The following is a 71,885-nucleotide window of genomic DNA, read 5'->3' on the forward strand; positions in this document are numbered from 1 at the left end:
TACGAGTGACTCTACCTTCCGATATGCCGGTGAGGATTTTATCAATATCAACACGACCGGCCACTCGAGGCATGATGGAGGTAAGTGTTTCACGAGGTTCAACTTCATGTCCATCATCCACGTCCTCAACATATGGATCATTAATGTGTGGTGGAAGATCTTCTTCTTCATCTTGCATTTGTTGAGGTTCATTGTCAATGATTGCACTTTCTTGTTCTTGCCCTTGAGGATGATCTTGCTCTTGATGGTCACTATGAAGAGGACCTTGATCATCATCTTGTATTTGGTCTACGGGCATTGGTTGAACAATAGGAGCTTGTGGTGGTATGGGTGTTGACGTAGTTTGATGATGTGCGAAGCTTCCATCTTCTTCATCATCATGAGGTTCTTGTTCCATTGGGAGAAGTGCGCCAACACCCATGGTCAAGATATCTTGAGAAGAATCGTCTTCACCTACATCACTTGGATTAACTTGCTCCCCATGGGAGCCATTAAATTCATCAAACACCACGTCACAAGTTTCTACAACACATCCATTGGATTTGTTGTAGACTCTGTAGGCGTGAGAGTTTGATCCATATCCAACAAATATACCCTCAGTTGTTTTAGATTGAAATTTTCCTAACCGTTCTCTTTTGTTGAGGATGAAGCATTTGCACCCAAATACACGAAAGTACTTGACATTTGGTTTGTTCCCGGTTAGGAGCACATATGGAGTCTTTTCCAACATCGTGCGGAGGAAGAGCCGGTTTGATGCATGACATGCAGTGTTGACGGCCTCGGCCCAAAAACTATGTGGCGATTGGTATTCATCCAACATGGACCTTGCCATCTCCACAAGTGTGCGGTTGTTCCTTTCTGCTACACCATTTTGCTGGGGAGTGTATGGAGCTGAATATTGATGCTCAATCCCTTCATCACTAAGGAACTCTTCCAAAGTGTAGTTCTTGAACTCAGATCCATTATCACTTCTTATTGCCAGAATTTCTTTGTCAAACTTCCGTTGTGCTTGCTTGGCAAAATCAATGAAGGTGGTCTTCGTCTCGTCCTTGGTTTTGAGGAAGAAGACCCATGTATACCTTGAGTAATCATCCACAATGACAAGCCCATACTTTTTCCCACCAAGACTATCCCATGAAGGAGGCCCAAAAAGATCCACATGAAGGAGCTCCAAAGGCCTTGAAGTAGACACAATATTCTTGGGTGGGTGCTTTGATTGATGTTGCTTCCCGGCTATGCATGCACTACACACACGATCTTTTCAAAAGAGACATTTGTTAGTCCAAGGATGTGATTTCCCTTTAAGAGATCTTGAAGATTTCTCATGCCGACATGGGCTAGCCGGCGATGCCATAGCCACCCCTTGTCGGCCTTGGCCATTAGACAAGTTGCATGGAATGTGCTCTCTTTCGAGAAATCAACCGTGTAAAGGTTGCCATCCAACTCTCCAACAAAGGCCACTTCGAGAGTATCTCTCTTAAAGACTTTCACATCCGTTAGTCCAAATAGTGTATCATAACCAACAGAAGCCAATTGGCGAACAGAAAGCAAATGATATTTAAGGGATTGGACAGGCATGACATTTGCAAGAGACATGTCATTTGTGATAACCACCTTACCCAAACCGAGTACCTGTCCTTTTGATCCTCCACCAAACATAATGCTCATAAATGGTTGAATAGCTTCCATGAAATCGTAGAGCAATTTTCTATCTCCGGTCATATGATTGGTACATCCACTATCAATCACCCATTTTACTCCACCGGAGAAGGCAACCTACACACAATTATTACTTGGTTAGAGGCACCCATTTTGCAATGGGACCTCTTAAGTTAGTCACAAGGGTCTTAGGGACCCAAATAGCATAAAACCGAAATGCATTTCGAGGACCAACAAACTTTGCATAAACTTCTCCATCCTTAGTCTTACGAAGTACATAGGATGGAGGCATGAACTCTTTTGGCTTGTTGAGAGTGGGCATGCCCCTTGTGGCCTTCCCACTAACAACCTTACCTTTCTCCTTGTGCCCTTCTCGTACAAAAGTTTCTTTTAGAGGGGTGGTGCACTTTTGAGAGGATGTCTTCTTCTTGCTTGTGCTCGGGTCAAACCCCAGTCCCTCTTTGGCAAACACCTCATTGTGTTGGCTCAACACCTCATTAAGGTTCTTTTGCCCTTGAGCACATGTCATGAGCCCTTTCTCGATTTGAGCTTTGAGAAAGCGATTCTCCTCAAGAATAGATGCTAGATCACTACTAGAGTTAGTAGTACAAGCATCAACATTGATAATAGGAGAAGAGTAAGCCTTGGCTAGAGTTTCAAGATAAGTAAGCTTGAGTGTCTCAAAACTCTTTGTAAGAAGGGTGAACTCTTCTTCCTTGGTCTTGAGGGACACGGATAGGAGCTCACAATCCTTAGAGAGAGAAGCATTAGACTTTACAAGCTTACTTCTATCATTCATCAACTCTTCGCAAGAGTCAATAGCCTTTTTCAAGGAGGCAAGATCTCTAGTATGAATATCAATGTTTGCACCAATTTTTAAGCATAGTTCATCATTGCGTGCTTCCTCATATTGGACTTTCCGCTCAAGGATTTCATATTTTTCCTTTTCCTCGGTGACGAGGGTTTCGAGTTCCTTAATGGAAATGGTGTGCTTACTCACCATCTCCATAAGCATACGAAACATAGTGAGCTTCTTTCCTTTAAGGGAGCACATGAACTTATTTAGTTTAGCAAGCATAGGATCATTTATATCATCATCCTCATAACTATCCTCCGCATCAAGATACTCATCACTAGGAGTAGGAAGAGTGAAAAGAGGAGGGTTTGATCGTGGGGTTACCTTGACCTTGTCAGGAGAGTGTTGGTCCTCTCCATCTTCTACCACGGCCTTCGCCATGAGACACTTGTGAGTGTTGCCCTTGTAATCCTTCATGTAGTTGTAGGTGACAACTTCACCACTCTTGTTGACTAGCCTCAATGTGTTTTGAGAATCTTGAGCAACTCCGGCAACGCCACTAACATCATCCGGATCAGATTCTTCTTGAGCAACCATTGCTTTCCCATCTCTCTTCTTGAGCTTGGAGTTCAACGGATTTGGCAACTTCTTCTTGGGAAAGGTCTTGGGAAACCTAGGTTTATCTTCTCTCTTCTCATAGGGGCACTCGTTGGAGAAGTGGTTTGTTTCTTCACAGTTGTAGCATTTTCTTACTTTCTTCTTTTGAAACCTTCCCTTGAATTTTCCCGCGCTAAACTTCTTGACAAAGAGAGCCATGTCTTCATATGAAGGGCCCTCATCGGATTCAACCTCATCACCATCTTCATCATCATCATCATCTTCTTCTTCTTCACTTTGCTCATCTTCACATACATGCTTGGCCTTCAATGCAAGATTGATCTTCGACGATGGAGTACCATGCATGGCAAGATGTTTTGTAGCATTTTCCTTTGACTCTTCAAATAGTTGGAAAGTGGATATGATGTCATCTGTAGTCATTTCCTTGAAGGCATGGTGTTGTCTTGTGTCCCATACCATCTGATGGTGATATGGAGCAAGAGCATGGAGCGACTTGTCCACAAGGAATCGCTTAGTCATGTTGAATCCATCTTGTGTCTTGTCACACTCACACGACTCAATATCAGCGGTGAGAGTCATGAGACGCTCAAGGAGTTGATTTGGAGTTTCACCTTTCTCCATACAAAAGTTTTGCAATTGCCCCTTGGCAATTTCATATTGAGCACTCCGGAGGGTGGAGGTACCGGTCTTGGATCTTATAATACTTTCCCATAGTTCCTTGGCACTTGTGATGTGTATGAAAGGTCTCCTTTGCTTTTCAACCATACCTCTCCTTATACACATGATTGCAGTGTCATTGAGATTCTTGTCATAAATTTCTCTTGGTGTAGGATTCTTTGGATCAACCACATGGTAACCATACTCCATGATCTCTAGCAGCTCATCGTTTCCATATCGAAGATGATCCTGCATAGCAACTCTCCACAAGGCAAAATCGGAAGTGGCATCAAGTTTAGGAGGTTTGGCTTGAGGGTTATATTTTGGTTTCTCAACTTGGGGTCTTGCATAAAGCCAAGGAACACTAGAGTGTTCATTGCTAGGAGGTTGTTGACCAAGTGACGGAGTAGGCATAGTTGGCCTCGAAGCCGCACCACCCGAAAGTGGTGCAAGCACCGTGGACAATGTGGCTATCCTCATTTGGACCAAGGCCTCGACAGAAGCATCATGCTCCTCTTTTTGCTTAGCAAGGGCCCGTTCCAGATCCTCAGAAGTAAAGGACTTGACTTCAGAAGAAGCCTCGCCTTTATCCTTCGGATCTGCAACACGGGGAGTCCCATCGGGGTTCATCTCGCTCTAGGGCGGTTAAGCCACAAGAATAGAGCACGAGGCTCTAATACCAATTGAAAAGGATCGAGATGGACCTAGAGGGGAGGTGAATAGGTACAACTACAAATTTTAATTGTTACTTAGCAATTTTAGGCAGTAATGCGGAATATGAGAGTGAGCCTAACAATTGCAAGTGTAGTACTAAGTGCTAAGCAAGATAAACAAGTAACACAAGTATGTAAGTAAACAAGCACAATATGATATAAGTAAGTGCTAAGAGACAAGTAACCACAAGTAGAGAGTTAGGGTTAGGAATAACCGCAACTCCGGGAGACGAGGATGTATGCCGATGTTCACTTCCTTGGAGGGAAGCTACGTCACCGTTAGAGAGGTGGATGTTACCATGAAGGCACACCAATGCCACGAAGGATCACCCTATTCTCCCTTTGAGACAACACCACGAAGGCGTTTCTCAACCACTAGTGGTAGACCTTGGGGTGGTCTCCACCCTCACAAACTTTTCCGGGGGTAATCACAAAGGTCGATTCCTCTCCGAAAGACTCCTACCGCCTAGGAGTCTCCAACCTCCAAGAGTAACAAGATCGATGGGGAAAAGCTCAAGACTTGCTCAAATCACGAATTCCTTGGGTGCAAAGAAGGGGAAGAGGTGGATCTATCACTTGATCGGACAACTTCTCTTCAAAGCTCTCAAATCCCTTGGGGATCTAAGATTTGGTGTGGAGGAATGAGAGAGAGAGTGAGAAGTGTTCTAGGGTTTGTTCAAAGTGAATGGTCAACCCTCTCCCGTGGAGAACAAGGGGTATATATAGCGTGAGCATGAATATGGCCGCTGTAGTGTAAGAGAACGAGCAGGCCGGACATCCGGCCTGGCAAGATATGAGGAACAGAAAACAGAACCAGAGCTGAGAACAGAGGGGCCGGACATTCGGGGCCAAGCCCGGACATCCGGCAAAACAGGAAGGCCCGGACATCCGGCGCACAGCCCAGCATAAAAACGTTCTCTGGATATCTATGCCCGGATATCCGGAATGGGGCCCGGACATCCGGCGTAACAGGAAGGCCTGGACATCCAGGGAAATCCCGGACATCCAGCGCTATCACAACCAGAATACAGAAACATGGTAGTTCCACGGGTAGTATAGGCCGGACATCCGGGATAGGGCCCGGACATCCGGCGTGATAGGAAGGCCCGGACATCCGGGGTAAAGCCCGGACATCCGGCAGCCAGGAGACAGAAACAGTAAGGTTTAAGCATGTGTATGTGGCAAGAAGGTTTGTGGCAAGAGCAAGCCTTTAACTAACCCTATCGATCCCCTCTTAATAGTGTGGGATCCTATACTCAAGAAAACAAATAGGGAATCAATTTGTATGCTTCATTCTTGAGTAAAATCACTTGTATGCTCTTGATCCACACACTTCGATGATCCGAGAACTAACACCTGAAATTAACTTGACAACCATTGTTATTCCCCTACATGTATATTGTCATCAACATCAAAATATGATGTAAGGGCATGATTGCTCTTTCAATTACAGTTATAGCTTGGAATATAAACATAATTACAAACTTGAAGATAAATAATACTCCCTCCAACCCAAAATAGGCGATTCAACTTTGTACTAAAGTTAGTACAAAGTTGAGTCGCTTATCTTGGATGGAGGGAGTAACTGTTATTATTGCCTCCAGGGCATATTTTCTACACCAATTTGCTAGTAAATGTGGTCTTAAGCTTTAGTTTCGGCTTTAGTTTGAACAATCTAAAGAGGGTACAAAATTCAGTATGCTATCTCTTCGTTCAACTGGTACTTTCTTCTATACTATTTGTTTAAAATTTGGTACCAGTTTTAGCCTGAAGAAAGTACACATGCTTCTAAACTGGACTGAAAATGCATTGTCTAAAACTAAATGTCAATATGTTCCCTTTGTTTGTCAATTGGTACTTGCAAGCACATTTATTTGAAAAACCTTGTTCATACTTCCAAATATCATTTCAGCCATGTTCAAATGCATGAAGTGGCCATGACATTTGCATGAAAAAAATGTACAATTGATAATGTCAACCTTGTGCAAATTTTCATTCATTGGTCATATTACAACCAAAGTAATACAAAAGTAGGATTGACCGTCTCTTACAACATTGGTACTTCCAAACTGGCACTACCATTGACCATCCTCATTACTATAGTAAAGCAAAGTACTAGTTCAGATGCATATAGCAAAATAAAGTGCTACTGCAAGTTGCCTATACATTTCTTTAGAACTGACTAAGTAGCACCAGTTCATAGAACCACTACGTCATTTCATCAGAACCAACAATAGACACAACACACTCAGCAGCATAACACCTCCAAACACCAGCTTCATCACAAACACCACTTCTCTCCCTAAACCTAACAGCATAGCTACTTGCTACTTGGTCATGGCAGCTGCATTGCTATGAATATGGTTGCATACATTGCCTCTCTATCTCTACATGCACTCCTCCCTCTATCAACTCTTGCTTGATCAAGCTCTTCTATTCTGTCATCTGGTCCACAATTGCATCAACAGCAACATCACCAACAAGCACCCGTGTACTAATCCAATGCTCAACATATTGTAGCTCCCATCGCTAGAAATCACAAATTATCTATCAAGCACACACACAAAACTAGAAATTTGGAGCTAGCAAAAAACAGTTCTAGACCTAAGACAGCAACAAGGTCATGGCTTGTACTATGCTTCTTGCACTTGTAAAACACTCAACCGTCGTGCTTCTCGGTGCTGGACATGTAGAACTTGCCCACCATGCCACAGTCAGGGCAAGGGATCAGTGGCACCACTACAGTGCGAGTGCGCAGAGCTGACCGGATCGAGCTGGAGAAGGACATGGCAGAAGAGATGAGGCGATGTTTGGAAGGCTGGATGGCGACGACAAAGGCGGTCGGCGGGGCGATTTGGGAACTAGGGTTCGAGCCGAGAGAGCGCATAGGAGGAGACCAGGGTGCAGGCCGGTTTGAACCAGGTTTTCCAGAGAGAGAGAGTGAGAGAAACAGACTCAATCCAACATAAAATAAAACTGCCTACTGCCATGCCTAGTGAAAACTCATTTCTGAAAAAAAATCCAATGGGATAAAATGCGTGACAAATGTGTAAAATGGGGGTATAAATTGGGGACTTTCTCAAAAATGGGTAAAACCATTCAAATTGATGAATCTTGGGGGTAAAAATGGAATTGATTTTTTGAAGATATTTGAAGAGCATCTCATATCCGATAATTATCAAGAAAACGGGATTGCTAGCTCTCAATCGACCGAGACTAACCAAGTCTCAGTCGATGATATATTAATAGGATCTTAGAGGTTGTTTGTTTCCAGGAACTTATTGGTTTAGGGACTTAAAAAAGTCCCTATAAGTCCCATCTAAACCAAATAGGAGGGACTTATAGGGACTTAAAGTGAGCATTTGGGACTTATGAAATAAGACTCTCAAGGAGAGTCTTATAGGGACTTATAGTTGTAATATGGTATTATAGGGACTTATAAGTCTCAGGAACCAAACAGGTAGGGACTTTTTAGGGACTTGAGACTTATAAGTTGGGACTAAAAAAGTTCTAAGACTTATGAACCAAACAGGGCCTTACATTGAGATCCGTGCAAATTTTTCTTTTCATTTTTTTTCTTTCTTGCATGTTAAGTCTATGTCGATGAGACCTAGATACACCCTCAAGAAAAATAAAAAACAAAGATATGTAAGCGCAATCAACAAAGTTCGGCGCAAACTCAATTAAGTAAGAATCAGAAGAAGAAATAGAATCGGATGGAAACAAACATTGCAATTAAGTGATTTCCCCATTTCCGCACTTCCAGAAGCCCCAGAGCGGCCGTGACTGAAGAAGACTTTCTACTCCAATCCAGTAGTCAGAGAGGCCGCAGCAGCAGCACTGCAGCAGCAAGCGCCAAGACCCTACCTCAGCTCCACCAATCCCCAACCGGGCACCATCCGCACCGGCCGGCGATGTCGGCGGCGCCCCCGCCGCCCCCGGAATCGGCCGCTACCAGCGGCGGCGGTGGCGGCAGCGACAGCGACAAGGTCCTCGCCGCCGCGCAGCACATCGTCAAGTCCCTGGCCACCTCCAAGAACGCCGCCGACGACATGATCCGCATCCTCTCCGGCTTCGACAACCGCCTCTCCTCCATCACCGCCGGCCTGTTCCCCTCCCCCGACCTCTCCTCCTCCGCGGAGCCGCCCGAGATCTCCATCTCCTCCGCGGCCGCCTTCGACGCCGCCGAGCAGCTCATCCTGCTCTGGGACGCCACCCCCGAGGCCCTCGTCTTCGAGGCCCACGAGGAGGACATCGCGCAGTACCTCACCGCCGTCGACGTCGCCGTCGAGCACCTCGCGCGCGGCGGCGCGGGCGCCGGCCGCGCCGGCGTCGCCGTCCAGCTCGCCATGGCCCGCCTCGAGGAGGAGCTCCGCCACCACATGGTCCGCCACGCCGTGCCGCTCGACCCCACGGGCCTCTGCTTCTCTCTCCGCCGCCTCTCGCTCGGATCCTTCGACGACCTCGACTTCGACGCCGCCACGCCGCACAGCGTCGACGCCACGCCGGAGACCTCGCGCGGCGGGCCCCTGGTGAGCCCGTTCGACGACCACGCGTTCGACCCCGTGCGCCCCGAGGCCGTCGACGACCTGCGGGCCATCGCCGACCGGATGGCGCGTGCGGGGTACGCGCGCGAGCTGGCCGACGCCTACTGCAACATCCGGCGCGACCTGCTCGACGAATACCTCTCCGTGCTGGGCGTCGAGCGCCTCAGCATCGACGAGGTGCAGCGCGTCGAGTGGAAGCAGCTCAACGACAAGATGAAGAAGTGGGTGCAAGGGGTGAAGACGGTCGTGCGTGTGCTGCTTGCTGGTGAGCGCCGCCTCTGCGACCAGGTGCTCGCAGTGTCTGACGAGCTCAGGGAGGAGTGCTTCGTCGAGTCCACCAAAGGATGCATCATGCAGATTCTCAACTTTGGGGACGCCGTGGCTGTGTGCCCCCGCTCGCCCGAGAAGCTATCACGGATTCTTGATATGTACGAGGCACTTGCCGAGGTAATCCCTGAAATGAAGGATTTGTGCCTCGGGAGTTCCGGTGACGGCGTAATCAGTGATGTTCAAGCAATTCTTGATAGGCTTGGGGAGGCTGTGAGGGGTACCCTTTTTGAGTTTGGGAAAGTTCTGCAGCAGGAGTCGTCGCGAAGGGCAATGACGGCTGGTGAGATCCACCCAATGACACGGTATGTCATGAACTATTTGAGGTTGTTGGTCGTTTATAGTGAGACACTTGATGGCCTCTTGGATGATGATGGCGATGAGAGCAATGCTTTGGAAAGACCCGAGGATAAGGATCAGGATACGGAACACTTAGAGGGTATGACCCCTCTTGGAAGGCGCCTTTTGAAGCTGATGTGTTATCTGGAGGCCAATTTGGAGGACAAGTCTAAGCTATATGAAGATGCTGCCCTGGAGTGCATATTTTCCATGAACAATTTGCTCTACATTGTTCAGAAGGTGAAGGATTCCGAGCTTGGGAAGATTTTAGGTGATCACTGGGTAAGAAGGCGCAGCGGGAAGATTCGGCAGTACTCAAAGAGCTACCTAAGGATTTCCTGGATGAAGACTTTGTCTTATCTGAGAGACGATGTACATGGGAGTGGGGGTGGGAGCGGCAGTGGTAGTGGCAGTGGACATTCAGGTTCTAGGATGTCCATCAAGGAGAAGTTCAAGAACTTCAACTTGTCCTTTGAGGAAATTTACAGGAACCAGACACTCTGGAAGGTTCCAGATCCTCAGCTCCGAGAAGAGCTGAAGATATCTATATCTGAGAATGTGATTCCGGCATATCGTGCTTTTCTGGGAAGATATGGTAGTCAAGTGGATGGGGGGAAAAACTCGGGAAAGTATATAAAGTACACCCCAGAGGATCTGGAGAGTCAATTGTCTGATTTATTTGAGGGCTCACCAGGGTCCGCCAACCACTCTAGGAGAAGAACATAGTTCATAGTTAACAGGATCCGCTTCAGGTATGTCTTGTTAAAGTGGTCTTACATTTGTTGAGTTTCCATACACACGGTATCTGTTAAATGGGTATTTGTTCATTTAGCAACCTTTACAATACTGTGATACAAACCAGAGTCTTCTGTGTGTCTACTTTTGCATGGTGTGCACTAAGAAATATTGTACATGGATTGATTCTAAGTGTATGGTCTTCTTTCTGAATATTCTGTGTTAGCTGCAATTGATCATTTGGTACTACATAAGACATTGAAATTCACCGTGATCTTGTTCGACTGGGTTGACCGGGGGGTTTCATTATTTGTTCAACCGTGCCCGTGCAGGCATAACCAGTTTAGAATTGTTGGTTGAAATGTTGAATATGATATTCAGTTGAATGAGAATTACTTCATGGTCGAATTAGTTTGTTATCAGAAGTGGTGGCTTCTTAGTGGTCAATTTTATTGACAAACATTAGATTTAGAAATGTGCTTTAGGAATGGCTGGTTCATTTAAAGAACTACTTGACATGTGATAAGTGTGAAAAGGCAGTATATTTGCCTATAACGTGTTCTAGCATCATCTTATGAATAAGCATACATTGTTAGCAGTAATGAAATGGAAGCGTTTCATTGTGAGCTATTGCCATTATGTGCCTGTAAGCCTGCAGAATGATTTCAAATCCCTGACCTGGCTAGGCAAAATAACTGTGTTTCGCTAGATTGCCCATAAGAAGAAAGATAGGCAGTAGGTATATATGTGCTTCATTAGTAGAACTATTGTCCAACTACTAAAACTGTATAAGGTTGAATTATCTCAACATTGCCTGTGCCTGTCAATAAGATTGTTGAGGTTAAGCATTTACTATTACATGACCAGAAGGGTTTGTCGAACCTGCAAATCTGGAAAATCGCTATTGGAAAACCAATTAGTAGAAGAAATTAGGGTGAATGATCGTGTGCATCTCTCAGACCCACCTCTTATTTACAGTGCTAAGATTACATACTAGATTAGACTTGGACTCGAACTAGATTAGGAATTCAGACATACCCCTTTCAAGATGGGCCGAAGATATTGATTTGTCCCATCTTGTTCTATTATAATAGCACCCTCTAGGACCTACCCTTTTGGTTTAATAGTCAGGTAACTGCTCACCTACTCGAGACATATTCCAACTTTTTTTAGGGGAGACATATTCCAGTTTTAGCATCCTACTCGTCAGTTTCTCCTTGATGAAAAAACCTATAGGCTTGCAATCACAATGCATTGCCAAGGAGTCGTTCCCTAACACTGAAAGCTGACAGTAAAGCGACCATTTTTTACACAACCTCAATTCAATTGCTCTATGCTCTGCCTGTGCAGTATACCGAGCTATTTATTTTTCCCATGAAGATGTTAGTACCCTCAGGTTGATTATCTTGTCACCACACCACTTGCCCAATCTGCGTCTCCATATCCGTGTACACTCGATCTTCTCTTTTCGAACTGTAACTCTCCTTTGCCAAGAAGGTTACTCTTTAAATACCTCTGGTTCAAGTACACCACAACCCTAGAGAACACTTGAGTTGTGACACTATGTCTAAGATCGGACGGTGCTATCGACCTGCTGCATCCTCTGGAATATCATTTGATAATTTTCCACATCACAAAATTGGCTTAAAGCTTGGTGTTCCAGGCATGCTGCTCCGAAAAATTAAACCGACCACCGTTTGGGTTACGCAACTGAACTCGCTTGCTACTCGCAAGCCTGGGTGGACTCGGTGCTGGAAGGGAGATCATTACAGGTTCAAATATGGTCAGCGTGTCTGTATTCCTTGGATTGTTGTGAGTTCACCGGGTTGTAAGTGGCCATTTACACTGCTGCACCGTCGTACGACATTCAACAAAAGGTACCCGACACAAGTGGGAGACAAGGAATATAGTGTACAGAGTGATCGTCGAATCCTTGTAGCCACTGGTGAATTTCCATGCAGAGTAGAAGGTACAGCCATTCCCCAACTGTATTTTTTTCTGTCCTGTGATTCATTAACCTTTATTCATGACGCTGGCCCATTTACTTCACTGAGGGAAACAAATGATATATTAGCACCGTCCCAAATTAGTTCCAAGAAAATAGAGCCAGCGGCGCACTTTTCTTACCTTCATCATAGCCGCGTTCAGGAACTCAGCGACTGCCAGAATGGCGATTTTAGTTGCAACAGGTTTGGTCAAAGAGGCGTTTTAGGGTTGGGTACAGCAAGATTGTGAACAAGTCTTTAAGGAAATTTGAACTTTCAAATTAGTTTTGGTTGGGGTGCGCCTGCCTGGGCTGTAGTGCAACGCCCAAGCACCCGAGGGTCCCAATGGCAAGCCACTGTTGAACAAGTATTTAGGGAAATTTAAACTTTCAAATTAGCTTTGGTTGGAGTGCACCTGCCTGGGCTGTAGAGCAACACCCAAGCGACAGCCGACGGTCCCAATGAAAAGCCACTGTTGAACAAGTCTTTAGGGAAATTTGAACTTTTAAATTAGTTTTGGTTGGGGTGCGCCTGCCTGGGCTGTAGTGCAACGCCCAGGCGACACCTGAGGGTCCCAAGGGTTCCAATGGCAAGCCACTGTAATGGACCCTCTTTCACAAAAAATAAATTTAATATCATTATGGGCACATGGCTCACATATCAGATATTAAACTGATAAAAATAAATACTACACTTGATCTTAGCCTTAGGTATGACTTGCATTGATGCCCTGCCCCCTCTTCTTATAGCTTTGTCCAGCGTCTCTCCGCTCTCGACCAGCGAGGTGGTACTAAAAACCTAAGAACGAACGGGGAAAGTCCCTGCTGCACTCGGGCAAACAGCCTATGCGCCCCCTCGTTCCTTTGGGCTTCATCTGGCCCGGTAAGAACACAACGGCAGCAATGCTTCCACGGCCCAGTATTAAACATCCTGTGGCAGATTGCCGTTGGGCCAGCCCATTTAGTGATTAAGAACGTGTACTGGACGCCGGTTTTGGCGACCTTTTTCCTGGCCGGTTTTGGCAACCTTCCAAAATGTTCCTGAACCCTTTTTTACTGGTTTATATTTTAGTTTTTAAATTAATTTTTTCCTTTCCTCTTTTTCCTCTTTCTTTTTTCTTTTCTTCTCATTTTCTTTTTATTTTGACGAATTTATGTTTCTTTTTTCTAAAATATGTGTTTGGAATTTCTAACTATCTTATGATTTTCTAAAAAATATCAGAAGCTCAAAAAATGTTTGTCGTATTCAAAATTTTGTTTAGAAATTCGAAAAATGTTTCCTTTTTAAAAAACTGTTCACAATTTTAAAAAATAGCAATTTCATGATTTGTTAGAAAATTTAAAAATTGATCCTGATTTTCAAAAATTGTTCATAAATTCAAAAAAATGATTGGGAATTCAAAAAAATGATCTAGTTTCCAAAATTTTCTCAACAATTCAAAAAATGTTCAGCAATTAAAGAAATATTCGGGATGTAACAATTTGTTCAGAATTTCCAAAAATGTTTTTTTATTTGTTTACAATTTTAAAAAATGTTCGGGAATTTAAACAAATGTTCACGTTTTCAAAAATTGTGTCGTGTTCCAACACTACATGCACGCAATCGACTACTTCTCTGGGTACCTCAAGTACGAGCAGAACCCATAGCCGCCATGCTCCCGTGGTACGTCGGCGGCACCCTGGTGGCATCGAAGAGATTTGTGTGCTCCTCGAAGGCAGGCCCATGGCTATCACCGGGGCTAGTGTGGCGGCGAGGGCATGGCAATGAGAAGACAAGAAAAATCGCCATCATCATGTTTGAAGTAGGGGTTTCATTATTAAACTTATGAAGACCATAGGTGCCATAACTCAGTGATGACATAATCCTTGCAAACATTACTTTTAGAAAATCTACAACTATAAAAAGATTTAGAAAATCTACTTTGAGACTGGCTTCTTATTTAGAGAACTACTTGACGCGTGATAAATGTGAAGAGGCAGTATATTTGTTCAGGTCATCTTTTAGCAAATCTCTATCCTAAAAGTCCAAAACCTTCCTATCTCATTTCCCTAAAGCAGATCCCCTATTCCAAATTCTTTTTGCCATTTTTCAAAACATTTGCTAGAACAATTGAAACAGATTCACCATATTTAAAAACAAATATAGACAATTCAAATGCACCACATCGTAATTCAACTACGAGAATACATAAAGTTCACTGAATCCATCAAAGAGAACCACATGAACATGTCTGGATCAAACCCTCTTGTCTTTCCCGCATGGTTCTTGGCGGATACCCTCCCGGATCCGTCCTGGTGGGTTGCTCTGGATCTTCAGCCTGTAGCGCGCCGGCTTTCGAGACACGCAAGGATGCATGTTGCGCGTCTTCGTGGGGCTGTCCAGCCATGGTGACTTCTCCGGGGCGCGTGTGGTGGTGCATCGCCCTCCTTTCGCTGTGTGGTCATCCTCTTCGGAGGTCGCGGTTGTCTACTGCCTGCTCGAGCTAGGCCCGGTTCAGATGAGGTGCGGTGTGGGCAGGATGGATGCAGTCGAATTTGGACTGTGGTGCCATAGATCTGGACAGGGGCGGCGGTGGGGCTGTCATGGCCCTTTATGTGGTTCCGTCTCAATCAGCATGCCACGAGACGGATTGTTCGGCTACAGCCAGATGGACGGTGAAATTTGTGCTTGGATTTTTGTCGGGCTGACGATGACGACACCTTTGGGCGTCGCATACCTTGTTGAAGGTGTCGTCGACGTCGTTCTTGCCTACCTGACCGCTGATCTGGGGAAACCCGAGATCTAGGTGATCTTTAATCATGATGATGACATCAGTGGTGTCATTTTTCTCTCTTGAGAGCATCGTTTTGGAGCTGCATCGGTTTGGGGGCAGTGGATGATGGCAGGTACGCACTACGGTGAACGCTTCCATGTCTCATCGGTGCCATGTTTTGGGTGGTTGAGGCATCGAGATGGAGCGTGGCGGTGGGTGGCAGCAATCCTTCGTTGAGACGCAACGTTAATCGCAATTTATGGGTCATAATCACTACTTTGGCAGGATAGTGACATCATAATCGCTGGATTGGCGGGATAGTGACAGCTCACGGTCTATTGTCTGGGGTGCCCAGATTTACCACTGCCAGACACTGGCGACAAAAGCGTGGGATTGTTGAATTGACTTCGAGGTGGGATTTCGGTGGTGGCATCTTCTCTCGGTCTGCGATCAATGGCTTTATGACTGGCTATTTGCTTGGAGTGTGCATTGTTTACATCTCGTGGATATCACGTCTGGACCATATGTGCTTACATAATTTTCAGTAGTTGCAACTACTCGACGAGGGTCAATGTTGCTCCTTTTTTTGATTTGCATAGGCATAGTGATGGTCTTCTATGGCTTTGTTATTAGTCGAGGTGATCCTTTGTGTGTGCGCGTGCGTTCGCATTGGATGTGTGCACCATAACTATGTAGAGGCCATGTGTATGCTTATGATGTTTTGTATCCCCTTATGCTTTGTTATGAGTTAATAAAAACACCTTTTTTGAAAATCAAACATAGCCGTAAATTGTGCCCAAAGGCACCAAATGAACAAATAACGGTGCCCATAGCCGTAATTCGTTTGACCGCCAATGCCCTTTCACCTCTACCATTACAATCAACTCTTCTTTGTATGCTCCAACACCACCATTCTTCTTGGCATGCTTTGCATATTTTGATCCATTCGGATGCACATGAGGAGTTGTTGGGTTCTCTACCAAGTCAGCATCGACAACATTGGTGTTGAGCCTTTGCCTCTTTGGTGTGGTCTCAAAGTTTGTTCTCGTCCACTTCTCATGTCCATCAAACTCTAAGAGGCAATGATGCAAAGTAAATGGTTTAGAGCAGTTCCTCTTGTTCCTTTCTCTGTAAAGAGATTGCCTTAGGCTCATACTCGTTGACGGTCACTTCACTTGGCGGCGTAAGGTTGACTTGCTCAACACATCCAGCCCACTAGTTGCAGTGGTCTTGGATCAAAGTCCAACAATGAGTGAGAGACCCGATTGTGTGGTTGTAGGGAATGATCACATTGTTATTGTAGTACTCCTAGGTCCTTTGCCAAAATTGCTTCTTTGTTTGGTTTGCACCGCATGTGGCATCGAGAGAGATGTTGACCCAAGCTTCACATTAACATTTGTCTTCCTCGATCTTGTAGTTGCATGACCTACTCCTCTTGTTTACTTGACTCTCCTCGGCCTCATCCACCACCTTGGCATTTCTTGTTTTGGGTTTATGGCCTTGACACCGCAATATCGTCGAGGCTGAGTGTGTGGCTTACATCCAATTCTGCCATGCAAGCGGTGGCATCATCATGCAATTGCTTACTACAAAAAGTACAGAAAGAACCTAGCAGTCAATATCAAATCGTACATCATTCTCTCAAGCAATTCCAAACCAAAAAAGGAAAAGGGAAAAGAATACCTTGCAGACATATCATCAAGCACATCGGCCTCGCCCATGGTCTCGTTCGAATCCAGGTCGTGCTCGGTCGTCGGAGGTGGCGGCGCGGCTTGAGGAGGTCGTGTACTAGTCATCATCGTCGTGAGAGGTTGAAGTGGAAGCTTAGGGGAGCCCGCAACGTCCTTCTTCTTCGTCGCCGCCACCATGTTATCTATCGCCTTGGACGACGGCCGAAGGTCCCGTTTGACGGTCAGCGTCGGCAAGGGTGGTTGGCTCATTATGACGGCTCGAGTGGCGACAGCCGCCAGCGATGAACCACTGTCAATGAGGTCCTTGCCTTTTGCCGCCATTTCGCTGCTAGCATTGCCGAATTCGCCTGCCGACAAGGGCGCCCAGGGGTGCGACGTGGAGGGGCTATAAATTCTGCCGGTCATCGGGGCTGGGGACCGCGGCGACAGGGTGAGGAGCGGTGGCGTTGGGGTTGTGCGGGAAAGCTGCGGGCGATCGGGACGGGGGTGGCTTTTCCTAAGAATGCTGTTGGCTAGACTAGAAGTGAGCGAGTGGGAGGAGGTTTGGAAGGGGAGCCATTTTTTGAGCGAAAAACGGTCATATAAGGAATTTGCTAGATACCCCTTAATCGCCTAAACCAAACTTTTTCCCATCAAATATAACTTATAAGGGATCCACAAGAGATGCCTTTGTAACGTGCTCTAGAATTTGTCCCAATTTGTGTGTTTGTAGATGCTTCGCTAGCATTATCTTATGATTAAGCATACATTCTTAGCAGTAATGAAATGGAAGCGTTTCATTATGAGCAATTGCTATTATGTACATGTAGAATGGCTTGAAAATCTCTTCCGTCTAGGCAAAAAGTTCTGAATTTCGCTAGGTTGCCCATAAGACGAAACCCAGGCAGTAGGTATATCTGTGCTAGGCGACCGATTGGACTTCATTGGGCCGGCTCATTTAGTGAATAAATAACTTGCACTGGATGACAGTTTTGGGAAACTTTTTGCTGGCCGGTATTGGGAACCTTCTAAAAAAAGAAGGTTCCTGAACCCTTTTTTATTGATTTTTCTTTCAGTTTTAAATTTTTATTTATTATTTTTCTTCTTTTCTTTTCATTTTTTCATTTTTTCCTTTCTAAAATTTATTTTCTTTTTTCTAAAAAAAATGTTTGTAGAAATTTCAACATTCTTCTTTGAAATTTAGCAATTTATTCCTGTTTTAAAATTTTGTTCAAAAAAATAAAAAAATGTTCGTTGTTTTAACAATTTTGCTTGGAGTTTAAAAAAATGTTCCCTTTTTCAAAATTTTCCACAGTTTCAAATCAAAATGCAATTTCAAATTTTGTTCAAAAATTCAAAAAATGATCCTGATTCTCAAAATTTGACAGACCATTTTTCACACAACCTCAATGCCATTGCTCTATACTCTGCCTGCGTAGTAGTAGACCGAGCTGCAACCTACAAAACTCCGTGTCACAAGATATTTTCCACAGAGATGTTAGTATCCTGAGGAAGATCTTTTGTCACGACACTTCTTGCCCAATCTGCATTGCAGCATCCTTTGTCCTCTCAATGTTGTCTTTTTGAACCCCAGTCCTTTGCCAAGCCCATTTTGATACAGAGGGAGTACCTCTGGTTCCAGTAGACAACCCTAAAGATCACTTCAGTTGTGACAGAGTGTCAGGATTGGCTGGTGATGCCGACCGACCCACTGCATCCTCTGGAATTATCTACACTCTACAGTTATTAACAATTTTGCACGTCACAAAATTGCCTAAGTTTGGTGTGCTCTTTCGGTCATGCAACTGAACACCCTGTTACGCCGTCGTCAGTTCCTACTTCCCAGTTGAACATTTATCTGTTTCTCCTGTCCTGCTATTCATTTAGCTCATTAGATTCACCTCATTTTGCTTTTCAGGTATTCAATATAATTTCATAAGTCCTTTTGAAAGGATTCAAAAAGTTTTTAAATAGTTTTGGTTGGAGTGCGCCGGCCTGGGCTGTAGTGCAACACCCAGGCGACACCTAAGAGCCCTGGTGGCAAGCCATGGTGGACCCTCCCCACAAAAAATAAATTTAATATCGTTGTGAGCACATGGTTCACATATAAGATATTAAACTGATAAGAACAGATACTACACTTGATCTTAGCCAAAAAGCCGAGAAAGGTATGATTTGCAACGTCCTCCTCCCCCTCCTCTTATAGCTCTCTCCACCGTCTCTCCACCCTCGGCCAGCGAGGTGGTACTAAACCAAACCAAAGAAAAAGAAAAGAGAGAGTCCCTGCGGAGCTCCAGCAACCAGCCAAGCCAGCCTATGCGCCTCTCGTTCGTTTGGGCTTCAGCAGGCCAGGTAAGAACAGCACGGCCGTCGGCAGCCTATAGTTCCATGGCCCAGCACTAGTAGAAAAAGGGTCTAATGTGAAACTCATTAGTCCTGGTTTGGTATTGAACCGGCACTAATGTGACCATTAATGCCGATTCCAACGGCCAGGCGGGCGGCGCTCATTAGTACCGGTTCGTGGCGAACCTTTAATACCGGTTGGAGCCACCAACCGGTACTAAAGGTGGTGCGCTGCCACCCGCAGTGCACAATGTTTAGTCCCACCTCGCTAGTTGAGAGGAGCTCGCACCGGTTTATAAGCCCCGCCGCGGCTACCGTGTCGAGCTCCTCTCTAAACAGGCCTTTGTGGGCCTATTGCAAGTCTTCCGCCCTATGGGGCCTACTGGGCCGTACGGGCCTGCATCCTGGCCCAACTAGAGATTGGGTTTCTAGTCGTATGCAGGCCGTGCTGGCCCAGTAGGCTGGCTGTTTTTGCTTTATTTCAAAAATAAAAATAAAAAAAATCCTTACCAACCGGGACTAAAGGTCCCCCAGACCACGGCGCGCCTCGTGCCACGGGGTGGGCCTTTGGTCCCGGTTCGTGTTAAACCGGGATTAAAGGGGGGACCTTTAGTTCCCACTCTTTAGTACCGGTTCCAGAACCGGTACTAAAAGTCGTTTTTCTACTAGTGCAGTATTACGCCTCTTTTTTCCGCTGTTCGTTTCGCTGGCTGCACAACGATGTACGTCGCCATGAAGGAAGACAATGCGGGCGACTACCACGACGACGTTCCAGTACTACGTGCACGCGCTCGACTACTTCGCGTCGCACCTCAAGTGCGAGCACAACCCATAGGTGCCAGGCTTGGCCAAATTCACTGTTTTGATCCTTTTCCTTAACTTAAGCACGACCTGACCTTATCTGCAATTTTTTTTTTGGATCTGACCTTTTTTCTTCCGCCATTGTCTTTGGCGGTAGGGTAGCCAATAGCACACCCTACCGCCAAGGCCTTTGGCGGTAGGACTTACTTACACCGTCACGCCCGTTCGGTATGAAAAAGACCCTACCGCCATGGTCTTTGGCGGGAGAGGTATGCATGTAATTATAATAAGGGCACGCATGCAATAAAAGATTCAGTTTTTGCAAAAAGGACCCTACCGCCATAGGCTATGGCGGTAGGGTAACACATCCTACCGCCATAGAGTGTGGCGGTAGGGTCTTTTTTCAAAAAAACAAAGATGATGGTGTAGGTAAGTTCTACCGCCAAAGGCTTTGGCTGTAGGGTGTGTTACCCTACCGCCATAGACAATGACGGTAGAAAAAAGATCAGATCCGAAAAACTTTTGCATATAGAGTCAGATCGTGCTAAACTAACGAAAAAAGTCAAAACAGTGAATTTGGCCGCCAGGCTCCCGTGGTACTACGTCGCAAGAGCCGAAGAGATCCGCGCGCTCCTCGAAGGCAAGCCCATCGTCGCCCCCGGGGCTAGTGCGGGGGAGGGCGTGGCAACGAAGACAAGGAAAATCACCATGAGTTCACGATCATGTTCGAACTACATTTTCGTTAGTAGCTCAACTATGCCCGTGCAGCCGTGCAGGCATAACCAATTTAGAATTTAAAATTCCTGAAAAGATGGGAATCCTGGATTGGGCATGCTGCTTCGTCTGGTGGCAGGCTGATCCTCTCGAACTCTGCCCTTTCTAGCATTGTCTATTAGGCCGGTCATAGGTAGTATATACATGTCAATTAGGCAATTTTGATGAGGTGGAATAAAATTAATTAAAGAAAGAAAGGGTTGAATATCATATCATGATATCGTATCATATTAAATGCTGTGCTACTATGTGTCAAGCATGACAATTACTAATGTCATCTATAATACTAACATATAATATTATGCACTACGGATGTAGTATCATACACCGTTATCATATGCATGATACTAGTATATGATACACACCATTACGACCAGCCTTACGGCATGTACAATGGTGCTATCTTAGGAGTGCCACGTAGGATAAACGTTGAGGTGGAGGAGAAAGAAATCATAAAAAAAATGTTTGTCTTCTCTTTATTTAAGAGATGATCTCTTAGCACACAATATGTCTCACCATGTTTTTTAAGAGTAACTAGTTATTGAAGATGAGATTAAGAGATAACTCATTGTAGACATATTTTTTTGTCTTTAAACTACATGCAAGGCTTGAGATAGTATTGTCTTATCAACCACTGTACATGCTCTTAGTTCCTTCTCCCTAAAATTGTTATTGAAAAACTAGTTAAACGGAGACGCTGCTTCTTTTTGCAAAGCACTGATGGGCGAAACAGATATCACCTAGTCCAATGGACGTGTGTGTCGCTCAAAGAATAAAGGGGGGCTTGGAGTGAAAGATCTCCGTAAGCAAAACATTAGTTTGCTAGTCAAGTGGTGGTGGAAACTTGACACACAAAAGGGCTGTGGCAAGATGTCAAGGCAAAATACTTGAAGAGAGACTCTATTGCAACGATTAGAAGTAAGTTTAATGATTCTCCCATCTGGAAAGCGATCCTGAAAGGGAAAGAGCATTATATGTGTGGGAGGACGATCCAAATCAGACCGGGGGATGTTGCCCATGTGTGGCATGAATCCCTAAATGGGTTACCTCCTTTACTTAACCAATTTCCTCAGCTGTTTAGCATCTGCAACTATCCCAATGTGACTGTAGCTCGTTGGAAAAAAACTTAGAATTCCCTGATCTTTTCCGAAGGCAATTACACCCTCCTCTCGATACCATGAGGCGGGAGATGCAGGTGATAATTGACAGCATTCTCCTGACTACTGGTCCCGATAAGATCGGCTGGGCACATGGGCCCAAACAGAGATTTACTACGAAGTCAATGTATGGACAACTTGAAAAATTATAGCTGAATGTGACTTTAGGTGGGCATGGAAGGCTCAAATCCCCCTTAAAATCAAGATTTTCCTTTGGCAACTGTTCCAAGATGCAGTCCTGACAAGAGAGTCATGGGCAAAAGGAATTGGCCTGGCAATCCGAAGTGCTCGTTTTGTTTAGAGCGGGAAACCTCTCAACACTTATTCGTTCTTTGCCCGATGGGCGGGGTTGTGTGGCGGATGGTAGGTTCGGTCCTTGGGACTGAGTTATGTTCCAATAATCTTTGGCGATATTACTCTTGGTGCTTTGTGTTCTTGCCAGATGGGGTCAAGTTTTATATGTTTGGGTTGGCAGCAATTTGCTGGGCTATTTGGAATACTCGAATTCGAGCTACCTTTGAGTTTAAGCTCCCAAGCACACCCTTTGAAATTGTTTTCTCGGACTGTGTTTTTTATGAACTACTGGGCAAGACCGATGAAGGGTACATACCGAGAGGCAATGGAGCGAGGTGCACAGATGATGTGGACCGGGGGGGGGGGGGGTACAGATGCTGTGTTCTTACATGCTACTTTGTTGTTTTGTGTGTTGGATTAGTTGTGTCATCGGGTTTTCGCCCCCTAGCAGGTGTCTCGTGGGCGAGCGCTTGCAGTGGGTTTCCCGGTGATGCAGAATTCGCTCTCCCCTTTCCCACCTCCTCTTAACTCTGAATTATGGTCCTTGTATTTCGGTTATTCAGTTAATGGAAAGGGGTTATGCCCGGTTCAAAAAAATATGATTTTTTTTGCGCGTATTGACTGTGATATTCAGTTGAATGAGAACCAACTTCATGGTTGAAATAGTTTGTTATCATGGCTCACGAGTGGTGGCTTCTTGGTGTTGAGCCTTTCTCTCTTTGGTGTGGTTTCAAAGTATTTTCTTGGCGTTGACCCCAGTGACAAAGCCAGGGGGAGCCATGCCCCCCCCCAAGGTTGAAAATTTTGCAAATATAATTCTTATTTCCTGGAAAATTTGCATATATACCCTTAAAATGAGTCTTTGCCCCCCCCCCCCCTTCCATTGTTCCTGGTTCTGTCCTTGGTTGAGCCTTTGCCTCTTTGGTGTGGTTTCAAAAAAATTATTGTCCGTTTCTCATGTTCATCAAGCTCTGAGTACCAGTGATGTAAAGTAAGCAGATTGAAGCCATTTCTCTTGTTTCTTTTTTTGTAAAGAGCTTGCATGACGGGCTCATACTCTTTGATGGTCACTCCACTTGGTGGCGTAAGGTCAGACTTGCTCAACACATCCGGTCCACCTGTTGCATTGGTCTTGGATCAAAATCCAACAAGGACTGAGAGACCCGGTTGTGCGGTTGGAGGGACTGGTTACATTGTTATTGTAGTACTTCTCAGTGCTTTGCTAAAATATCTCCTTTGTTATGTTAGCACCGATCGTGGCATCGAGGTCTACCAAGCTTCACACAAGCATTTGTCTTCCTTGATCTTGTAGTTGCACGACCTACTCCTCTTCTTGTTTCCTTGACTCTCCTCGACCTCGTCCATCACCCCGGCATTTCTTGTTTGTGTATCTGGCATTGACATGGCAATGTCGCCGAGACTGAGTGTGTGGCTTACATCCAATTTGTCCATGAAAGCGATGGCATTCTCATGCAATTGCTCACTACAAAAGTAAAAAAAAAAAAGAGAATCAATCAATATCAAACCATGCATCATATGTACATCTATACTCTATACATACAAATATAAAAATATCGAAAGGGGCAGATCCAATTAATCTTGGCCACTAAATCATGTCAATTCAACGACCTAGATTGCTCCATGGTGAGCGCTCAACATCTTTAGCATGAAATCAATGTCATATCACATATCAACGTGTGCGCTAATCACATAACTAACGCGTGGATGATATCCTGTCTAAAATCAAGTGCAATTAATTTTCTCCCTAATATTAACGTCACATATGTATTTACTAGTTCTCTTAAGCAATTTTTTTGGTCACTCCGAGCTCCTCGTCCGACTCCGCTGCGAGGCATCCCGATCAATGGGTCGGCTTCGAAGGAGGAGCCGCTACCGGAGCCGGACATGGTGGCAACGGAAGACGGCGAGGGGAGAGGACGGAGAGGGGAGCCAACGGGGAGAGGACGAGGAGTGAAGCGGTTGGGTGACGATTTTTCGGGTTGTTCGCTCAGACGTTTGGTGGAAGGGTTGAGGGTTTGGGTTGCTGATGCTCTAGCTCATATATATCTCCGGCTGCCCATGCCTATGTGCTCCAACCGAGGCACCGACGGTGGAGCTCGCCGTCGGACGTGACTGATTGTATGTTGATGGTGGCCAAGATAATCATTTTTTTTACAGCGGATAGCGGCCGAGATAACATTTCCCAGTAGTCTTCCGCTACCGGGGTCTGCTAGTCGTCACCAACGATGTCTGCGGCTGACGTCGTATCGTGACCGTTACAGAAGATGGCGGACGAGATAATATTTCCCAGCAGTTTATCGCTGCCTGGGGGGTCTGCTCAGTCGTCAGCAACGATGTCTGCGGGTGACGTCGTATCGTTGCCGCTACCTGCTCCACTCGAGCTCGAGTCGACGCGAATCCACGCAAGCGAGCTGAGGCAAGTCCACCGAGTCCCATTAAACAAACCCGAATCCACGCAAGCAAAGCGAAGCGGCTCTCTGTATGTACAAAGGCGCGCGCCCCAGCCGGGAGCTCCTCGCCTCGCCCGAGCGAACCTTCCTCCTTGTCTTGCAGGCACGCGCGGTTCGATATGGCGGCGGCGATGGTGTGGGTGCCGATACTGGAGGACGGGGTGTTCCGGTTCGACGTGTCGGAGGCCGCGCGCGTGGCCGCCGGGCCCAGCCTGTCGTTCGCCGAGCCGCGCCGCCGGGAGGTGGTGCTGCGCGACGGCGCCGGCCGCCCCGCGGTCGTGCCGGAGTGCGAGGTGGTGGGCGACGACGTCCACAGGGTTCTCATCAAGGTACGGGTTTTGGTCGTCAGGAAAATGATGTTTACGTGTATATAGTGCACTGTGCCCGTTAACTCTCACCGGACACTGGAGCACACTTCTTTTTCTTTCTTGGATTGCATTAATGGGTCACACGGGGTAGATCTTCACATCAAGTTGGTGATCTTCCTGACTTCGTAAACTGCCGGGCTCCTTCACAGTTCGTAGGCTTCCAAGTGATCCTAACCGTATAGGAGACACACATCCTCTAAAAATAACTAGAACCTTCACAATTCACTTGGTGAACCATCTCTCTCTCTCTCGCGCGCGCGCGCGCGCGCGAAAGGAATCCACGCAAGGATGGAGTGGACCAAAGAGAGTGAGCACAGAGAATTGAATGGGTTCCCTGTCAGCCAAGGGTCTCAAAAGCCTCACCCTCTCAAGCGGTGGGGCTTGGTTATATAGGCAGGCCTCAAATCTGACCGTTGGACGAAAAAAGCAACGTCCCCAAAAGTTTCATACACGTTCAAACCTTGAATGGTCCGGCAGGAAAATGGCTCCCGAAAGAATATCAGTAACACCCTGAGATACCAAACGGTCCAGAGACCTCTAGAACCACGGTTAGCATGATGGTACCGAACATGAACAGTCGAAGGTTTCAGACAACAACTGCATGTCTCTTTCCACGACAAAGATACATCAGTCGGTGATACTAGACTAGTTTCGCTTAGAAGTTCTAGATCTAAAAGGGCACCACGTGAAATTGATGGACCGGAAACATCTAAGCCCATGTTCTATACCAATACCACTCGGATGTTTTGGACCTATACTGGAACTGCTCTGCAACAACCCTTTCAGCTCAGAGGTATTGGACACCATCCATCCGGAGGTATCGCCCTTAATACAACACTGTCTGAACCAAACAAGAGTCCATTAGTTATAGGAACCAAACTCGATAGTTCCAGATATACACTTAGGACTTCTCACCAGCTCTGTTCTCACTAGGATTAGAGGTATGTGTCGATTGGTTCTTAGGATTTCTCACTAGCTCTATTCTTACTAGGATCATAGGTATGTGCCGATTGGTATGATAGTTTCAGAGATGTATGCGATATGGAGAACTGGGAATTTTTCATTGGAAAGTTTGAGGGATATATTGCATATTTGGCAATGTGATCATCCTTAATTTAAGTGCAAGTGCCCCTCTTTATAGTACGATTGTTCAAAAGACGCAATGTAGAAATTGTTCCACTACAAGCCTATAATAATTTGTAACTACAACTTGTCTTCATGTTTCTCGTTTTTAGGGATCACCATTGATTCTTTTTAACTAACACATAGACTAAATCTGAAATATCTCAATAAAAACATTAGTCTTGTATTTATCTGATCATTAATCAATCAGAACCCATTACAAATTCTACGTGCACTTTCACATATCAGTAGGTTGCACCTTAACATGTGACTGAACCTGAACTTTGTCGGTCTACGACAACCTTACAAGGCCCCCGCACACACTCCACCACTAGTAGAAAGCAGGGCTTTGGTTCGGCCAGAAAATAGCATTAATCCCGATTGCATTACGAACCGGGACTAATGCTCACATTAGTCCCGGTTCGAGCGGCTAGGGCACCGTACATGCATTAGTCCCGGTTCAAATGGGACCTTTAGTCCCGGTTGGTGCCACGAACCGGGACTAAAGGGTGCGATGCCCATTAGTACCGGTTCGTGGCACCAACCGGTACTAAAGGTTAGACCTCTAGTCCCGGTTCGAGCCACCAACCGGTACTAAAGGTTAGACCTTTAGTCCCGGTTCGAGCCACCAACCGGTACTAATGGGGTTTGAGGCATTAGTACTGGTTCATGACACGAACCGGTACTAAAGGTCCCATTTTCAAACTCTACCCCCCCTTGGATCGCCTTTTCAGTTTTGTAAAAAGCAAAAAATGATAAAAACTTCAAAAATTAAAATCCTTCCAGATGTAGTTATGTTACTACATGTACCAGTTAGGAAAATTTAAAAACTTAAATTTGGACATGTTTTGCAAAAAGTGTAGGAAAAATGTAAAACGACTATAACTTTTGCATACGATGTCAGAAAAAAACCTATAATATATCAAAACTTTCAGCACGAAAACCCGCCGATTTTGACAGCCTACGGCATGTTTGCAAAATTTGGACATGTTTTTTTGAATTTTTGTTAAATCTGGTCAAACTATGGTCAAACTACTTATTCAAGAAGTACTAGTGTTACTAAATAATTATTCAAGAATATTAGTGTTACTAAATAATTATTTCAGTTTTTTTGAATTTTGGTCAAATCTGGTCAAACTGTGGTCAAACAATGGTCAAACTAATTATTCAAGAAATATTAGTGTTACTAAATAATTATTTCAGTTTTTTTGAATTTTGGTCAAATCTGGTCAAACTGTGGTCAAACTATGGTCAAACTACTTATTCAAGAAATATTAGTGTTACTAAATAATTATTGTTTTTTAGAACAATAGTTTCAAACTCAAACAGTGAAATGTGTGACTTCATGCTCAAGCTAAATTCCTGAGGGTTAATAGGATTGACATCTTACTATTGTCAGGAAAACAAGTGCAGACTTGGAAACGAGGGAGAATAGAACCCAGAAGTTAAGCGTGCTCAGGCTGGAGTAGTGAGAGGATGGGTGACCGTCTGGGAAGTTAGATGATTTGGAATGATGAGGGGTGATTAGAGATTAGAGGTTAAATTGAGCAGTGATGAGGGGTGATTAGAGATTAGAGGTTAAAATAATTCAGAAATTTGAAAATAAAAAAAAATCAAAAAATTTCCTTTAGTACCGGTTGGTGTTACCAACCGGGACTAAAGGTGGACCTCCAGGCAGCGGCCACGTGGAGGGCCTTTAGTCCCGGTTCTTAACCGGGACTAAAGGGGGAGGCTTTAGTAACGACCCTTTAGTCCCGGTTCCAGAACCGGGATTAAATGCCCTTATGAACCGGGACTAAAGGCCCTTTTTCTACTAGTGCACACTTATATTTCATCGCAATCCCTAACCATCAACACCCTTTAATATCTAGTTGTCTCAATTACGACAACAAGTTGGGCCTATGTGGTAATCACTGAAGAATATTACACCATAAATGTTTTATCATTCTCTGACCACATTGTGAACATTCAATGTAATGTAGTACCCGTTACTTTGTTTTGCATTATAATGGTTTTTAAAGATGATAAAGTCAATAAACACTAGTAGTGTTGCATTAACCTTGATCGGTCTAGTGCCCTAAAATTGTTATTTGGGTTTTTGTCTCTGCATCTTTAACAAATAATGTGGCTCAAAAACTAAGTTTACATAGGCTTACATCAATATATATCCTTAGCAGCTTCCTTCTGGGACATCTTTCTACGGCACAGGAGAAGCAAGTGGCCCACTTGAACGAACCGGGAAACGAGTAAGCATGATATATGTTGTTATGTTTTATGTTGCTAATTTCTTAGCTAATATTTGATTGACCTCTCATTGTATCTCTCTTTGATCTCTATTAGGTTTTCACCTGGAACACAGATGCATGGGGATACGGGTCAGGAACCACTTCACTATATCAATCACACCCTTGGGTGTTGTCCATCCTCCCAGATGGAAAGAGTCTCGGTGTTCTAGCTGATACCACACGCCGTTGTGAGGTAGTAACTTTATTTAACTTTTCCAACACACCTGTCTAGAAGATCAATTGTTTAAGTAATTCTCGATCATTAAACATATGAAATTTGTTGTTTGTGATAATATTTTTCTATATAATACTCCCTCCATCCCAAAATAAGTGACTCGACTTTGTACTAGCTTTAGTACAAAGTCGAGTCACTTATTTTGGGATGGAGGGAGTAGTAGCTAACATGGTCCAATTCCATTGGCTATTTCTTCAGTATTGCACCTTATAGTCATAGCTAGGTACATCCTACATATATAGGAGATGTATGTTTTCATTGAGTCGATGGGTATTTCTTTAACCAACAACCGTATTCTATTACAGATTGACTTGAGACAAGAATCTACTATAAAGTTTGCTGCCCTATCTGCTTATCCTATCATTACTTTTGGGCCATTTGATACACCAGCCCAAGTGGTGGCATCCTTGTCTCATGCGATTGGTATTTCTTTTCTCATAACATCTCTTCCAGTATTGATATCTAGTGTTCACACTCTTGAAATTCTAAAACTTAAAATATGTTTGTCAAATTTTAATCTTGTACATATATACAGTGAAGTTGCATATACCTGCCTTGTATGAGAACATGTTTCTCTAGTCTGGAATATCTAATCCTATTATGATTAAGTTGCAATCTAGTTAATGTTATTGTACATGTTTAACAAAATATTTGTCTCTCGAGTCATCTATGATTTGAGATTCAAGGCATTTAAAGAGAGATTTGTATCTTGAGCTATGATGTTGTGCAAAATTTTAGTGTCACAGTAGGGTGTTCATGTCTGGATATTTGCTAGGTTATCGTGCCTGGAACTTTTTTTCTTCTACGAACAATCATGACCTGTATAAGAGTGACTAAGACAACATCTTGCTTCTTCTTCGTGACTACATCCATGTCCAATTGGCCATGAGAAGAACACAAAATTGCAACTTAGATGCTAATATATGTTATGTAACCTGTTGTCCACTTAATGCACACACTTTTTCTATTATAGGAACTGTGTCCATGCCTTCAAAATGGGCTCTTGGCTATCATCAATGTCGCTTTAGCTACAAGTCTTCCGAGAGAGTCCTTGAGGTATCTTGTAAAGGAAGTATATGCTGCATCAATTCATTCACTTTACTTATGATGAATAAAGCGACAATTTGTTAAAGCAATTTTAGTTTAGTATGTTATTGTGTAATCTAGTGTGTAATTTGTTAAAGAAATTCAAGTTTACTATGTTACACGTAACCTAAAAAGGGCTAATGTGAACTAAGATCATCACCAACAGTTGCCCTACCCCGTATTCTTTTCTAATTTAAGGGGAGCTGGGCCGAAAAACATGCTCCAACAGTTCTCATTAATCATTAATCTGAAAGAAAATTATGAAACACCCTATAATCAGCCCAACTCCCCAAGGGAGAATGAGCTTCTTGTACAATTTTTCCTAAACGTGGCGGGAGTCAACCGCTGAAAAATCAGCTCCCGCGCACGCCCTTCTCCTCACGCCGTCGGCCATCTACGTCGTCATGCCGCCGCCCGGGGCTGTCCCCCCACTGAGTGTCGCTGATCAGCGCGTCCCTGCGGTGGCCCGACTCCTGCCTCTCAACGATCAACGACCAACAGCCGCTGCTTGTGCCACCCCATGCCAGCCGGCTTCCTCTCATCATCGGCAGCCGCCCGTACGTCCCCCTCCCCGCTCCAGCCAGCCTCCTCCCATGCGTGATCATTGTTGCTTCACCGGACCTTCCTCTCATTGTCAGTCGACCATCGTTTTCTTTTGTTCCCAAGGTGCACTAGTAGAAAAAGGGCCTTTAGTCCCGGTTCTGGAACCGGGACTAAAGGCCCTCCACGTGGCCGCTGCCTGGAGGTCCACCTTTAGTCCCGGTTGGTAACATCAACCGATACTCACCAACCGGTACTAAAGGAAATTTTATGATTTTTTTTTGAATTTTTTTTATTTTCAAATTTCTGAATTATTTTAACCTCTAATCTCTAATCACCCCTCATCATTCCAAATCATCTAACTTCCCGGACGGTCACCCATCCTCTCACTACTCCAACCTGAGCACGCTTAACTTCCGGGTTCTATTCTCCCTCGTTTCCAAGTCTGCACTTGTTGTTTTCCTGACAATAGTAAGATGTCAATCCTATTAACCCTCAGGAATTTAGCTTGAGCATGAAGTCACACATTTCACTGTTTGAGTTTGAAAGTTCTAAAAAACAATAATTATTTAGTAACACTAAATATTTCTTGAATAAGTAGTTTGACCATAGTTTGACCACATTTGACCAAAATTCAAAAAAACTGGAATAATTATTTAGTAACACTAATATTTCTTGAATAATTAGTTTGACCATTGTTTGACCATAGTTTGACCAGATTTGACCAAAATTCAAAAAAACTGAAATAATTATTTAGTAACACTAATATTCTTGAATAATTATTTACTAACACTAATACTTCTTGAATAAGTAGTTTGACCATAGTTTGACCAGATTTAACAAAAATAAAAAAAACATGTCCAAATTTTGCAAACAGGCCGTAGGCTGTCAAAATCGGATGCGGATTTTCGTGCTGAACATTTTGATATATTATAGGTTTTTTTCTGACATCGTATGCAAAAGTTATAGTCGTTTTACATTTTCCCTACACTTTTTGCAAAACATGTCCAAATTTAAGTTTTTAAATTTTCCTAACTAGTACATGTAGTAACATAACTACATCTGGAAGGATTTTAATTTTTGAAGTTTTTATCATTTTCTTTTGCTTTTTACAAAACTGAAAAGGCGATCAAGGGGGGGGGGTAGAGTTTGAAAATGGGACCTTTAGTACCGGTTCGTGCCATGAATCGGTACTAATGCCTCAAACCCCATTAGTATCGGTTGGTGGCTCGAACCGGGACTAAAGGTCTAACCTTTAGTACTGGTTGGTGCCACGAACCGGTACTAATGGGCATCGCACCCTTTAGTCCCGGTTCGTGGCACCAACCGGGACTAAAGGTCCCATTTGAACCGGGACTAATGCCTGTACGGTGCCCTAGCCGCTCGAACCAGGACTAATGCTCACATTAGTCCCCGTTCGTAATGCAACCGAGATTAATGCTCTTTTCTAGCCGAACCAAAGCCCTGTTTTCTACTAGTGGTGTTTAATGATTTACTCATCCAATTTTTTTACGTATCAAGGAATTCCCATTTTTTAACACAGTACAGACGCAAGCGCTCATACATATGCGCATACGCTCACCTCTATGAACGCACACACGCACACCCTACCCTTATGAGCACCTTCGAGAGACTGAGCCGACATATTATCTTGAGATTTACGAAGTCACCGTAGGCACCTCGTCGTCAACGGAAACGTCTCCTCCCACTGAAAGCGTATCATCAAAAATCCTGAAATAAATCCAGGAATAATGCAAGCACCAGGACTTCAACCCTGGTGGGCTGGGGATACCACTGTCCCTCTAACCATCCAACCACAGGAATTGTGTGATTTTGCCCTGTAGATGAATTACTATGTTGATAGAATTGACATGCATATGCCATTTATACATTAATTTGAAGATAAATAGGAAAACCAGATTATATGGAAAGATTTTTATGGGACTGCAAAAGCAGCTCATGTGTCAACCACCCCTAAATTATATGGACACCCCGTAAAATCATATTTAAGAAGAGTTTTTTTATGAAACTGCTGGTGATGCTCTAATACGAACAACCGATAACTCACCCTATCTATATTTATACCTAATAATAAAGTCATTAGTGCTTCTCGCGGTACGTCACATAAATTGCTCCCAAAGTTGCAAAATATTACCCACCGATGGCACCTATAAGTGACAAAAAAGTTCCACACAAGGAATCCCCCACCTAGGCCGGCCCAAGGAGTAGGGACCCCTATACTGCGCTCTGCACGCTACGAGAAGACGCAGCGTACCCGTTTGGGCTGGCCATATGCGGGCGGCCTGTTTTTAAATTTATTTTTATTTTTCTTTTTTCTTTTCCATTTTCGTTTTTTCTCCTATAAATAATTTGGTACTTCAAAAAAGTTTCAACAAATTTAAGGAAGAGATTTTCCAAATAAATCATAAAATATTTGTGGATTAATAAAATGTTTGTAATTTTTCTTAATCATAAAATATTTGTGGATTAAGAAAATGTTCAATAAATCATAAAATATTTTGGAAAATGTTCACATATTCCAAAAATGTTTGCAATTTTGAAAACAAATGTTAGGAAACCAAAAAATGTCTTGATTTTTATAAAAGTTTGTGTATTAAAAAATGTTAATTAAATTGAACAAAATGTTTATCAAAATGTTATCGGTGATGCAAAAAAGTGTTGTCATGACCTTTGAGATTATAATTTTTTTTCTTTGGTTACAACGCACGTTTCCTTTTGCTAGTGGACTCTAGAACAAGTGTCTCATAACAGACGCTTGGGTAAGATGAATCGCACACATCCGCTGTCTAGCATTTGGGAAATTTTAGTTCAAAAGAAGCATCGAAAAGTGAGGTCTACTTTATGTTTATTTTAAATCTAACGGACAAACAAATCACAAATGGAGTTAAGCATTTTTAACTTAGCAAGTGACAAGTGAATACTAGACAGAAAGGAAGTAAAGGAAAAAAAATCGGCAGTGTAGTTCGGTCCATTATCCTCGACTGAATTTCCGTGTTTGCCCCTGCCTATTTTCGATTTAATCAAACCATGCCCGGTGTGATTGCAAGATGCTATTCCGCCATTGGCTTCGGCCTCGCGGCCAACGCGCCGCCACTCGAGCTCAACGCAGAGGCCACCGCTTAGCCTAGAGCCCTAGATCCAAGCAAGGTCGCCTCCCATCCCGCCGATCTCTCCCTGCTACCACCGTCACTCGTACCACATGAGTTCCAGAATCCACAGGAAATCCACGGCAAGCACGAGAATAGAGCCTCAATCTTCGGTCCAAGATAGCATCTGCGCCTCTGTCTTCCTGATGGAGTGATAACAGAGCGCTTCCATGGCGATTAAGCCAATGATGAGGCTCAATCGCCCAGATGCGATGCCAGCTTTGACGAGCCATGGTCGTGGAGCACTCTGCTCAAGCCTCCCTATTTGGTCACGAATTGATTGGTTCTGTGACTTCAGCCGACTTGGATTGGCCCAAGATTTATGTGGCTTGTTGCTTCGATTCTGTCCAAGCAAGGCAAGGGCAAAGTGGGAAATGCAATTGCGGAAAAATGGGAAGAGAAGATGAAAGAAACACAGTTGGGGAAGAATTGGGGAAATAGGTGAAGTGACATTTTTGTGTGGCACAATCCTGATTTCGAGAAACTAGGTGGCATTCTTCTGATTGCTGCTATGTTTTCAAGTGGCATAGGTTGAAATCTTGCCTATTTTTTTATCATAGCATGAATGCATGATGTACTTCCGTGACTTCTGTGATAATCATGCTTAAGATTATGTAGTGATACCACTCAAAAAAAATTAGTGTTGATATTTTCATGTTGATACTTAGTTACTTATTGCTATGATAATTTTCCCATTAGCTTTTCATAAATGTCGAATGCACTCGGACCGCTTAAGACTATGTAGTGTTGTTATTTTCCTGTTGATACTTGGTTACTTATTACTTCCAGAGGAGGCTTAAAAATATGCTAGTGATGATATTTCAATGTTGTACTTATTTAGTCCTTTCACAGGTTATTAGAACATTTAGGGAGAAAGGCATTCCTTGTGATGTGGTTTGGATGGATATTGACTACATGGATGGTTTTAGATGCTTCACATTTGACAATGTAAGTACCTTTCTATGATAGGTTCTACATGAAAATAGCATGCTTAAAATGTATACTGCTTCAAAGTGCCATATGGAGCCTCCCTTTTTTCCTGACTATTATTGTCTAGCAAAACCCGTCTATTTTAGACGAATTCCATAGTCTACATAAGTGTCATTCTAAGTGCTTCGGGACAAGTTTCTTCTACGGCCAATGATTATGTCTGAACTTGATATGTTACAGAACCGTTTCGCTGATCCAAAATCTATGGTTGATGATCTACATTCCATCGGTTGTAAATCAATCTGGATGCTTGACCCGGGAATAAAGGAAGAGAAGGGTTACTTTGTGTATGATGGTGGTTCAGAAAATGATGTGTGGATTAAAAAAGCAGATGGTAGCCCATTCATTGGTATGTTTCACTGACTTAAATGAGGGCCTTGTCATCCTATTGATTTTACCAGTCGAACATGCCTAATGTCCTACAATTCCAGGGGAAGTATGGCCTGGTGACTGCGTTTTCCCGGATTTCACCAGTGAAAGAATCCGCACATGGTGGGCTAGATTAGTAAGGGATTTCATCTCCAACGGCGTTGATGGAATATGGAATGATATGAACGAGCCTGCTATGACAGTATATGCTCTTATCACAATTCCTTTGCTCTGTGCCATCTTATTTTTTTATTTCTGTATGCAAATGGAAGTGGTGGTGTCAACTTGCAGACTACTACCAAAACAATGCCTGAGAGCAATATACATAGAGGAGATGCTGATATTGGTGGTGTCCAGAATCATTCTTACTATCATAATGTAATGTCTCTATTGCTTTGGAAATAAAAAGAAACTCGCAATGGAACCGAAACAAGTTTTTTATATGTGATCGTGCTTTAATGTTTATGATTTTCAGGTTTATGGAATGCTAATGGCTAGATCTACTTATGAAGGAATGGTGATGTACAATACAGAAAAACGACCATTTGTTCTTACACGAGCTGGTTTTATAGGAAGCCAGCGATATGCTGCAACATGGACTGGTGATAATCTCTCAAATTGGGAGCATTTGCACATGAGTCTATCAATGGTTCTTCAATTGGTATGTAAATTTTCCTTCAACTCCAAGATAGCTCCCCCCCTTCCTCCCCGAAATGTATCAAGCACCAAGTCATTTGGCATTTTTTGCATTATCTACCCAATTCATCTTTAAAAGGTGTATTAAACTGTTTGAATGAATAGATGAACATGCCATTAATCCTGTTTTTTTATTGTACTGCGAGCACAATCCTGTGACCTTAAAGCAATGCATAGTTTCTTGATTACATTATTGTTGTGGACCATTGACACCTGTATTAGTTACAAATTTTGGTTCTTTCAATTTTACTTTCATTGCAACTCTGCAAGCATGTTTCTTGTTTCTGATTAGGCCTGGGCGTTCGGTAGAAACCTAAAATTCGGTTTCTGCTATTCGGTTTTTTTATGAATTCGGTTTGCATAAGTGGAAACCAAAGTAAGCACTAAAAATCAACTAACCGAAATTTCGGTTAACCGATTTTTTCGGTTCGGTTTTCGGTTTAACTGAATTTTGTACCATAAACAAAGTATGCCCTTTTGCTTTCAGAACATATTGACTACATGCGTATTTTAAAGAAAAAATTTGACAGCATAACAACGCAAATTTGACAAATGTGTAGAACATATATGTGATATCAAATATAAGGATACCAGAATATTGAAACATGCATAATCAAGTCCAAGTTCCAGCACAATAACCAAAGTTAAACAAGGTAATATTGAAACATGCACAATCAAGTCCAAGTTCCATCACAATAACCAAAGTTAAACAAGGTTCACCAGAGACATAACCAAAGTTCCAGCACAATACATAACCAAGTCCAAGTTCAATAACACATAGTGACAAACTGGTAGTCCAAGTTCCAGCACTAGACATAACCAAAGTCCAAGTTCAAGTGTTCAACAACACAAACTGATAGTGATAAATGACAATAGATTTGCACTTGAAGTTGAAGAGCAGCCAACAGTAAGACTCCCAATTTGCCATCATAAACATGAGCATCTTGACCATTCCAAGTTCCAGCCAAGTGAGCCAATCTGCCATTTTTTGTAGATAGTACAGAATTCGGTTAAAATAGAATACTAGATACCACACAATACTATTAAGCAAATCTAGTGATGTACATATGCCTAGAATTTGGAAAACAAAGTACATGAAGTGCATAAAGCAACATTTGCATAACAGCATTCACATGAGGTTTATTACAGCAACATTTGCATTTACATGACATAACAATCTGCAAGGAAACCACATGGTTGTGTGGTGCATGTTTTGAATGATACGGCAATTGCATTACATCAGCATTTGAAAATATCAAAGTTGGTCTACTACAGAAAAAATAAATGAAACCTAAAAGCATGAACAAGAGGAAGACAATTTCTTGCAACTCACCAATGTTTAAGTAGAGGATGGAGGTGGGCAAGATTGGCTCAGCCCCAGATGGCTTGCAAACAGACTTGCTACTACTTGCTTTCGATTTGGATGAATTTGTACTACCAAACTCTTCAATTAGTTCTGAAAAAGAATGAAATAAACATGTAATAAACATAGGAAGTTAGAAATATAGAAAATTACATAGAAAACAATCACAATATGTTACCCTTTTCCAATCTTAACAATTCCTCCTCATCTTCTTCAATGTTGACAGTAATAGAACCCCTTAGCCAGTCTTGGGCACAAACAAGAGCTTGGACCATGAATGGTGTAAGGGAGGTTCTAAATTCATTTAGGATGCGACCACTTGTGCTAAATGCTGACTCAAGACGCAACCGTTGATACCGGAACAGCCAACACATCACGGGCCATTCTTGCCAATATTGGGAATCTAGCAGCGTTGTTCTTCCACCATTTTAGAATGTCAAAATCATCCCTATTTACTTCATTCTCTTCATGTAGGTATTTCTCATATTCAGATTTGCTCATGCTAGCTTCACCATCACCAACTCTCAACTTTTTATTTATCCGAGACACCAATTTCCTTCCTTCCCTTTTTTGAGTTAGTTCAGATTGTGGAGCTCGCACATGCTTGCTTGCATCACTTGGTGCATACTTAGCTTTGTACTCTTCAAACAAAGCATGCATAAATGTTTTCACCGCCTCCCATGCTTTGCCTCCATTTAACTCACCATACATTTCTTCAATTGCTAGTTTTGTGAAGTTTGAAAGCTTGAATCTTGGATCAAGAACAGTTGCAGCAAATACAAACATGTTCACATTCTCCTCTTCCTTTTTCTTTCCTTTCCCCTTCCCCCTTTCATTCTCCACCTCCTCATTCCAACGTCCCCAATACTTATCATACTTATCTTGCATTTTCTTGGCCATTGTTTTGCGCAAAATATCATCACTATCAGCCCACTCTTCCAACACAACATTAATTTCAGCAATATCCATAACAAATTGATTCACTGTCACATGGAGTGTGGCAGAAACACTAAGAGTAAGGTGATAAAACTGTCCAAGAAATTCAGCCATTTTCGTAGCATTCTCCCAATCACTATCAACAGGAATACCAGGAGCTTTCTCACTAGTTAAATCTAATGTATAGAGTGGATCTTCTTCCTCATACCTCGCAAACACTTTCTCAAAGTTGATTGCGGTTGCTAACATTAGGTATGTGGAATTCCATCTAGTGCATACATCCAAACTCAAGAATGCCTCGCCATCCACCTTTTCTAACCGAGCAAGTTCTTTAAATCTTGTAATTCTAGATGGCCCATTTCTTATATATCTAACCGCAGCTCGCACACGCTTAACTGATTCATCCAACTCTTTTAGACCATCAGTAACAATCAGATTTATAATATGGGCAGCACATCTCATATGCATATATTTACCTTCAGCTATGCTATTTCCAGTTTTGATCATTTTCTTCCGTATGTAACCTACACCACCATCATTCGCGCTAGCATTATCAACAGTTATTGTCATAACTTTGTTTATTCCCCACTCCATCAAGCATTGCTCTAAGGCTTTTCCAATATCATCTCCCTTATGACCTTTTACTAGGAAAAAGCTAATGATTTTCTTGTGCAAATTCCATTCAGGATCAATAAAATGTGTTGTGACTGCCATATAACAATCTTGTGTTTCAGAAGTCCAACCATCAGTGGTGAGACACACTCTTTGACATGATTGTTTGAAAAAAAGTTTCAGCTTCGCTCTCTCTTCAAAATAAACCTTCACAACATCCCTAGTGCATGTTCTTCTAGAAGGCATATTGAAACGTGGACATGCAATTGACATCACTTCTCTAAAACCAGTTTTTTCAGTAAATGCGAATGGAAGCTCATCTACTATAATCATCTTAGCAATAGCTTTCCTTAGTGCTTCGGGATCAAATTTATGCACTGAAGGACTTTCCCCTTGGATAACTTGCAAAGTACCTTGATTCTTATTCTTATCATTATGAGGATTATACTTGCAAGTATTAAAATGACTGATTAAGGCAGAGGTACCGTTAATCTCTGGAACGGCCTTGATATCACGATTGCAATGCTTGCACCTTCCAAACTTGAGAAGACCACCAACTAGTACCTCAGAAAAGTGATCCCACATCCGTGATCTTTTCTGCATCTGCCTTCTTGTAGGTCGTTCCTCCATCTCCTTCTTTTCCTTTTCATACTCATCAATCTTTCTTTGTTCTTCCTCATAAACTCGCATCTCCTCTTCAGTCATGTCATCATCACCAATGATATGCAGTCCACCAGGTTCAACCATCTAAAAATAGTAACATAATTAGAATTCATGTGATCATTCTTCTATACCAATTACTTCGGAGAAGAATTAAAAAACATATTAAAAATACAAGTTACCAACGATGCAACTACTAAAATCAGTACATACAGTGTGAGTGCACTAACTAGATGGCTGAGATGAGCTTTCCCTACAATATATATAACCATATGTAAATTTCCAGCAGTAGTAAATCTCCAGCAGTAGTAAATTTCCAGCAATGTAAATTTCCCAGCTGAGTTGGTGTCATGTCCAGATGTTACTAAACCAGAGAGATAGAGAACATTCATACAGTACATACAAACTACAAAGACATATGCCTGGGCGTACATTCATACAGATTACAGAATATTGCAGTATTGGCCAAACTGCACTTTTTTCTCTGCATAAAAAAAGAACCAGAGATCTCTTCTTTTTTCTCTGCATCCACATCCACGTTTACCATCTACTCACAAAGAACAAAATAAAATAGGAGACAAAGGATGGGAGATTGGGCTTATTACGTTGACTCAATGCTCAGTTTCTGCTGTGGAAGACGTGATGACGAACTGGAGAATACGCTGCCGAGAATCCGAGATGCTGTCAAGTGCCGACGGCGACGGATGCGCGGCGCGACGGCGGGTCCTTGTCTGAGTTGTCTGACCTCTCCTTCCTTCCTGCAGATGCGGCGGCGGAGGCTGGGTAGGGCAGGCCGGCAGGGGGCGCCGAGTGGCGGAGAAGATGCGGTGGCCGCTGGCGCCGGCGGTGGCGTCCCAGCCGCTCAGATGAGAAGCGGCGGCGGCGGCTGGGTAGGGCAGGGGGCGCCGGGCGGCGGCTGGGTAGGGCAGGGGGCGGCGGGCGGGGCGGCGTGGGGGAGGGGAGGGGTCAAGGGCGAGGGTGCCTAGGTTTATGCTGGTGCGTGCCTCGACTGGAAGTGGGAGGGCGGGTGGGTCGTGGTCGTGGAAGTGGGAGGTTGCGGCCTGCGGGGGGTGGGCTGTACTGGGCCGGGGGCGGGGCCGCGGGGGGTGGGCTGTATTTCGGTTAACCGAGAAATACACCGAACCGACCGAATTTGGTTCGGTTAGTAGCCTAGCTAACCGAATTTTTCTGTTTATACTAAAAAACCGAAATTTCGGTTTATTCGGCTTCGGTTTCGGTTCAGTTTTCGGTTGGTCGGTTTTTATGCCCAGCCCTATTTCTGATTACTTTAAGCAAATCATTTTGAATATGTTGATATCCAAAATAAAAACCATCACATTGGCCATTACTGGGTATGATAAGCATACATTTCTAGGAATCAATAATGTGGTTATATCCGATCAGGGTTTGAGTGGTCAGCCTCTGTCGGGTCCTGATATTGGTGGGTTTGCTGGAAATGCTACTCCAAGACTTTTTGGAAGATGGATGGGAGTGGGTGCATTGTTTCCATTCTCACGTGGCCATTCTGAAGCTGGAACTGTTGATCATGAGCCATGGTCCTTTGGTGAAGAGGTACTATTTGTGTGTTTCATGTCCCTCATCCACACTGTGTACGCACACAAACAAAACCTTGTTGCACTCGTAGAAGCTTCAATGTCTTTCTTGTTTCTTATATGCTACATTTTGATACATAAGGTGTTAGTATATCCATTATTTTTTTCTTTGTTTACAAGTCAAATCTACAGGAGAGCTTTCTTGTTCATGAGATTAACGTACATTTCATACAACATTTCCTCCATTTTATTATGCCAGTCATGTAGCCAGACAAATGATTTAGGGCGTGTTTGGTTGCCCGCACCGAGCCCAACCAGGCCCGCGCGGGAAGGGACAGGCCTGTTTGGTTGCCTGGTTTTCCTGTTGGGCCTGCATCGCACGCTCCTCAAAGCAGCCTAGAGCCTGGCTCGCTGGAAACCCTCGGATCGACAGTTTCTCACGAGCCAGGCTGAGTGCGGTGCGAGGTCGCACGGGCGGGAGCGAGGCGCGGGCGAGGGGGGGGGGGGGTGGCGGGAGATGGAAATCTGGCGCGCCGTCCCGGCGCCAAATTAGCCTCACCCCCTTTCACTCGCTCACCCTAGCCACTGCCCCCTTTCTTCCCTATTGCCTCACCGGCGGCGGCGGCCGCGATTTCAGATTTGCGCTATAGGCGGCGGCGGCGATGGAAGAGGTGGGGGCGTTTGCGGCAGATCTGGTGCTCCCCTGCTGTTGGCCACCGTCTGGTCGACCAACTCTGTGCCATGGCTCCCCCTACGTCGTCCTCGTCTCCGATGCCGGTAAGCAGCACCCCCTCCCCCTTTGTTAGCTCAGTGGTTAGGCCTTTAAGCTAGGTGTAGGATCGATTTCCCACTGAACGAACCGTCGATGTCGACTAGGTTATGGACGCACGAATGAGGCTGATAATCCAGGCAGCAGCACTGATTAGTGTGATTCAGGCATGGGTCATGTTCATGCACCAGAGAGCTGTTCGTCATGCTGGGAGACCGTTGATCCACTATGGTCCATTGTTTCCCCGGGAACAGGAGAGGATCCAAAATCTGAACTACATCTACAACTGCAATGACGTCGAGGCTCTGTGGATGCTTAGAATGAAAAGAGCACCATTTTCCATGCTTGTCGAGACCTTCAGGAGCAGGGGCTTGTTACAAGATAGCATCAACACCAGTGTCGAAGAGCAAGTGGCCATGTTCCTCCATGTTGTTGGCCATAACCAGAGGTTCAGGGTCATTCACAACACGTTCAGGAGATCAATGGAGACCATCTCTAGGTACTTCAAGCAGGTGCTTTTTGCTGTTGGGGAGCTTAGAGGAGAGATGATCAGGAGACCATAAGGCCAGGCTCCACCCAAGATTCGCGGAAGCCCAAGATGGTATCCATACTTCAAGGTGAGCATTGACAATATACACTTTTCATGGCTTGATATGCTTGTATTGTTCAAGTTCAGCACTAACACAGGCTAGTGATGCCATTTTCAGGACTGCATTGGGGCAATAGATGGTACTCATGTCACTGCTAGAGTTCCTAGGTCACAGTTTGCAGCATACAGGGGGAGGAAGCACTACACAAGCCAGAATGTGCTTGCTGCTGTTGACTTTGATCTGAAGTTCACATATGTCCTGGCTGGCTGGGAGGGCTCAGCGCATGATGCAAACATTCTCACTGACAGCATGAGTCGACCTGATGGGATCAACATCCCCGACGGCAAGTTCTACCTTGGAGATGCTGGCTATGCATGTCGGCCGGGTATTCTTCCACCCTTCAGGAAAACAAGGTACCATCTCAACGAGTTATCTGGTAGGAACTTTCCTAGGACTGCACAGGAGCTGTTTAATATCAGACACTCCAGCCTTAGAGTAACTGTTGATAGGGCATTTGGAGCTCTAAAGAATAGGTTTAAGATCCTGGATCAGAAGCCATTCCACCCATACTCCACTCAAGTTAAGCTAGTTCTCGCTTGTTGCATTCTGCATAACTGGATCCTCCAGTGGGGCTTTGATGAACACGTGCCTGAGGAGGAAGAGGTCGAGCCTGACGATGTTGTTAGCTCTGGCCATAGTGTGGAGGCATTTGACAATGACGCTTGGAAGAACAAAAGGTTGGAGTGGGAAGAGGCAATGTGGCTTAACAGAGGTCAGTGCAGGATTTGAAGAAGAGGAAGAAGAAACAGCAGTAGCAGAAGCACAGAAGAAGAGGAAGAAGAAGCAGCAGCAGCAGAAGCAGAAGAGGAAGATGAAGCAGCAACACCGATGCACTATCCCCTATTTAGCCAATGGCTCTTAATAATTTGATCTGTCATTTGATTGTAGTTAGGATGAACTGTCATTTGTTTAACTAGCTGGCACTATGTTCAGATTGTGTGTGGTAAGGTCACCACTAGTTAGAAGTGGTGACAACACCTTATGCAGGTTGCAACCAAACACCATGTCATATGTGCGCCTAATGCAATGCGGGCAACCAAACGCCGGGTCAAAAATGGTTGTCTCATGCAACTAGGGGCATGCAGGCAACCAAACTATGTGCATCTGGTTTTTTTGGCCTGCATCCCCTCAAACCGGCTCAATTGAGCCAGGCTCGCCGGGCCAGGCTGAATCGGCAATGTAACCAAACACGCCCTTATTGTTTATGCACTCTGAGGACAAGTCTTTTTCCCCTTCCTAAAATTTGTTACTAGCGTTCATATATTACGAACAACCCTTTTCATTTAGTAATATATTGTGCTGATGTTTTGCGTATTCTAATTTATTCATATATCAAGATCCTCCCATGCTTTTTAGTGTTGTTAAATTCTTAATATAGATATCACTGGCTATTTCTAACAGCTAATGCATATTTCAGTGTGAGGAAGTTTGCCGTCTCGCGCTACTAAGACGGTATCGGCTACTACCACACATCTACACTCTATTTTATGTTTCGCATAAGAAGGGTACTCCAGTTGCTGCGCCACTTTTCTTTGCTGGTAATAATGCATGTCTTACTATTCACTAAAATATATTGTAGTGGCAGAGACCCATAGTCTAAGTTGGCTGTAGATTTAGGAATAAATGGGATGTAGCAAAACATGTCCGCATCTTTCGTCTTTTCTTGGTGCACATCTATAAAATGAAGATCGGTGGTTGCACTACTATGACAAGGGCATGTTTGGAAGTTGTATCACAATAATTTGATTAATTTCACATAAAGTTCAGGAAATAGTGTTTTTCTGATATGAAGCCTGTGAAATTCCCATCTAAACAGGCTCTAAGAAATGACAATCATTGAATGTTATGATTCAGGACTAGACAAGGAAAAAGTATTTATGTTCTTCCTTGCTGGTGTGCCAGATAGTAGATAGTATTCTTTGGATGAATTTTGTTATGTAATACAAAATCTTATTCATTACTTTGTTGTAGATCCACAAGACACGGAACTGAGGAAAATTGAGACTACGTTTCTCCTGGGGCCACTTTTAGTTTGTGCAAGGTAATGGTATCACATCAATGAGGTCACAACGTACCTCTTTGCTCTATTATCTTGGAAATCAAGATTTTCTTGTGTGCATGAGCTTGCATGTTGTTGTGTGTCAGTAGAATTTTGTGCATAGTGCCAATATGTTCTTCACCCTTGACTAAAAAATGTAAATTTTCTGTCATCCATTTAAATATAGAGAAATCAATGGCCATAATGATGTGCCATCTGTATATTTTTCTATGCTTCTATGTGACATAATAACTTCCGGTCTTTTGGCAGCACTTTACCTGATAAAGGAGCTCATGAATGTGCACATAAGTTACCAAATGGCATTTGGTTACCTTTTGATTTTGGAGATTCCCACCCTGTAAGTTAGTTGGTAAACTTTTATTGTGCTGCCTAGAAAGCTATTCCGGAACTAATTTTTATTTATTTACGACTGATAATATAGGACCTGCCGGTGTTGTATTTAAGAGGTGGAGCAATACTTCCTGTAGGCCTTCCTATTCAGCATGTTGGTGAAGCAAGTTTAGGGGATGATTTATCACTACTTGTTGCACTGGATGAAAATGGTACGTATCTGTAACTTTGCCTGGGGTAACTTGCATTTGTGATATGTGGTTTATCGGGAGGTGGTTATGTTTAACGAAATTCATAATTATACCCCTGTTATACCCTTTGTGAAGATCTGACCATGTTACCGTTAGTAATGTGTGATTTAGCAAGTACTCGCATGTGCTCAAACAAATAGAATAACAGAATTCTGCACTAGATTTTTTAGCCAGTTTCCTGTGTTGAAGATACTCATTTAAGCATTGTCATATGGTGCACATACTTTCTGTTCTTCACCATGTCTGAATTTTTTACAGGTAAAGCTGAAGGTGTCTTGTTCGAGGATGCCGGTGATGGATACGGGTTCACACAGGGAGACTATCTACTGACATATTATGTCGCCGAAGTCCACTCATCAGTGGTTTCTGTGAAAGTTCTGAAAACTGAAGGATCCTTGAAGAGACCAAAACGTAACTTAAACATAAGTATTTTGCTTGGTGGAGGTGCTATGGTATGTAATACTATGTATACTTGTTGCCTTTTGTTTTACTCCCTCGGATCCATATTAATTGTCACAGCTTTAATATAACTTTAGTACAAAGTTGTACTAAAGCTGTGGCAACTAATTTGGATCGGAGGGAGTATCACATTATATTTTCTGTTCTAAAGAATTTTAATTATTATTTCTGTGAACTCAGATAAGTTCACGTGGTGTGGATGGCGAAGAGGTACATTTTACGATGCCTTCTGAGTTTGAAGTGTCCAGCTTGGTTGCAACAAGTGAACTTGATCTCAAGGAACGTTTAGGTATCTATCTGTGGCTCTGTCATTTTATATTGGAAGGGCTCACTATAACTGGAGTTCTATTTGACTGAACTTGGACTGCTTGGTATCTTGGGATGGTTGTACAGAGACAATTCGTCCTATACCTGATATGGATGAGCCATCGGGACAAGAAGGCACTGAGCTCTCAAAAACACTTATTGTTTTGAAGAGTGGGGACTGGTTTCTTAAGATTGTACCATGGATTGGCGGTCGTATTATTTCGATGACTCATGTTCCTTCTGGTATGCTTCTTTGGTGCTATATGATCAATGGACTTCTATTATTTTGTCATGTCTGTGTATCAACAGTAGTAGGATATGTTGTTTGCTAAATAGAGAATTTCAAGGCAGTCTCTATATTCTTGGAACTGTTGTTGACATGCCAGTACATGTGGAGCAACAAGGTCTTGAAATTTCTTAGATGCTTTATAAATTGAGTAATGTGGATGCCGTTCGTCTATTTGCTTCATTGGTTGTAAATATATCCGAAAATTATTTTCTAACTAACTTAACTATTACATGTGCTTAGATTAGTTAAGTTAGTTAGAAAATAACTATTACATGTGCTTCCTCAAAAAAAAATAACTATTACATGTGCTTGATCTCTGGCTCTCTCTAGATTCCCAATGGCTGCATAGCAGGATTGAAATCCATGGTTATGAAGAGTACAGTGGGACTGAATATAGGTCTGCTGGCTGCATAGAAGAGTACAAGATCGTGAGGTAACGTAAATCATCATCTTAATACCGATTCCTATTTTTCATTTTTTTATTGATATGCTTTGGCCTGTCAAGTGAGTAGTTTGTGTGGAGTTCTAGTTTTAGCCACAACAGTAACTGTTGATAGAAATGTGCAGGGGGCATCTGGAGCAATCATGCGTGGAGGAATCCAAAGTTTGCCTGGAAGGAGATATTGGGGGTGGACTGGTTCTTCAGCGCCACATATCTATTCTGACGGACAATCCCAAGATTGTCCAGATTGACTCTAGCATTGAAGCAAGAAGTGTTGGGCCTGGCTCTGGTGGATTCTCAAGGTGAGTGCTAGTAATTCAGATTCTTGTCAGGGGACAGAGTGGTATCCTGCGCATCCACCTGGGAAAGTAACCTGAACCAAACCTTCATAGCAAAATGGCAGCTTGTCTAAAGATATGAGATTGTCGCGCGCGCAAAAAAAGGATATGAGATTGTCTCATCATCTTGATCACATAAGAGCATGGTTGGATGGACACTTAGCCCAGTGGTTGGAGCGCAGCTGTGCCTCCTATAGCCGGCCTGGGTTTCGAACCCTGATTCCTCACATCTTCTATCTTCCACTTTTGAACCTAACAAGTACTCCCTCCGTTCCTAAATACTTGTCTTTCTAGGTATTTCAACAAGTGACTACATACGGAGTAAAATGAGTGAATCTACACTCTAAAATATGTCTACATACATCCGTATGTGATATTCATTTGAAATGGCTAGAAAGACAAGTATTTAGGAACGGAGGGAGTATTTGAGAAAAAAAAACTTTTGAACCTGAACAGTTTCTGGATCAATCATGATTTATGATTTGAAGCACACTAACATGCCATTAAAATAACACGGTAACATCTCGAGTCCGGGCTAATTTCAACATGCTTTGTCGATAGTAAGGCTCACTGAAATGCTTAAGACTTCTTCTGCCAGCCCTAATCATGACTCATCGATGTATATGTTTTCTCCTCTGAAGGTTGGTCTGTTTGCGTGTCCGTCACACTTTTACGCTTCTACACCCTACTGAGGTCGTTGTTGCTTTTACGGCCATCAATGGTTCAAAGCAAGAGATCTCTTTAGATTCCGGAGAAGTGATGCTCGAGGGAGGCCTGCGACCGAACGGTAAATATGTGGCACTCTGCACAATGTTTCGAGTTTCTTGTTGCCTGACCAGCATCTTTTGGCTTGCTTTATGCTGATTCTTTAATCCACTCTCCAATCTTCTGGCGAACTCATTGATCAGGGGAGTGGACGCTGGTGGACAGGTGTTCAGGGCTGAGCATGGTAAACCGTTTCGATCACCGTCAGGTTAGCAAATGTTTGGTGCATTGGGGAACTAGTGATCTGAACATGGAGCTCTGGTCCGATGAGAGGCCGGTTTCGAAAGACACGCCGTTGAGGATCTGCCACCAGTATGAGGTGACACAAACATGAAACTCATTCCTAGGTAGTATAATGTAACAAATGCTTTTAAAACTTGTGTCCGCTCATCGTGCTTAGTTCCCGATGACTTGTGTGTAAATAATGTCATGACTACTATGCTACTGCACATCTCTGGGATTGTTGGCCTGATTGTCCTTTAAGTTATGCTTGAGAATGTTATGGGGTGACAACTAACAAAAGCCAGGGTCAGAATCTCTCCAAGATTTACCTTGGCAAAGGATGTTTACGATGTGCCTTCTTAGTAGGTAGCAGGTGATTCTGTATTAGCTGCAACAGATGAATTTTGAGGTGAAATTTAAAATTTCAAATTAGTTTTGGTTGGGGTGCGCCTGCCTGGGCTGTAGTGCAACGCCCAGGCGACACCCAAGGGCCCCAATGGCAAGCCACTGTGATGGACTCTCCCCCATAAAAAATAAATTTAATATCGTTGTGGGCACATGGCCCACATATCAGATATTAAACTGATAAGAACAGATACTACACTTGATCTTAGCCAAAAGGCCGAGAAAGGTATGATTTGTAGCGTTCCCCTCCCCCTCTTCTTATAGCTCCCTCTGCCTCTTCTCCGCTCTGGGCCAGCGAGGTGGTACTAAACAAACGAAAGAACGGAGAGAGTCCCTGCTGCGCTCGGGCGACCAGCGAAGCCAGCGTGTGTTGCGTCTCTCGTTCGATTTTGGGCTTGAAAAGAGGCCCTGTAAGAATACCACGGCAGCATATGCTTCCACGGCCCACTATTACGGGTACGTTTTTTCCCCCTACTGTTCGTTAACTCACTGCGTGTGACGACACGTTGGGATGGGCGATCTCAAAAGGAAACGGTCCGAGCCGACGCCTGACACCACACGAGTCCGTCGCGTTCTCGTTCCTCCTCCAGCTGCTTTCTCTTCTCCGAGTTGCAACTCGTAGTGAACGGTCGAGGTTGACGACAATGTGCGGCGGCATGAAGGATCATGCGGTCGCGCTGGTGCATGGTGCAGGAAGACGACGCCTGCGACTACGCGGCCAAGCTCCAGCACTACGTGCACGTGCTCGAGTGCTTTGCATTTTGCAAGCGCACCTCATCTTTTTCTTCTTTTTTCTGAAGTTCAACCGCACCTCATCTGGTACGTGACCTTCTAGACTAGTACATTTTATCCGAGTTGAAACATGGACTCAAACCAGACCAAGAACTATCCAACCCACCCGCAAAAAAAGAAGGAACTCTCCAACTAAACATTTACTCGAGTTTGGAAATCATAAGATGATAGATTGAGAAGTTTTCTTAAGAAAATGGTTAATTATAATTCTGAGTATATGGATATCTTTTTGTCGACAATAGGTGAAATCACCACAACCCAGTGATGTAAATGCACTGCCAAACCCAGTCACACGTAGAGCCACCAACGGCGGCAAAAATCAACGCCTATGCCTTGAGCGCCCCTCCTCCCCAAGCTCGATACCCCACCACCCCCTCCCAGCAAGGGCCTGTAGAAGTGCATGCTCTAGCCAATGCAACCAAAAAACCGATCTGATGAAAGAGACTAAGCAGCACATTATACGTCAACACTCTCCCTCACGTGTGGCTCCCTCAGGCCTGAGCGTCGACCAGGCAGGCAAGCACCACTAAACTAAATCACATCCAACACCAAACTCGAGCACCTTCAAAAACACCAAACTCCAGCATGTCGGCGGCTCATGCATCTAATCTATGGATTTTCTACAAAGAGTAAAATGCACTGGTGGTCATTGAACTTGTCACGTACGCTCACTTTGGTCACTGTACTTAAGAATACGGTCATTATATACATGTTGAGGTGATTATACGGTCACTGCCAGATCGTATAGCCCCGTATTTCATCTATTTGACCGGTCAAACAATCCAACATGACATCTTGTGAGCTCGTTTTCTCTCTATGTCTATGAGGGTCCCACTTGTTAGTGGGTGATGGACGAAAATGGAGGGGAAAATAAAAAATATTGTACCAATTCCAGATACGAACCCTAAACCTCCCACTTATGCAGCACAGCAGCAGTAGGCAGACCAGCTGCACCTATCTCGACTAGTCTCTGTTGGAGGAAGTAATCCTTTTATATCGTCCAAGCATTCACGTGACAACCATTAGGATTTTCCCTTTTGCGTGGGAACCATTAGACTCTACGGCCGGCTAAGGTGGCCGCTGACACCGTTCCGCACACGGCCGATTGATCCTCGCCGGGCGCAAGGTGATGATGCGTGTGGGTGGCGCCAGTGGTGTCGTCGGGCAAGGTGCCGGCTGTCTTGGAGGTGGACGTGCAGCGGACAAGGACGCCATGCACGGGGACACAGGCATGCATGCAGCAGCCGGCCAAGTCAGCCAGGGCTACGGCGAACGATGACACGCAGGTAAACGCAACACCCGGCCAAGCTGCGACTGACGATGTCATGGATGTGCACACGGACGCGGAGGTATGGACGCGGAGGTGGATGCGCACGCACATGTCGTGGACGCGGAACTAAACGCAGCAGCCCGCCATGATACGGTGAACGACGACATGGAGGTGCACGCAGAGGCACAGGTGGACGCGCACGCGGCGGACGAAGACATGGAGGTGCACGCAGATGACGACATGGAGATGCACACACGTAAATGCACAAGCCGGCCATGCTACGGCAGACGACGACATGGACATCGACCCCCCATATTGAGGCCGACATAGACCTGAGTAAGTGCGGTTTACTACATGATGATCATAGACTTTGCATGGTTAAAGACGATCTTTAGATTTTATCCGTACATTTTTTTTCAAAGTTTGCATTATTACTCTTATTTTGCATGTATAGATCGGGTTAACAAGAGAAATAGGGGTTGGTGCAATGTCCACAGCCAGCGCTCTATATGTTCAGAAAAGGTCGCACGGGTCGTCTAAAAAAGAGCTGTCACGCAAAAAAAAAAACCCAATGGCTGTCACGTGAATGCCTAAACGATATAAAAAGTTTTTTTTTGCGGGATACCTGTATAACGATATAAAAAGGATACCTCCTCCAATCAGCCATTAGAATGAGATGAGTGCAGCTGGTTAGCGTGGTCGCCCATAAAAGCGAGAGAAAACAAGCTAGCGAGGTGCATGGCTCATGCCATGCATGCCGATCGAGAATTCGTGTACTCTAGCGTTATGAATTGCTAGCCTAACCTAGCTAGAAATGCTACCCACAAAAATTGATAAAATCCAGGGAAGCAATACAGCTAGCTGGGTTTCCCGGTCACATCCAGGGAGGGTACGTCCAACCCGGTAGTGCATGTGCATTGTTGGACCGGTCAAATAGATGAAATACAGAGCTATACGATTTGATAGTGACCATATAATTACTTCAACATGTATATAATGACCGTATTGACCGTATTCTTAAGTACAGTGACCAAAGTGAGCGTACGCAACAAGTTCAATAACCACCGGTGCATTTTACTCTTCTACAAATGGGAAGCTGGCACGGTTCATGTACAAGTCATTCTCTGTGACTAGCTTATCTAAAGTGAGCAGGCGAGGTGGAGTATTTAACAAAAAAAACTATCACATTTCATGGAACCGTTCTTACAAACTACCACTTTACAAATTTATGCCTAAAATTATCACTTTTTGACTAATCTTTGACCAAAAACTATCATGTCGGGAAAGTGTCCGATTCGTCTATTCTAAACGCCTTTCTGACAGGATGGGCCCACCTGTCAGCATCAATCTTCTTCCTCCTCTTCCTCCTCCTCGCTCTCTGGCATTTCCTCGAACACATAATGTGCACTCCGCGCTCTTCTTCATGGCGACGCCCCGGCGAAGCACCTCTTCGGCGGTGGTCGGGACTGGAGACGACGGCGCAACCATGCCGGTTGGAACCGCCTCGGCCGTGCTGGCGTGCCGCGGCCTTGTGTGCGTGCGCAGCAGCCGCCGTCGCCGCGAGCGTGCGTGCAGTCGCCGCCGCTTGCGTGCTGGCAGGCTGGCCGCCGTCGCCGCCTCCGCGTGCTGGCAGGCTGGCCGCATGGGAGTTGACTATTGCGCCATGTCAGCGCCTACGTGTGGGCCAATCCTGTCATAATCATGTTTAATTTCAGCCGAAGCAGTCACTAGTGTTTTTGGCAACAAAATAGTCAAAAGGTGATAGTTTTCGGCACAAATTTGTAAAGTAGCAGTTTGTAGGCACGGTTCCATGAAATGTGGTAGTTCTTTGTTAAATACTCGCGAAGTGGCATTAAAAAGCAGCAGCAGCACAACGGCAGCATTGCGACAACAGCATCTAAAGTGAGCAGGCGAGCCCGAGCACCAAAAATCCCCGTCCGAATATTACCTCCCTTTATAAACGAATCATAATAACAATGTAAACCTAATATAACTAGTCTGAATATTAAGAAAACATTACTCATACTACTCTAGTTTCGTTCTAGAATGGAACGGGGCGCGGGGGGGGGGGGGGGGGGGGGCGCTTTTGCCCTCCTTTTAGTCTAAAAAGATTACTCATATACTTCATTTGTGTTAAAATATACCCTTTCCATCCATGAATAAGTTCACATATAGAAATTTTAGGACTAATTATGGAACGAAGTAAAAAATGCATTGAAAAGGTGCAAGTCACCATCTATCTCCTCTTTAATTACCACATCCCCATGAGCTAAGGCTGGTCGTAATGGGAGTATCACAAGTGATATCAAGCTTGCCAACTAGACTTTTTAGATGATGTGGCACACAATTAAATGAGAGGAGAGAGTATGTGGTATCTTATCATGATACTGTATCATATTAAATGTTGTACTATTTTGTGTCATGCATGACAATTAATAAGGCAACCTAAATAGTACTAACTTATAATACTATGCATTACAACGTAGTATATTTTTTTTTGCGGGCTCAAAATTTGTATTACTCAATCAAGGTCTCATTACAATCTTCAACAACTATCTCCAAAACTTTAACCAAGCCACCGTCCTATTATTAAGACGACCAAAAGCAGCTAATTTGTCACCCGCCTTATTTTGTGAACGATCGACATGAGTAATACAAGATTGATGTGAATTCAGTAACAATCTAATCTCATTAACTAGCGAAGAGTAAACCGATCGATCAGTACTACCACGTGTGATCATGTACACTACAACAGAAGAATCCAGCTCAACTTCTATTGGTAGTGAAGTTCGTTGAATCGAGGAAGACAAACCCTCCATGCAGGCACAAAGCTCCGCCTCCAGCGCATCCCTGCAAGAATATAGCGCCCTGCAAGCTGAGAAAATGATCTTCCCTGACTCATCTCGCAAAATCATGCCCGTGCCAGCATCATCGCAAGACACGAAAGCACCATCAGTGTTCAGTTTTGTCCACCCCTGATTTGGTTTTACCCAGCTAGGCGCCTTGAGCGTATGTATAACCGGCTGTACCCCGACATTCATGGTAACATACGCTTTACCTTTTCCTGGATCAGCCCCATTGTCATGTTTGATGGCCAGAAGTGAGTCCAGATAGCTCCGCAAGAACCTGACAGACACATCCATTGGCGGAGCCGGTTTGTGATGCACCACCTCGTTGTGTACATACCAACTTCTCCAGAATACCAGAAGTAACATACACCTCTCCAGCTCACTTCTTGGTACAAGTAACTGCAGTAGCCACTCCTTCCCACAGTTAGCTATTAGTTGTAGACGAGGGAGCCTCCAGATTTTTGCCATTTGCATATATAGATCCCTCCCGAATTGACATCTCAAAAACGGGTGGTAATTGTCCTCCGTATCCAGACCACAAACTGGGCAGATGCTAGTAGTTTCCAGGCCAATCTTCTATTTATTTTTTCACGTCGGCAACCCATCAGTCGCGACTCTCCATGCAAAGTTTGACATTGTTGGCGGAACTCCACAGTTCCAAATAAACTTCCAACAGCTCCTCGCTCCCGACGGCGACGAACTAGATGATTGTGCATTAGACGTATGTGCCTCGTCGAACACCAGATGACATGCACTCTTCACGGAGAAGACACCTAACTTGTTAGGCCCCAAGCAATGACATCTTCGCCTCGCCTCGGGCAGGCTCTGATCCTCAAGATCTCCACCACGTCCGCTTGTACGGAATATTGGTTAAGAATTTGAGTCTTCCATGAACCATTATCATTCAGCAGATCGGAAACATATCGAATGCGACAGATGCCCTGCCTAGAGATCGGTTTATACGAGAAAGGGCGTGGGATCCAACTATCCCGCCACACCCGAATGCTTCTCCCATTGCCCACTCTCCAAACCAAGCCTTTCTTCAATAACTCCAAGCCATGACTAATAGCCTGCCATGAGAAAGAAGCATTTCCAGTGAACACCGTATCTTCAAGCTTGCCATCAGGGTAGTATTTGGATTTGAGCAAACGTGCGCACAAGCTATCCGGTCTTGTTAACAGTCTCCAAGACTGATGAGCTAGAAGAGCTTGGTTAAATAGACGAAAATCCCGGAAGCCGACTCCACCCCTTTCTTTTGGTTGCATAAGCTTATCCCATCCCTTCCAATGTACCTTCCTTTTACCCTTCTCCGACCCCCAATAAAAATTCCTCACCATTCGAGTGAGGTCGTCGCACGCCGAGAATGGTAGCTTGAAAACTCCCATTATGTATGTGGGCAATGCTTGTGCGACATACTTTATAAGCACCTCTCTTCCGGGTTGCGCTAGGTATCCATTTCCCCATTGAACAAGTCTTTTGGTGAGGCTCGTTTGAAGATTTTGAAACTTTCCTTTAGACATGCGTCCCTCGGGTGGAGGAAGACCCAAGTACTTCTCCTCAAAGACCAAACTTGTAACATGGAGAGCGTCCCTAACCTGCTCTTGAACCAAGGCCGGGCACGCTTCACCAAAAATCATCGAGCATTTGTCATAGTTTAAGCTCTGACCCGTTGCCGAACTATACAGGTCCAAAGAAGCTTTAACCTGATCCATTTGATCCCTCTAGGCCTTGAAAAACAGCAAAGTGTCATCTGCAAAAAGCAAATGGGAGATGCCCGGTGCTCTCCTACCAATTTTGACTGATACAATATTGCCGGATTGCACCCTATTTTTCAAAATAGCTGAAAGTCCATCTGCCACAAATAAGAATAAGAATGGAGAGAGTGGGTCTCCTTGCCGCAGCCCACCCGACGGTGCAAATGAATCCAGGAGAGTTCCATTTAATTTTACTAAATATCTCACCGATGTCACACACGCCATTATCCAGTCAATCCATCGCTGAGAGAACCCTAACCTTTGCATCACCTGCCTCAAGAAAGCCCAATCAACCCAATCATAAGCTTTTGACAAATCTAGCTTATAGGCACAGAAGCTCCTTGTAGGATCTTTGTCTTGTTTAATATAGTGTAAACACTCGAAGGCAACCAAAGCGTTGTCCGTAATCATCCTACCTGGGATAAAAGCACTTTGCTCCACCGAGATTATATCATCCAATAAAGGGCGTAACCGGTTAACTAAGCACTTGGAAATTACCTTATATGTCACATTACAAAGACTTATGGGTCTGTAGTCGGACATTCTTAAGGGGTTGGAGATTTTTGGAATGAGCACAATCGATGTTGCATTAACTCCCTCTGGCATAATTCCAGTGTTGAAAAAATCCCTGACCGCTGCCAGCACACCCTCCTTCACCGTACTCCAGTTACGTTGAAAGAACTGAAGGAAATATGCCCTAGAGTCAATAATAAAGTTATTATTTATTTCCTTATATCATGATAAATGTTTATTATTCATTCTAGAATTGTATTAACCGAAAACTTGATACATGTGTGAATACATAGACAAAAAAAGTGTCCCTAGTATGCCTCAACTAGACTAGCTCGTTAATCAAAGATGGTTAAGTTTCCTGAGCATAGACATGTGTTGTCATTTGATGAACGGGATCACATCATTAGGAGAATGATGTGATGGACAATACCCATCCGTTAGCTTAGCATAATGATCGTTAAGTTTTATTGCTATTGCTTTCTTCATGACTTATACATGTTACTCTGACCATGAGATTATGCAACTTCCGAATACCGGAGAAACACCTTGTGTGCTATCAAACGTCACAACGCAACTGGGTGATTATAAAGATGCTCTACAGGTGTCTCTGAAGGTGTTTGTTGGGTTGGCATAGATCAAGATTAGGATTTGTCACTCCGTGTATCGGAGAGGTATCTCTGGGCCCTCTCGGTAGTGCACATCACTATAAGCCTTGCAAGCAATGTGACTAATGAGTTAGTTACGGGATGATGCATTACAGAATGAATAAAGAGACTTGCCCGTAACGAGATTGAACTAGGTATTGAGATACCGACGATCGAATCTTGGGCAAGTAACATACCGATGACAAAGGGAATAATGTATGTTGTTATGCGGTTTGACCGATAAAGATGTTCGTAGAATATGTAGGAACCAATAAGAGCATCCAGGTTTCGCTATTGGTTATTGACCGGAGATGAGTCTCGGTCATGTCTACATAGTTCTCGAACCCGTAGGGTCTGCACGCTTAATGTTCGGTCATGATCGGTATTATGAGTTTATGTGTTTTGATGTACCGAAGGTAGTTCGGAGTCCCGGATGTGATCACGGACATGACGAGGAGTCTCGAAATGGTCGAAACATAAATATTGATATATTGGATGACTATATTTGGACACCGGATGAGTTCCGGGGGTCACCGGATAATTATCGAAGTGCCGGGGGGTTATCGGAACCCCCGGGGGAACTAATGGGCCAACATGGGCCTTGTGTGTGTGTGAGAGAGAGGAGGGGGCCTTAGGGCTGTCCGCCCCCCCTTGAGGAGTCCGAATTGGACAAGGAGGGGGGCGGCGCCCCCTCTTTCCCTCCCTCTCTCCCTCTCCTTCCTTCCCCCTCCTAGTAGGACTAGGAAAGGAGGAATCCTACTCCTACTAGGAGGAGGATTCCTCCCCTCCTTGGTGCGCCCATAGGGCCGGCCGACCTCCCCCTTGCTCCTTTATATACGGGGGCAGGGGGCACCCTAGAACACACAAGTTGACAGTTGTCTTAGTCGTGTGCGGTGCCCCCCTCCACAGATTTCCACCTCGGTCATATCATTGTAGTGCTTAGGCGAAGCCCTACGTCGGTAACTTCATCATCACCGTCATCACGCCGTCATGCCGACGAAACTCTCCCTCGGCCTCAACTGGATCTAGAGTTCGTGGGACGTCACCGAGCTGAACGTGTGCAGATCGCGGAGGTGCCGTACTTTCGGTGCTAGGATCGGTCGGATCGTGAAGACGTATGACTACATCAACCACGTTGTCATAACGCTTCCGCTTATGGTCTATGAGGGTACGTGGACAACACTCTCCCCTCTCATTGCTATGCATCACCTAGATGGATCTTGCGTGTGCATAGGAATTTGTTTGAAATTACTGCGTTCCCCAACAGTGGCATCCGAGCCAAGTCTATGCGTAGATGTTTATGCACGAGTAGAACACAAAGAGTTGTGGGCGATAATAGTCATACTGCTTACTAGCATGTCATACTTTGATTCGGCGGTATTGTTGGATGAAGCGGCCCGGACCGACATTATGCGTACGCTTACGCGAGACTGGTTCTACCGACATGCTTTGCACACAGGGTGGCTGGCGGGTGTTAGTTTCTCCAACTTTAGTTGAATCGAGTGTGACTACGTCTGGTCCTTGTTGAAGGTTAAAACAACACAATTGACAGAAAATCATTGTGGTTTTGATGCATAGGTAAGAACGGTTCTTGCTAGAAGCCCGTAGCAGCCACGTAAAACTTGCAACAACAAAGTAGTGGACGTCTAACTTGTATGATAAGCTCTACGTTCACATACAACGGGTGCAAGCCAGTTTTGCACACGCAAAATACTCGAGTTAAACTTGACGAGCCTAGCATATGCCGATATGGCCTCGGAACACTGAGACCAAAAGGTCGAGCGTGAATCATATAGTAGATATGAACAACATAGTGATGTTCACCATTGAAAACTACTCCATCTCACGTGATGATCGGACATGGTTTAGTTGATATGGATCACGTGATCATTTAGATGATTAGAGGGATGTCTATCTAAGTGGGAGTTCTTAAGTAATATGATTAATTGAACTTTAATTTATCATGAACTTAGTCCTGGTAGTATTTGCATAACTATGTTGTAGATCAATAGCTCGCGATGTAGCTCCCCGTTTATTTTTGATGTATTCCTAGAGAAAAATTATGTTGAAAGATGATAGCAGCAATGATGCAGACTAGGTCCGTGATCTGAGGATTATCCTCATTGCCGCACAGAAGAATTATGTCCTTGATGCACCGCTAGGTGACGGACCTACTACAGGAGTAGATGCAGACGTTATGAATGTTTGGCAAGCTCGGTATGATGACTATTTGATAGTTTAGTGCACCATGCTTTACGGCTTAAAACCGGGACTTCAAAAATGTTTTGAACACCACATAGCATATAAGATGTTCCAAGAGCTGAAATTGGTATTTCAGACTCATGCCCGAGTCGAGAGGTATGAGACTTCTGACAGTACTTTGCCTACAAGATGGAGGAGAATAGCTCAACCAGTGAGCTGAACGAAATATGCCCTAGAGGCAATAATAAAGTTGTTATTTATATTTCCTTACATCATGATGAATGTTTATTATTCATGCTAGAATTGTATTAACCGGAAACTTAGTACATGTGTGAATACATAGACAAAACAGAGTGTCACTAGTATGCCTCTACTTGACTAGCTCGTTGAATGAAAGATGGTTAAGTTTCCTAGCCATAGACATGAGTTGTCATTTGATTAACGGGATCACATCATTAGAGAATGATGTGATTGACTTGACCCATTCCGTTAGCTCAGCACTTGATCGTTTAGTATGTTGCTATTGCTTTCTTCATGACTTATACATGTTCCTATGACTATGAGATTATGCAACTCCCGAATACCGGAGGAACACTTTGTGTGCTACCAAACGTCACAACGGAACTGGGTGATTATAAAGGTGCTCTACAGGTGTCTCCGATGGTGTTTGTTGAGTTGGCATAGATCGAGATTAGGATTTGTCACTCCTATTGTCGGAGAGGTATCTCTGGGCCCTCTCGGTAATGCACATCACTATAAGCTTTGCAAGCAATGTAACTAATGAGTTAGTTGCGGGATGATGCATTACGGAACGAGTAAAGAGACTTGCTGGTAACGAGATTGAACTAGGTATTGAGATACCAACGATTGAATCTCGGGCAAGTAACATATCGATGACAAAGGGAACAACGTATGTTGTTATGCGGTTTGACCGATAAAGATCTTCGTAGAATATGTGGGAGCCAATATGAACATCCAGGTTCTGCTATTGGTTATTGACCGGAGACGTGTCTCGGTCATGTCTACATAGTTCTCGAACCCGCAGGGTCCGCACGCTTAACGTTTGGTGACGATCGGTATTATGAGTTTATGTGTTTTGATGTATCGAAGGTAGTTTGGAGTCCCGGATATGATCACGGAAATGACTAGGAGTCTCGAAATGGCCGAGACATAAAGATTTATATATTGGACGGCTATATTCGGACACCGGAGGTGTTTTGGGTAATTTCAGAGAAAACCGGACCCCCCCGGGGGGGGGGGGGAAGATTGGGCCTACATGGGCCATAGGGAAGAGGGGAGGCAGCCCACAAGGGGCAGCCGTGCCCCCTCCCTATAGGGAGTCCGAATTGGACTAGGGAGGGGGCGCGCCCCCCCCTTTTTCCTTCTCCTCTTCCTCTCCTTCCCTCTTTCCCCTTCTCCTCCTAGTTGGAATAGGAAAGGAGGAATCCTACTCCTACTAGGAGGAGGATTCCTCCCCTCCTTGGCGCGCCCTAGGGCCGGCCGGCCTCCCCCTTGCTCCTTTATATACGGGGGCATGGGGCACCCTAGAACAACACAACAAACATTGTCTTAGCCGTGTGCGGTGCCCCCCTCCACCATAATCCACCTCGGTCATATCGTTGCAGTGCTTAGGCGAAGCCCTGTGCCGGCAACTTCATCATCGCCATCATCACGCTGTCGTGCTGACGAAGCTCTCCCTCGACACTCAGCTAGATCGAGAGTTCGTGGGACGTCACCGAGCTGAATGTGTGCAGGTCGCGGAGGTGCCGTACTTTCGGTGCTAGGATCAGTCGGATCGTGAAGACGTACGACTACATCAACTGCGTTGTCATAACGCTTCCGCTTTCGGTCTATGAGGGTACATAGACAACACTCTCCCCGCTCGTTGCTATGCAACACCTAGATGGATCTTGCATGTGCGTAGGATTTTTTTGAAATTACTGCATTCCCCAACAGTGGCATCCGAGCCAGGTCTATGCATAGATGTTATATGCACGAGTAGAACACAAAGAGTTGTGGGCGATAATAGTCATACTGCTTACCAGCATGTCATACTTTGATTCGGCGGTATTGTTGGATGAAGCGGCCCAGACCGACATTACGTGTATGCTTACGTGAGACTGGTTCAACCAACGTGCTTTGCACACAGGTGGCTGGCGGGTGTCAGTTTCTCCAACTTTAGTTGAATCGAGTGTGACTACGCCCGGTCCTTATTGAAGGTTAAAACAACACACTTGACGAAAAATCGTTGTGGTTTTGATGCGTAGGTAAGAACGGTTCTTGCTAAGCCCGTAGCAGCCACGTAAAACTTGCAACAACAAAGTAGAGGACGTCTAACTTGTTTGTGCATGGCATGTTGTGATGTGATATGGTCAAGACGTGATGGGATATAAATTGTTGTATGAGATGATCATGTTTTGTTAAAGTTATCGACAACTGGCAGTAGCCTTATGGTCGTCTCTTTATTGCATAAGATGCAAGCGCCATGTAATTGCTTTACTTTATCACTAAGCGGTAGCGATAGTCGTAGAAGCAATAGTTGTCGAGACGACAACGATGCTTCGATGGAGATCAAGGTGTCAAGACAGTGACGATGGTGATCATGACGGTGCTTTGGAGATGGAGATCAAAGGCACAAGATGATGATGGCCATATCATATCACTTATTTGATTGCATGTGATGTTTATCTTTTTATGTATCTTATTTTTCTTTGTACGGCGGTAGAATTATAAGTTGATCTCTCATTAAATTTCAAGGTACAAGTGTTCTCCCTGAGTATGCACCGTTGCAACAGTTCGTCGTGGCGAGACACCACGTGATGATCGGGTGTGATAAGCTCTACGTTCAGATACAACGGGTGCAAGCCAGTTTTGCACACGCAGAATACTCGGGTTAAACTTGACGAGCCTAGCATATGCGTACATGGCCTCGGAACACTCAGACCGAAAGGTCGAGCGTGAATCATATAGTAGATATGATCAACATAGTGATGTTCACCATTGAAAACTACTCCATCTCACGTGATGACCGGACATGGTTTAGTTGATATGGATCACGTGATCACTTAGATGATTAGTGGGATGTCTATCTAAGAGGGAGTTCTTTAGTAATATGGATTAATTGAACTTAATTTATCATGAATTAGTCCTGATAGTATTTGCATATCTATGTTGTAGATCAATAAGCTCGCGTATAGCTTCCCCGTTTATTTTTGATATGTTACTAGAGAAAAATAAGTTGAAAGATAATAGTAGCAATGATGCGGACTAGGCCCATGATCTGAGGATTATCCTCATTGCTGCACAGTAGAATTATGTCCTTGATGCACCGCTAGGTGACAGACTTGTTGCAGGAGCAGATGCACACGTTGTGAACGTTTGACAAAGCTCGGCATGATGACTACTTAATAGTTTAGTGCACCATCCTTTACGGCTTAGAACCGGGACTTCAAAACATTTTGAAAGCCACGAAGCATATAAGATGTTCTAAGAGTTGAAATTGGTATTTCATACTCATGCCCGTGTCGAGAGGTATGAGACCTCTGACAGTACTTTGCCTACAAGATGGAGGAGAATAGCTCAACCAGTGAGCATGTGCTCAGATTGTCTGGGTACTACAATTGCTTGAATCAAGTGGGAGTTAATCTTCCAGATAAGATAGTAATTCACAAAGTTCTCTAGTCACTATCACCAAGTTACTAGAACTTACTGATGAACTATAATATGCAAGGGATGACGAAAGTAATTCCCAAGCTCTTCGTGATGCTGAACTCGACGAAGGTAGAAATCAAGAAATAGCATCAAGTGTTGATGGTTAACAAGACCACTAGTTTCAAGAAAAGGGCAAAGGGAAAGAAAGAGGAACTTCAAATAAGAATAGCAAGCAAGTTGCTGCTCCCGTGAAGAAGCCCAAAGCTAGACCCAAGCCTGGAACTGAGTGCTTCTACTTCAAAGGAAATGGTCACTGGAAGTGGAACTGCCCTAGATACTTGGCGGATAAGAAGGATGGCAAAGTGAAAAAAGTATATTTGATATACATGTTATTGATGTGTACTTTACTAGTGTTTATAGCAACCCCTCAGTATTTGATACTGGTTTAGTTGCTAAGAGTAGTAACTAAAAATAGGAGTTGCAGAATGAACACATACTAGTTATGGGCGAAGTGACGATGTGTGTTGGAAATGATTCCAAGGCTGATAAGATCACCATTGAACACTCCCTCTACCTTCGAGATTAGTGTTGGACCAAAATAAATGTTATTTGGTGTTTGTGTTGAGCATGAATATGATTGGATCATGTTTATTGCAATACGGTTATTCATTTAAGTCAAAGAATAATTGTTGTTCTGTTTACATGAATAAAACCTTCTATGGTCATACACTTAATGTAAATGGTTTATTGAATCTTGATTGTAATGATACACATATTCATAATATTGATGCCAAAAGATGCAAAGTTGATAATGATAGTGCAACATATTTGTGGCACTGTCGTTTAGGTCATATTGGTGTAAAGCGCATGAAGAAACTCCATGCTGATGCGCTTTTGGAATCACTTGATTATGAATCACTTGATGCTTGCGAACCATGCCTCATGGGCAAGATGACTAAGACTCCGTTTCTCCGGAACAATGGAGCGAGCAACGGACTTGTTGGAAATAATACATACTGATGTATACGGCCCAATGAGTGTTGAGGCTCGCGGCGGGTATCGTTATTTCCCAACCTTCGCAGATGATTTGAGCAGATCTGGGTATATCTACTTGATGAAACATAAGTCTGAAACATTTGAAAAGTTCAAAGAATTTAAGAGTGAAGTGGAAAATCATCGTAACAAGAAAATAAAGTTTCTACGATCTGATCGTGAAGGAGAATATTTGAGTTACAAGTTTGGTCTTCATTTGAAACAATGCGTAATAGTTTCGCAACTCACGCCACCCGAAACACCACAGCGTAATGGTGTGTCCAAACGTCGTAACCGCACTTTATTAGATATGGTGCGATCTATGATGTCTCTTACTGATTTACCGCTATCATTTTGGGGTTATGCATTAGAGACAACTACATTCACGTTAAATAGGGCACCATCCCAATCCGTCGAGACGACACCATATGAACTGTGGTTTGGCAAGAAACCTAAGATGTCGTTTCTTAAAGTTTGGGGTTGCGATGCTTATGTGAAAAAGTTTCATCCTGATAAGCTCAAACCCAAATCGGAGAAGTGCGTCTTCATAGGATACCCAAAAGTAAGTGTTGGGTACACCTTCTATCACAGATCTGAAGGCAAGATATTCGTTGCTAAGAATGGATCCTTTCTAGAGAAGGAGTTTCTCTCGAAAGAAGAGAGTGGGAGGAAAGTAAAACTTGATGATTTAATTGTACCTTCTCCCAAATTGGAAAGTAGTTCATCAGAAATCAGTTGCAATGATGCCTACACCAATTAAGTGAGGAAGCTAATGATGATGATCATGAAACTTCAGATCAAGTTACTACCGAACCTCGTAGGTCAACCAGAGTACGATCCGCACCAGAGTGGTATGGTGAGGGAGTCCTGGATTAGGGGGTCCTCAGACAGCCGGACTATATCCTTTAGCCGGACTGTTGGACTATGAAGATACAAGATTGAAGACTTCGTCCCGTGTCCGGATGGGACTCTCCTTGGCGTGGAAGGCAAGCTTGGCAATACGGTATGTAGATCTCCTCCCTTGTAATCGACTCTATGTAACCCTAGCCCCCTCCGGTGTCTATATAAACTGAAGGGTTTAGTTCGTAGGACAACAACAATCATACCATAGGCTAGCTTCTAGGGTTTAGCCTCTACGATCTCGTGGTAGATCAACTCTTGTAATACTCATATCATCAAGATCAATCAAGCAGGAAGTAGGGTATTACCTCCATCGAGAGGGCCCGAACCTGGGTAAACATCGTGTCCCCCGCCTCCTGTTACCATCTGCCTTAGACGCACATTTCGGGACCCCCTACCCGAGATCCGCCGGTTTTGACACCGACATACGGTAATCCTATTCTGGAAGTCATGTTACTAGACCATGACGATCCTACGAACTATGAGGAAGCGATGATGAGCCCAAATTCCACGAAATGGCTTGAGGCCATGAAATCTGTGATGGGATCCATGTATGAGAACAAAGTATGGACTTTGATTGACTTGCCCGATGATCGGCGAGCCATTGAGAATAAATGGATCTTCAAGAGGAAGACGGACGGTGATAGTAGTGTTACTATCTACAAAGCTCGCATTGTCGTAAAAGGTTTTCGACAAGTTCAAGGTGTTGACTACGATGAGATTTTCTCACTCGTATCGATACTTAAAGTCTGTCCGAATCATGTTAGCAATTGCCACATTTTATGAAATCTGGCAAATGGATGTCAAAACTACATTCCTTAATGGATTTCTTAAAGAAGAGTTGTATATGATGCAACCAAAAAGGTTTTGTCAATCGTAAAGGTGCTAACAAAATGTGCAAGCTCCAGCGATCCATCTATGGACCGGTACAAGCATATCGGAGTTGGAATATACACTTTGATAAGTTTATCAAAGCATATAGTTTTATACAGACTTGTGGTGAAGCCTGTATTTACAACAAAGTGAGTGGGAGCACTACAGCCTTTCTGATAAGTATATGTGAATGACATATTCTCGATCGGAAATGATGTAGAATTTTCTGGAAAGCATAAAGGAGTGTTTGAAAGGAGTTTTTCAAAGAAAGGCCTCGGTGAAGCTACTTACACATTGGGCATCAAGATCTATAGAGATAGATCTAAACGCTTGATAAGTTTTTTTAATGAGTACATACCTTGACAAGATTTGAAGTAGTTCAAAATGGAACAGTCAAAGAAGGAGCTCTTGCCTGTGTTGCAAGGTGTGAAGTTGAGTAAGACTCAAAGCCCGACCATGGCAGAAGATAGAGAGAGAATGAAAGTCATTCTCTATGCCTCAGCCATAGGTTCTATAAAGTATGCCATGCTATGTACCAGACCTATTGTATACCCCTGCCCTGAGTTTAGCAAGGGAGTACAAATAGTGATCTAGGAGTAGATAACTGGACATTGGTCAAAATTATCCTTAGAGGACTAAGGAAATATTTCTCGGTTATGGAGGTGATAAAGAGTTCGTCGTAAAGAGTTACCTCGATGCAAGCTTTGACACCGATCTGGATGACTCTAAGTCACAATCCGGTTACATATTGAAAGTGGGAGCAATTAGCTAAAGTAGCTCCGTGGAGAGCATTGTAGACATAGAAATTTGCAAAATACATACGGATCTGAATTTGGCAAACCCGTTGACTAAACTTCTCTCACAAGCAAAACATGATCACACCTTAGTACTCTTTGGGTGTTAATCACATGACGATGTGTGATACGTCTCCAACGTATCTATAATTTTTGATTGCTCCATGCTATATTATATTCTGTTTTGGACATTATTGGGCTTTATTATTCACTTTTATATTATTTTTGGGACTAACCTATTAACCGGTGGCCCAACCCAGAATTGCTGTTTTTTTGCCTATTTCAGAGTTTCGCAGAAAAAGAATATCAAACGGAGTCCAAACGGAATGAAACCTTCGGGAACGTGATTTTCGGAACGAACATGATCCAGAGGACTTGGACCCTATGTCAAGAAACAAAAGAGGATGCCATGAGGTAGGGGGGCGCGCCCTCCCCCCTCGTGGGCCCCCTGTTGCTCCACCGACGTACTCCTTCCTCCTATATATACCTACGTACCCCCAAACGATCAGATATGGAGCCAAAAACCTAATTCCACCACTTCAACCTTCTGTACCCACGAGATACCATCTTGGGGCCTGTTCCAGAGCTCCGCCGGAGGGGGCATCGATCATGGAGGGCTTCTACATCAACACCATAGCCTCTCCGATGATGTGTGAGTAGTTTACCTCAGACCTTCGGGTCCATAGTTATTAGCTAGATGGCTTCTTCTCTCTTTTTGGATCTCAATACAATGTTCTCCCTCTCTGTCGTGGAGATCTATTCGATGTAATCTTCTTTTGCGGTGTGTTTGTTGAGACCGATGAATTGTGGGTTTATGATCAAGTTTATCTATGAACAATATTTGAATCTTCTCAGAATTATTTTATGTATGATTGGTTATCTTTGCAAGTCTCTTCGAATTATCAGTTTGGTTTGGCCCACTAGATTGGTTTTTCTTGCAATGGGAGAAGTGCTTAGCTTTGGGTTCAATCTTGCGGTGTCCTTTCCCAGTGACAGTAGGGCCAGAAGGCACGTATTGTATTGTTTCCATCGAGGATAACAAGATGGGTTTTTTATCATATTGCATGAATTTATCCCTCTACATCATGTCATCTTGGTTAAGGCGTTACTCTGTTCTTATGAACTTAATACTCTAGATGCATGCTGGATAGCGGTCGATGTGTGGAGTAATAGTAGTAGATGCAGGCAGGAGTCGGTCTACTTGTCTCGGACGTGATGCCTATATACATGATCATACCTAGATATTCTCATAACTATGCTCAATTCTGTCAATTGCTCAACAGTAATTTGTTCACCCACCGTAAAATACTTATGCTCTTGAGAGAAGCCACTAGTGAAACCTATGGCCCCCGGGTCTATCTTCATCATATTAATCTTCCAACACTTAGTTATTTCCGTTGCTTTTTACTTTGCTTTTATTTTACTTTGCATCTTTATCATAAAAATACCAAAAATATTATCCTATCATATCTATCAGATCACACTCTCGTAAGTGACCGTGTAGGGATTGACAACCCCGTATCGCGTTGGTTGCAAGGATTTATTTGTTTTGTGTAGGTGCGAGGGACTCGCGTGTAGCCTCCTACTGGATTGATACCTTGGTTCTCAAAAACTGAGCGAAATACTTACGCTACTTTGCTGCATCACCCTTTCCTCTTCAAGGGAAAACCAACGCAGTGCTCAAGAGGTAGCAAGAAGGATTTCTGGCGCCGTTGCCGGGGAGGTCTACGCAAAAGTCAAACATACCAAGTACCCATCACAAACCCTTATCTCCCGCATTACATTATTTGCCATTTGCCTCTCATTTTCCTCTCCCCCACTTCACCCTTGCCATTTTATTCGCCCTCTCTTTTCCGTTCGCCTCTTTTTCACTTGCTTTTTGTTTTCTCGTGTGTTGGATTGCTTGTTTGTCACGATGGCTCAAGATAATACCAAATTATGTGACTTTACCAATACCAACAATAATGATTTCCTTAGCACTCCGATTGCTCCTCTTACCGATACTGAATCTTGTGAAATCAATACTGCTTTGTTGAACCTTGTCATGAAAGATCAATTCGCCGGCCTTCCTAGTGAAGATGCCGCTACTCATCTAAATAGCTTCGTTCATTTGTGTGATATGCAAAAGAAGAAAGATGTTGACAATGATATTGTTAAGTTGAAGCTATTTCCTTTTTCGCTTAGAGATCGTGCTAAAGCTTGGTTTTCGTCTTTACCTAAAAATAGTATTGATTCTTGGAATAAGTGCAAAGATGCTTTTATCTCTAAGTATTTTCCTCCCGCTAAGATTATCTCTCTTAGAAACGGTATCATGAATTTTAAGCAACTAGATAGCACAAGCTTGGGAGAAGATGAAATTAATGATACGTAATTGCCCTACACATGGTTTGAATTTGTGGATGATTATACAAAATTTTTACGCCGGATTGAATTTTGCTTCTAGAAATCTTTTAGATTCGACCGCGGGAGGCACTTTTATGGAGATCACTTTAGGAGAAGCTACTAAACTCCTAGATAATATTGTGGTTAATTATTCTCAATGGCATACTGAAAGATCTACTAATAAAAATGTGCATGCGATAGAAGAAATTAATGTTTTGAGTGGGAAGATGGATGAACTTATGAAATTATTTGGTACTAAGAGTGTTTCTTCTGATCCTAATGATATGCCCTTGTCTACTTTGATTGAGAATAATATTGAATCTATGGATGTGAATTTTTTTGATAGGAATAATTTTTGGTAACAATACGTATAGAGGAAACTTTAATCCTAGGCCTTATCCTAGTAATTCCTCTAATAATTATGGTAATTCCTACAACAATTCTTATGGAAATTTTAATAAGATTCCCTCTTAATTTGAGACTAGTGTTAAAGAGTTTATGAATTCGCAAAAGAATTTCAATGCTTTGCTTGAAGAGAAATTGCTTAAAGTTGATGAATTGGCTAGGAACGTTGATAGAATTTCTCTTGATGTTGATTCTTTAAAACTTAGATCTATTCCTCCTAAGCATGATATCAATGAGTCTCTCAAAGCTATGAGAATTTCCATTGATGAGTGCAAAGAAAGATCGCTAGGATGCGTGCTAAGAAAGATTGCTTTATCAAAGCGTGTTCTTCTAATTTTTATGAAAACAAAGATGAAGATCTAAAAGTTATTGATGTGTCCCCTATTAAATATTTGTTTTGCAATATGAATCTTGATAATGATGGGACTGAATATGATCCACCTTTACCTAGAAGGCGTTCCAAAAATTTGGAGTTTTTAGATCTTGATGCTAAAATTGATAAAAGTGGGATTGAAGAAATCAAAACATTAGATGCTAATGAACCCACTATTTTTTATTTAAAGGAATTTAATTATGATAATTTCTCTTTGATAGAATGTATTTCCTTGTTGCAATCCGTGCTAAATTCTCCTCATGCTTATAGTCAAAATAAAGCTTTTACCAAACATATCGTTGATGCTTTGATGCAATCTTATGAAGAAAAACTTGAGTTGGAAGTTTCTATCCCTAGAAAACTTTATGATGAGTGGGAACCTACTATTAAAATTAAGATTAAAGATCATGAATGCTATGCTTTGTGTGATTTGGGTGCTAGTGTTTCCACGATTCCAAAAACTTTGTGCGATTTGCTAGGTTTCCGTGATTTTGATGATTGCTCTTTAAACTTGCACCTTGCAGATTCCACTATTAAGAAACCTATGGGAAGAATTAATGATGTTCTTATTGTTGCAAATAGGAACTATGTGCCCGTAGATTTTATCGTTCTTGATATATATTGCAATCCTTCATGTCCTATTATTCTTGGTAGACCTTTTCTTAGAACGATTGGTGCAATTATTGATATGAAGGAAGGGAATATTAGATTCCGATTTCCATTAAAGAAAGGCATGGAACACTTCCCTAGGAAGAAAATAAAACTACCATATGAATCTATTATGAGAGCCACTTATGGATTGCCTACCAAAGATGGCAATACCTAGATCTATCCTTGCTTTTATGCCTAGCTAGGGGCGTTAATCGATAGCGCTTGTTGGGAGGCAACCCAATTTTATTTTTAGTTTTTTGCTTTTTGCTTATGTTTAGGAATAAATATTTGATCTAGCCTCTGGTTAGATGTGTTTTTATGTTTTAATTAGTGTTTGTGCCAAGTTAAACCTATAGGATCTTCTTGGATGATAGTTATTTGATCTTGCTGTAATTTCCAGAAACTTTCGGTTCACGAAAATAATTGTTAAAAATCACCAGAACGTGATAAAATATTGATTCCAATTGATGCTGATCAATAAACAAATTGTCTAGATCGTCCTATTTTGGCTGATTTTTTGGAGTTCCAGAAGTTTGCGTTAGTTACAGATTACTACAGACTGTTCTGTTTTTGACAGATTCTGTTTTTCGTGTGTTGTTTGCTTATTTTGATGAATCTATGGCTAGTAAAAGAGTTTATAAACCATAGAGAAGTTGGAATACAGTAGGTTTAACACGAATATAAATAAATAATGAGTTCATTACAGTACCTTGAAGTGGTCTTTTGTTTTCTTTCGCTAACGGAGCTCACGAGATTTTCTGTTAAGTTTTGTGTTGTGAAGTTTTCAAGTTTTGGGTGAAAGATTTGATGGATTATGGAACAAGGAGTGGCAAGAGCCTAAGCTTGGGGATGCCCATGGCACCCCCAAGATAATCTAAGGACACCAAAAAGCCAAAGCTTGGGGATGCCCCGGAAGGCATCCCCTCTTTCGTCTACTTCCATCGGTAACTTTACTTGGAGCTATATTTTTATTCGCCACATGATATGTGTTTTGCTTGCAGCATCTTGTATTATTTGAGTCTTTATTTGTTAGTTTACCACAATCATCTTTTATGTACACACCTTTTGAGAGAGACACACATGATTCGGAAATTATTAGAATAATCTATGTGCTTCACTTATATCTTTTGAGATATATAGTTTTGCTCTAATGCTTCACTTATATCTTTTAGAGAACGGTGGTGGATTTGTTTTATAGAAACTATTGATCTCTCATGCTTCACTTATATTATTTTGAGAGTCTTAAAATAGCATGACAATTTGCTTTAATTAATATCATGAGAAATTTGATGCTTGATAATTGTTTTGAGATATAAAGGTGGTAATATCATAGTTGTGCTAGTTGAGTAATTGTGGAATTGAAAAATACATGTGTTGGAGTTTGTGATTCCCGTAGCATGCACGTATGGTGAACTGTTATGTAACGAAGTCGGAGCATGAAGTATTTGTTGATTGTCTTCCTTTGTGTGGCGGTCGGGATCGCGCGATGGTTAACTCCTACCAACCCTTCCCCTAGGAGCATGTGTAGTAGTACTTTGCTTCGAGGGCTAATAAATTTTTGCAATAAGTATATGAGTTCTTTATGATTAATGTGAGTCCATGGATTATACACACACTTACCTTTCCGCAATTTTCTAGCCTCTTCGGTACCGCGCATTGCCCTTTCTCACCTTGAGAGTTGGTGCAAACTTCGCCGGTGCATCCAAACCCCGTGATATGATATGCTCTATCACACACAAACCTCCTTATATCTTCCTCAAAACAGCCACCATAGCTACCTATCATGGCATTTCCATAGCCATTCCGAGATATATTGCCATGCAACTTTCCACCGCTTCATTTATCATGACATACCCCATCATTGTCATATTGCTTTGCCTGATCATGTAGTTGACATTGTATTTGTGGCAAAGCCACCGTTCATAATTCTTTCATACATGTCACTCTTGATTCATTGCATATCCCGGTACACTGCCGGAGGCATTCATATAGAGTCATACTTTGTTCTAAGTATTGAGTTGTAATTCATGAGTTGTAAGTAAAATAAAAGTGTGTTGATCATCATTATTAGAGCATTGTCCCAAGTGAGGAAAGGATGATGGAGACTATGATTTCCCCACAAGTCGGGATGAGACTCCGGACTAACTAAAAAGAGGCCATAAAAAAGAGAAAAGGCCCAAATAAAAAAAATAAGAGAAAAAGAGAGAAGGGACAATGTTACTATCCTTTTACCACACTTGTGCTTCAAAGTAGCACCGTGATCTTCATAATAGAGAGTCTCTCATTTTTTCACTTTCATATACTAGTGGGAAATTTCATTATAGAACTTGGCTTGTATATTCCAATGATGGGCTTCCTCAAAATGCCCGAGGTCTTCGTGAGCAAGCAAGTTGGATGCACACCCACTTAGTTTCTTTTTGAGATTTCATACACTTATAGCTCTAGTGCATCTGTTGCATGGCAATCCCTACTCCTCGCATTAACATCAATTGATGGGCATCTCCATAGCCCGTTGATTAGCCTCGTTGATGTGAGACTTTCTCCTTTTTTGTCTTCCCACATAACCCCTACCATTATTCCACCATAGTGCTATATCCATGGCTTGCGCTCATGTATTGCGTAAGAGTTGAAAAGGCCGAAGCGCGTTAAAAGTATGAACCAATTGCTTGGCTAAAACCGGGGTCGTACATGATATGAATACTTTGTGTGGGGAAGATGGAGCATAGCCAGACTATATGATTTTGTAGGGATAACTTGCTTTGGCTATGTTATTTTGATAAGACATAATTACTTAGTTAGTATGCTTGAAATATTATTGTTTTTATGTCAATATTAAACTTTTATCTTGAATCATATCAAATCTGAACATTCATGCCACAATGAGAAGAATTACAT

At 43.4% G+C, this 71,885-nt stretch overlaps 3 protein-coding genes, 2 non-coding genes and 1 pseudogene across 8 annotated transcripts; 2 read left to right on the forward strand and 4 right to left on the reverse strand.

The window, feature by feature from the left end:
- The first annotated feature begins 8,191 nt into the window (after positions 1-8,191).
- Positions 8,192-10,655, forward strand: LOC109759618 (exocyst complex component EXO70B1). The gene has a single exon (XM_020318445.4). It carries the CDS (start codon positions 8,358-8,360, stop codon positions 10,380-10,382), a length of 2,025 nt encoding a protein of 674 aa, XP_020174034.1. The 5' UTR covers positions 8,192-8,357; the 3' UTR covers positions 10,383-10,655.
- A 2,241-nt stretch (positions 10,656-12,896) lies between these two features.
- Positions 12,897-13,108, reverse strand: LOC120970040 (U2 spliceosomal RNA; annotated as a pseudogene).
- Positions 13,109-18,778: 5,670 nt separating this feature from the next.
- LOC120970028 (U2 spliceosomal RNA) lies at positions 18,779-18,970 on the reverse strand. Its single transcript, XR_005764799.1, has one exon. It is a non-coding gene; the product is annotated as a U2 spliceosomal RNA (small nuclear RNA).
- Positions 18,971-24,663: 5,693 nt separating this feature from the next.
- Positions 24,664-47,922, forward strand: LOC109759614 (uncharacterized). 3 transcript variants are annotated; one of them, XM_045231052.2, is made up of 22 exons: positions 24,668-24,967; positions 28,306-28,374; positions 28,469-28,606; positions 28,954-29,071; positions 29,622-29,704; positions 34,294-34,389; positions 34,612-34,780; positions 34,863-35,002; positions 35,092-35,178; positions 35,276-35,461; positions 40,472-40,639; positions 43,457-43,577; positions 44,011-44,080; positions 44,348-44,435; positions 44,520-44,640; positions 44,938-45,131; positions 45,319-45,427; positions 45,532-45,687; positions 46,064-46,166; positions 46,301-46,477; positions 47,155-47,300; positions 47,422-47,922. In XM_045231052.2, exons 1-22 carry the CDS (start codon positions 24,758-24,760, stop codon positions 47,610-47,612), a joined length of 2,940 nt encoding a protein of 979 aa, XP_045086987.1. In that variant the 5' UTR covers positions 24,668-24,757; the 3' UTR covers positions 47,613-47,922. The 3 variants fall into 3 exon arrangements, with proteins under 3 accessions (XP_045086989.1, XP_045086987.1, XP_045086988.1); XM_045231053.2 differs by lacking the exon at positions 40,472-40,639; XM_045231054.1 differs by lacking the exons at positions 47,155-47,300; positions 47,422-47,922 and having other exon boundaries at positions 24,664-24,967; positions 46,086-46,166.
- Positions 36,144-40,092, reverse strand: LOC120968794 (zinc finger BED domain-containing protein RICESLEEPER 2). 2 transcript variants are annotated; one of them, XM_073505892.1, is made up of 4 exons: positions 39,673-40,092; positions 37,038-39,154; positions 36,830-36,952; positions 36,144-36,474 (listed from the first exon to the last, which is right to left on the reverse strand). In XM_073505892.1, the coding sequence occupies exon 2, from the start codon at positions 39,152-39,154 to the stop codon at positions 37,196-37,198; it is 1,959 nt and encodes a 652-aa protein (XP_073361993.1). In that variant the 5' UTR covers positions 39,673-40,092; the 3' UTR covers positions 36,144-36,474; positions 36,830-36,952; positions 37,038-37,195. The 2 variants fall into 2 exon arrangements, with proteins under 2 accessions (XP_073361993.1, XP_040251708.3); XM_040395774.3 differs by lacking the exon at positions 39,673-40,092 and having other exon boundaries at positions 37,038-37,192.
- A 17-nt stretch (positions 47,923-47,939) lies between the features above and the next one.
- LOC120970022 (U2 spliceosomal RNA) lies at positions 47,940-48,135 on the reverse strand. Its single transcript, XR_005764793.1, has one exon. It is a non-coding gene; the product is annotated as a U2 spliceosomal RNA (small nuclear RNA).
- Positions 48,136-71,885: the final 23,750 nt, after the last annotated feature.

This window comes from Aegilops tauschii, chromosome 7 (genome assembly GCF_002575655.3).
Source record: "Aegilops tauschii subsp. strangulata cultivar AL8/78 chromosome 7, Aet v6.0, whole genome shotgun sequence".
Classification (NCBI taxonomy): domain Eukaryota; kingdom Viridiplantae; phylum Streptophyta; class Magnoliopsida; order Poales; family Poaceae; genus Aegilops; species Aegilops tauschii.

Bases quoted from the DNA above. Each gene is read 5' to 3' on its own strand.
- LOC109759614 (XM_045231052.2), top strand. From the start codon at position 24,758: ATGGCGGCGGCGATGGTGTGGGTGCCGATACTGGAGGACGGGGTGTTC. The intron at 28,607-28,953 runs GTAGTAACTTTA...ATTCTATTACAG, and splicing joins ATACCACACGCCGTTGTGAG to ATTGACTTGAGACAAGAATC. The intron at 29,705-34,293 runs GTATCTTGTAAA...GTCCTTTCACAG, and splicing joins CTTCCGAGAGAGTCCTTGAG to GTTATTAGAACATTTAGGGA.
- LOC109759618 (XM_020318445.4), top strand. From the start codon at position 8,358: ATGTCGGCGGCGCCCCCGCCGCCCCCGGAATCGGCCGCTACCAGCGGC.
- LOC120968794 (XM_073505892.1), bottom strand. From the start codon at position 39,154: ATGGTTGAACCTGGTGGACTGCATATCATTGGTGATGATGACATGACT.